The sequence below is a fragment of the Lactuca saligna genome, chromosome 1, assembly GCF_052625555.1.
Source record: "Lactuca saligna cultivar CGN05327 chromosome 1, ASM5262555v1, whole genome shotgun sequence".
In the NCBI taxonomy this organism is placed as follows: domain Eukaryota; kingdom Viridiplantae; phylum Streptophyta; class Magnoliopsida; order Asterales; family Asteraceae; genus Lactuca; species Lactuca saligna.
In genome coordinates this window covers 118,264,401-118,336,489 of record NC_136417.1, presented here as the reverse complement: position 1 = coordinate 118,336,489, position 72,089 = coordinate 118,264,401, and the positions used below count along the sequence as shown (strand labels likewise).

Here is a 72,089-nt window from a genome sequence, read left to right as displayed (position 1 = left end):
CCAAAGGCGAGAGCATTCCAAATGACACTGGAAGCTGCTAAAGATGAAGCTGACGTCGCTTCAGGTACCTTTCTCGTTAACAAATTGCTTGCCCAAATTTTATTTGATTCTGGAGCCAACTACTCCTTTATATCGCATGAATTTGGTAGAAAACTAGCTTTGCCTATTGTGAGACTAGATAATGCTTTATTAGTCGAAGTTGCTAGTGGCAAGATTGTACCTGTTAGCCATCACATGAAAAACATTTTAATTGATTTGAATGGGAATAAGTTCCACGAGGAATTATTACCTATAGAACTTAATGGTTTCGACATCGTTTTGGGAATGGATTGGCTTAGTGCCAATGATGCCGAAATTTTATGCAAGAAGAAAATAGTGAAAGTGAATCCGCCTGGAAAGGAATCGTTTATGGTGTATGGAGATAAACGCAGAGTAAATTCTGGAATCATTTCCCTAATGAAAGCCAGAAAGTGTTTGACCAAGGGATGTACATCATATTTAGCATTCGTGATCGATGCTAAGAAGGAAAAGAAGGTGATGCAAAATATTCCTGTTGTGTGTGATTATCCGGAAGTATTTCCCGAAGATCTTCCTGGATTACCGCCCGATCGACAATTTCGTATTGACTTGTTGCCCGGAACAACGCCAATTGCAAAAGCACCTTATCGATTAGCACCGACGGAGATGAAGGAGCTAATGATGCAACTTCTGGAGTTATTGGACAAAGGTTTCATTAGACCTAGTTCATCGCCCTGGGGAGCTCCGGTGTTATTCGTAAAGAAGAAAGATGGAAGCATGAGGATGTGCATTGATTACCGAGAGCTGAATAAGGCAACAATAAAGAATAGATATCCGTTGCCGAGGATTGATGACCTATTCGATCAGCTACAAGGTTCAAGTTATTTCTCAAAGATCGACTTGAGGTCAGGATATCATCAGCTAAAAGTAAGAGAGCAGGATATAGAGAAGACTGCATTCAGAACCCGATATGGACACTATGAGTTTTTGGTTATGTCGTTTGGACTAACCAATGCTCCAGCAGCATTCATGGATTTAATGAACAGGGTTTGTAATCCGTTCCTTGATAAATCTGTGATAATGTTCATTGATGACATTCTGATTTATTCAAAAAGCCAAGAGGAGCATGGCAGACACTTGCGAGAAGTTTTGGAAGTCTTGAAGAAGGAGAAGCTGTATGCGAAGTTCTCCAAATGTGATTTTTGGATTCGAGAAGTCCAATTCTTGGGTCACGTGGTCAACCAAGAAGGTATAATGGTTGATCCAGCAAAGATTGAAGCTGTAATGAAGTGGGAACAACCAAAAAGTCCCACGGAGATTCGAAGCCTTTTAGGATTAGCCGGATATTACCGAAGGTTTATCCAAGGCTTTTCTTCGATTGCTAGTCCATTAACAGCTTTGACCCACAAAGGAGCTACTTATGCTTGGAGTGATAAGCATAAAGAAGCATTCGAGAAGCTAAAGAAGAAACTATGCGAGGCACCGATACTTTCTCTACCCGATGGAGTTGAAGACTTCGCTGTTTATAGCGATGCGTCTGGTGTTGGATTGGGTTGTGTTTTGACCCAAAGAGATAAGGTGATCGCGTATGCATCTCGACAGCTGAAAGAGCATGAAAAGAACTACCCAACTCATGATTTGGAGTTGGCAGCGGTAGTTTTCGCTCTGAAAATATGGAGGCATTACCTCTATGGCACGAAGTGCAAACTTTTCACTGATCATAAGAGTCTCCAATATCTCTTCAATCAGAAAGAATTGAATATGAGGCAACGACGCTGGCTGGAACTACTTAAAGACTACGACTGTGAGATACTTTACCACCCTGGTAAAGCCAATGTTGTTGCTGATGCTCTCAGTCGGAAAGTCAATCTTGAAAAGAGAAGGCCAAGAGCGTTGATAATTGAAGTTGTCTCAACCATTTTAGAAAGTATAAAGAAAGCTCAAGAGGAAGCTTCGGAGAAGAATGACCGGAAGGAAGAACGTTTGGGCAAAACGTTGGTGTTCGGTGTAAACAGTCACGGACTGAAGGTGTTCCAAAATCGGATTTGGATACCTAAGACAGGAGGAGTCATAGATCTTCTGATGGAAGAAGCTCACAAGACCATGTACTCAATTCATCCCGGTAGCACTAAAATGTATAGGGACCTGAAACCCTATTATTGGTGGCCGACGATGAAGCTCGACATTGCGAAGTATGTGGCCGAGTGTGTGACTTGTGCAAGAGTCAAGGCACAACATCAGAAACCGTACGGGAGTTTAGAACCATTGCCTGTGCCTATGGGTAAGTGGGAAGACATTACTATGGATTTTGTTACTAAACTGCCCAGAACAAAGAATGGTCACGACATGATTTGGGTGGTCGTCGATCGATTCACTAAGAGTGCGCATTTCATAGCAGCCAATGAGAAATGGTCTATGGAAAAGCTTGCGAATTCTTATGTGAAGGAAATTGTGAGACTTCACGGTGTTCCGCTAACAATTGTGTCGGATCGTGATAGTCGTTTCACCTCAAGATTTTGGAAAAGTCTACAAGAGGAATTGGGTACCAAGTTGTGTTTAAGTACAGCTTACCATCCGCAGACTGATGGTCAGAGCGAACGGACGATACAAACACTTGAAGATATGCTGAGAGCGTGTACCTTGGAATTCCTAGGTAATTGGGATGAACATTTACCTTTGGTAGAATTTTCCTATAATAATAGTTTTCACTTGAGCATAAAGATGGCACCTTATCAAGCTTTGTATGGACAGAAGTGTCGTACGCTGTCTTGTTGGCTTGAGGCTGGGGAAAAGCAGTTTATGGGGCCGGAGATAGTCCATCAAACTGCTGAAAAGTTGAAAATAATTAGGGAGAGAATGTTAGCAGCTCAGGACCGTCAAAAGAGTTATGCTGACAAAAAAGCGAAGACCGATGACTTTTGAAGTTGGAGATTCGGTTTTGCTTAAAGTCTCGCCCTGGAAGGGACTTATAAGATTTGGAAAAAGGGGAAAGTTAGGTCCAAGGTTTATTGGACCGTTTAAAGTTCTTCAGAGGATTGGGAACCAAGCTAACAAGCTCGAACTACCAGAAGAACTGAATGGAATTCATAACACTTTCCATGTGTGTTATTTGAGGAAGTTCACGGGAGAAGTTCCCGACATAATTCCACTTTCAGAGTTGAGGATCGATGAGAACAAAAGGTTGATTGAGGAACCGGAGGCAATTGTTGACCGAAAGACTAAGAAATTGCGACGTAAGATGGTGAAGTTAGTGCTTGTCCGATGGAAACACACGAATGGGCCAAATCTCACCTGGGAGATGGAGAGTGACATGATGAGTCGCTATCCGTATTTGTTTGCTGGTGTGTGTAACGCCCGGGTTTTCAGGGCTAAGCATTTTTGTCAATGTAATAGTCTAGGTCAACTATTGTAACTCTTTTTGAAGTAATAAATATGAAATATTTGAGTATTATGTGAATTATGTGTGTTTATGTGTTTATTATTTAATTATAAATGTATAATTAATAAAGAATAAAAATGAGCGTCAAAATTAAAGTGTGAGATAATCCCGATATCTCTACATAAAGTTGTAGAATATGTCTCAAGGTTTCCGTGCATATAAAGAATGCCGAAATCCGAGCTATAAAGAAGAAGTTATGGCCCGCCGAAGTTTTACGACAAAACCGGCACGACACCGGGAAACGTAAATAGTGAATTTACGATAGAAGACTTTTTAGCCTTAGCAATCTAAACAAAAGTCGTAGAATATGTTAAACTAAGAACATCGATAAAAAGAACGCCCAAATCTGACTTCGTATGAAGAAGTTATGATTTTTCTAAGATTCGGCTTAGCAGTGCACGGCCTGAAACTCGAATTTTAGTTCGAGCGGTTTTTGGCTTACGCAACGTAAATGAGAGTTGAAGATCTCATTAATAGGAAATCAACGGTAAAAAGACAGACAAAACCAGAGTCCGTATGTAGAAGTTATTAATTTTACGCAGACGTTTAACAGTATAATCTCCTTGTACTGTTAAATTTAAGATCGGTCGAGAATTAGCTGACGGTGTCAAAATGAAAGTTGTAGATCTTATTATTACCTACGCGTGGATATAAAGAACGTAAAAAACGGAGGTCGTATGTGAAAGTTACGGATTTTAGAAGTCGGAAGTGTGCTGTGCGAAAATGGGTGATGTGGCACAATCTTGGCCATTGCTTTCTCCCCAAGGCTTGCCACCAGATGGTGACATGTGGCACCAAGTTCAGCCACATTTCACCCTATAAATACCACCTCTCCCACCCTCATTTTCTTCACACCTTTCCCATTCTTTCTTCTCTTTACTCTCTCTCTCTCTCTAGAACCTCTCTCTAGCCCCGAAATCCCCCGAAAAGCCTAGGGAACCTCCCTAGCACGAGGCGGAAGCCCCGGAGTGCTCGAAGGCTCTGAGAAGAAGAGCTTTTCGGCTCGGGAACGCTGCTCCAAGCAAAGCCCGGTTTTCTATAAAACCCGCTGTAAGTGAGCTACGCCTACGCTATTTTTAATATAACTTTTATTTAATTATAGTAACGTTATTAGGAACTTATAATAAATACTTGGGCTATTATTATGGGTTATATAAGTATTTTTTTTGACGCTTATATAATAATAATAATAGCTAGACTATTAATTAGTCTCGACGAATAATAAACTAAACTCTAGTGGTAATAATACTAGGTTTCGTCGAAGAAAAATTCTTTTTAAGAAGCGAAGCGCTGTCTGAGTTCGGAATCACCACCTTTTCCGGTGAGTGCATAGTTACCTTCAACTTACACATAGATATGAAGTATTTTATATAAATTACGTGCTATGTGTGCATATTATCTGAATACTTGCTATCTATGCTAGATGAACGTTGTTATACATGTTTTCAATGATTTAAACTGTATATGTATTTTATATCTACGAAAATGTTGGGGTAAAACATGGGTAGATGTAATAGGTGATGTGTGATAAAATGATGAGAGGCCTCGATGTTGTTGTTGTTGATCCAGTCATCTAGCGGAGTATAGATGACGACCACGGACTCTTCTAGACAGTCCAGTGGAACACTAGCAGGTTCGCAACCTGTAGGTGTTGTGAACGATGTGTTCACCGGTGTACTCCATCCCCCACATGGTTGCCTATTAGGACATTTATTGCTGAGGAATCCCCTTAGCAGTAGTGTCCGTCCCGATGATAATCCTTAGGCTAGGTCCCTTATGATAGGTGTTTAGGGACGTAAAGTGAGGATAACGGGAACGGGTAATCGGGTTATTGTTGATTGATGAAATTAATAAACTTATTTATTGTGGGTTGAAAACCCTATGTGCTCACCAGGCTCCCAAGCCTGACCCACTCAGTTTTATGTATTACAGGTAGTGGCGCATGAGCATAGGTGTGATGTTTTGGACGAGGGATTACGGATATAGGCCTGTAGATATGAAATAATGTAGTAAGGCTTATATTGTACTGTTTATACTTTTGATCTGTACGAACATGACATCCCGAGTCTTTTAATGAATACATTTCTATGGAAATGCTTTTGATAAATCTTTATCATATTATTGTTTTGGGACAAATTCCGCAAACCATTTATTAAAAGATAACTCTGATTTTGAAATAAAGTATAAACAAAACCGGTCTTTTCTGGCCGTGATTTTGGGGATGTCACAGTTGGTATCAGAGCATTAGTTTAAGCGAACTAGGAATTTGTAGGATTTCTAGACTTAAACTTAGAATGCTAAGCGATGATTGTGAGGTGTGAGCACTAGCTTATTTTAGGAATTGTGCCTAAAATGCTTATATGTGCTAAATGCTTTATGCATGATATGCTGTTATTTTGTTCGGGATCTATGGTCTGTTGCCGACCGGATCTGGAACCTTATGTGTTTAGGATTCTAAACGTACGACTACGATATTAGAATTAGCATGTAAACATGTCGGAGTGATAAGGACGATTTAAAACGTCTCTCCTAAATAAAGATCTAAATCCACCTTATTCGGTATATAGATCAAGATGGTAAGGACCCGTAGCGGAAACGTAAACGCAAATGGGAACGGACACCAACCCCCCGTGATCGAGCAAATACCAGTTGTGGAAGCCGCTGCCGGACCAATAACGATGGCCGGAGTGCAAGCGATGATCCAGGCAATGTTGGATCGTCAAATGGAGGAAACCAGGCGTTTGCTCCAGCAAAATCGAGAGGAAGCGACTATTCAGCTCGAACAGCCCGAGTTGAACGAAGGGCAGACTGAAGAAGGAAACTACAGTGGGACTATTGGTCAAGCCAACCCACCGATAGTTAGGCAAAACCACCAGGATGGAGGAAATGATGGACGTGGATGCAAATACAAGGATTTCATGGCATCCAAGCCACCGAGTCTACCCGGAAGCCCGACGCCGGTGGAAGTCATGAACTGGATCTCTGAGATGGAGACAATGTTTGAGAGTTGCGAGTGTAGCAATAGGCAGAAGACTGCTCTTGCAGTTCCTCTATTGAAATCTGGAGTACTAAGCTGGTGGAAGCTATTAGCTGATTCAATGCCCAAAGGTGAAGCAAGCAAAATGTCGTGGGAGGATTTTCTGGTACAGTTGAAGATGCAATACTGCTCTGAGCAGGATCTTCTGGAGATCAGCAACGAATTCCAGAATCTGAAGAAGGGAAGAATGAGCGTTACTGAATACGCTGCAAGCTTTACTGAGAAAATGAAGCTTGTTCCTCACCTCGTCCCAACTGAACTCTCCAAGGTTAACAAATTTGCCCTCGGATTACCAGCGGACTTCGGTCCAATGGTCAAGCAAACTAGCACTCTGAAAGCTGCCATCTGGGCTGCTAAGAATGTGGAGACCCAGATACGAGAAAAGGGTCTGGAGAGAGCGGAAGTGGGAGAGAAACGGAAATTTGACGGATCCTCGAGGTCCAGTAAGAAAGGTAGATTCTCGAAGTCTAGTTCGAGAGGAGGAGGATCAGAAGCAAAGTGGTGTGACAAGTGCAAGAAGAAGCACTCTGGGAAGTGTGATGGAGGGGTCACTTGTTACAAATGCGGAAAGCCTGGGCACTATGCCAACGAATGCACTCTTAACCAGAAGGCCTGTTATGGGTGTAATGAAGAAGGGCACATTTTGAAGGACTGCCCGAAGAAGAAGGAGGCAGGAAGACCCAACATACCACCAAAGCCGAAGGCGAGAGCCTTCCAGATGACGCTCGAGGCTGCAAAGGAGGCAGCAGACGTCGCTTCAGGTACCTTTCTTGTAAATGGTTTGCCTGCAAATATACTGTTTGATTCCGGAGCCAACTACTCCTTTGTGTCGCATAAATTTAGTGCGAAATTAGCATTACCTGTAGAAAAACTTGATAACGCCCTAATTGTAGAAGTTGCCAGTGGCAAATTCGTACCTGTTAGTAATCGTATTAGGAACATCGTCATTGACCTAAACGGAAACGAATTCCAGGAGGAACTATTACCCATAGAGTTAAACGGTTTCGACATCGTTTTGGGTATGGATTGGCTTAGCGCCAACGATGCCGAGATATTATGCCGAAAGAAGATAGTTAGGATAAACCCACCCGGAAAGGAATCATTTATGGTGTACGGGGACAAACGCAGAGTGAGTTCTGGAATCATATCCTTGATGAAAGCTAGGAAATGTTTGTCCAAGGGATGTGCATCGTACTTGGCATTCGTAATCGATGCTAAGAAAGAAAAGAAAGAGGTGCAGAATATACCGGTTGTGTGCGATTATCCGGAAGTCTTTCCCGAAGATCTTCCTGGATTACCACCTGATAGGCAAGTAGAATTTCGTATAGACTTATTACCAGGAACAACACCGATAGCAAAGGCACCTTACCGATTAGCACCGACGGAGATGAAGGAGCTCATGATGCAACTTCAGGAGCTGTTGGATAGCGGTTTCATTCGACCTAGTTCATCACCCTGGGGAGCTCCGGTGTTATTCGTGAAGAAGAAGGACGGAAGCATGAGGATGTGCATAGACTACCGAGAGTTGAATAAGGCAACGGTGAAGAACAAGTATCCATTACCGAGGATTGATGATCTATTCGATCAGCTGCAAGGTTCGAGCTACTTCTCAAAGATCGATCTTAGGTCAGGATATCATCAGCTGAAGGTGAGAGAGCAGGATATTGAGAAGACTGCATTCAGAACAAGATATGGACACTACGAGTTCTTGGTTATGTCGTTCGGACTAACCAATGCTCCCGCAGCATTCATGGATTTGATGAACAGGGTTTGTAAACCATTCCTCGATAAATCTGTGATAGTGTTCATCGACGACATTCTCATTTACTCGAAAAGCCAGGAGGAGCATGGCAAGCATCTACGAGAAGTGTTGGAGGTGTTAAAGAAGGAGAAGCTTTTTGCAAAGTTCTCCAAATGCGACTTTTGGATACGGGAAGTCCAATTCTTGGGTCATGTTGTTAACCAAGAAGGAATAATGGTTGACCCTGCCAAGATCGAAGCTGTAATGAAGTGGGAACGTCCGAAGAATCCCACGGAGATTTGAAGCTTTCTAGGATTAGCCGGATATTACCGACGATTTATCCAAGGCTTTTCTTTGATAGCTGCTCCATTAACAGCTTTGACCCATAAAGGAGCTACGTATACATGGAGTGAGAAACATGATGAGGCGTTCGAGAAGCTAAAGAAGAAGTTATGTGAAGCGCCGATACTTTCTCTACCCGATGGAGTCGAAGATTTCGTAGTTTATAGTGATGCATCTGGAGTCGGGTTAGGTTGTGTTCTGACCCAAAGAGAAAAGGTGATAGCATACGCATCTCGACAATTGAAAGAGCACGAAAAGAACTACCCCACTCATGATCTGGAGTTGGCAGCGGTAGTATTCGCCTTAAAGATATGGAGGCATTACCTCTACGGCACGAAGTGCAAGCTCTTCACTGATCATAAGAGTCTCCAGTATCTCTTTAATCAGAAGGAGTTGAACATGAGGCAACGACGCTGGCTAGAACTTCTCAAGGACTATGACTGTGAGATACTTTACCACCCAGGTAAAGCAAATATTGTTGCTGATGCTCTCAGTCGGAAAGTCAATCTTGAAAGAAGAAGGCCAAGAGCGTTAAGAATTGAAGTCGTCTCGACGATTGTGGAAAGTATCAGGAAAGCTCAAGAAGAAGCCTTAGAAAAGAATGACCGAAAGGAAGAACGTTTGGGAAAAACGTTAGTGTTCGGTACGAACAGTCGAGGACTGAAGGTATTCCAAGATCGAATTTGGGTACCTAAGACGGGAGGAATAAGAGATCTTCTAATGGAAGAAGCACACAAGACCATGTACTCGATTCATCCCGGTAGCACTAAAATGTATAGGGACCTAAAACCCTACTACTGGTGGCCGACGATGAAGCTCGATGTTGCGAAGTATGTGGCTGAGTGCGTAACATGTGCGAGGGTTAAGGCACAACATCAAAAACCGTATGGGAGTTTAGAACCCTTACCTGTACCCATGGGTAAATGGGAAGACATCACCATGGATTTTGTGACTAAACTGCCCAGAACGAAGAATGGTCACGACATGATTTGGGTAGTCGTGGATCGTTTCACCAAGAGTGCACACTTCATAGCAGCCAACGAGAAGTGGTCTATGGATAAGCTCGCAAATGCTTACGTGAAGGAAATTGTAAGACTTCACGGTGTCCCTCTTACTATTGTGTCAGATCGTGATAGTCGTTTCACATCGAGGTTTTGGAGGAGTCTACAAGAGGAGTTGTGTACAAAGTTGTGTTTGAGTACTGCTTACCATCCGCAAACTGATGGTCAGAGTGAAAGAACGATTCAGACGTTGGAAGATATGCTGAGAGCATGTACCCTCGAATTCCAAGGGAATTGGGACGAGCACTTACCTCTGGTAGAATTTTCCTACAACAATAGTTTTCACTCGAGCATCAAGATGGCTCCTTATCAAGCCTTGTATGGGCAGAAGTGTCGTACGCCGTCTTGTTGGCTTGAAGCTGGAGAGAAGCAATTTATGGGCCCCGAGATAGTCCATGAGACTGCTGAGAAATTGAAGGTGATTAGGGAAAGAATGTTAGCAGCTCAGGATCGTCAGAAGAGCTATGCCGACAAGAAAAGACGACCGATAACCTTCGAAGTTGGGGATTCCGTTTTACTTAAAGTCTCACCGTGGAAGGGACTTATACGATTTGGGAAACGAGGAAAGTTGAGTCCAAGGTTTATTGGACCATTCAAAGTTCTTCAGAGGATTGGGAACCAAGCTTACAAGTTGGAATTGCCCGAAGAACTCAATGGTATTCATAACACCTTCCATGTGTGTTATTTGAGGAAATTCATGGGAGATGTTCCCGACATAATTCCAATCTCGGAATTAAGGATGGATGAGAATAAAAGGCTGATCGAAGAGCCTGAGGCAATTATTGATCGTAAGACTAAGAAGTTACGACGCAAGATGGTCGACTTGGTGCTAGTCCGATGGAAACATTCGAATGGGCCGAATCTCACTTGGGAAACACAGGATGACATGATGAGTCGCTATCCACATCTGTTTGCTGATGCATGATTCCGGGACGGAATCATCCTAAGGGGGTGAGAATTGTAACGCCCGGGTTTTCAGGGCTAAGCATTTTTGTCAATGTAATAGTCTAGGTCAACTATTGTAACTCTTTTTGAAGTAATAAATATGAAATATTTGAGTATTATGTGAATTATGTGTGTTTATGTGTTTATTATTTAATTATAAATGTATAATTAATAAAGAATAAAAATGAGCGTCAAAATTAAAGTGTGAGATAATCCCGATATCTCTACATAAAGTTGTAGAATATGTCTCAAGGTTTCCGTGCATATAAAGAATGCCGAAATCCGAGCTATAAAGAAGAAGTTATGGCCCGCCGAAGTTTTACGACAAAACCGGCACGACACCGGGAAACGTAAATAGTGAATTTACGATAGAAGACTTTTTAGCCTTAGCAATCTAAACAAAAGTCGTAGAATATGTTAAACTAAGAACATCGATAAAAAGAACGCCCAAATCTGACTTCGTATGAAGAAGTTATGATTTTTCTAAGATTCGGCTTAGCAGTGCACGGCCTGAAACTCGAATTTTAGTTCGAGCGGTTTTTGGCTTACGCAACGTAAATGAGAGTTGAAGATCTCATTAATAGGAAATCAACGGTAAAAAGACAGACAAAACCAGAGTCCGTATGTAGAAGTTATTAATTTTACGCAGACGTTTAACAGTATAATCTCCTTGTACTGTTAAATTTAAGATCGGTCGAGAATTAGCTGACGGTGTCAAAATGAAAGTTGTAGATCTTATTATTACCTACGCGTGGATATAAAGAACGTAAAAAACGGAGGTCGTATGTGAAAGTTACGGATTTTAGAAGTCGGAAGTGTGCTGTGCGAAAATGGGTGATGTGGCACAATCTTGGCCATTGCTTTCTCCCCAAGGCTTGCCACCAGATGGTGACATGTGGCACCAAGTTCAGCCACATTTCACCCTATAAATACCACCTCTCCCACCCTCATTTTCTTCACACCTTTCCCATTCTTTCTTCTCTTTACTCTCTCTCTCTCTCTAGAACCTCTCTCTAGCCCCGAAATCCCCCGAAAAGCCTAGGGAACCTCCCTAGCACGAGGCGGAAGCCCCGGAGTGCTCGAAGGCTCTGAGAAGAAGAGCTTTTCGGCTCGGGAACGCTGCTCCAAGCAAAGCCCGGTTTTCTATAAAACCCGCTGTAAGTGAGCTACGCCTACGCTATTTTTAATATAACTTTTATTTAATTATAGTAACGTTATTAGGAACTTATAATAAATACTTGGGCTATTATTATGGGTTATATAAGTATTTTTTTTGACGCTTATATAATAATAATAATAGCTAGACTATTAATTAGTCTCGACGAATAATAAACTAAACTCTAGTGGTAATAATACTAGGTTTCGTCGAAGAAAAATTCTTTTTAAGAAGCGAAGCGCTGTCTGAGTTCGGAATCACCACCTTTTCCGGTGAGTGCATAGTTACCTTCAACTTACACATAGATATGAAGTATTTTATATAAATTACGTGCTATGTGTGCATATTATCTGAATACTTGCTATCTATGCTAGATGAACGTTGTTATACATGTTTTCAATGATTTAAACTGTATATGTATTTTATATCTACGAAAATGTTGGGGTAAAACATGGGTAGATGTAATAGGTGATGTGTGATAAAATGATGAGAGGCCTCGATGTTGTTGTTGTTGATCCAGTCATCTAGCGGAGTATAGATGACGACCACGGACTCTTCTAGACAGTCCAGTGGAACACTAGCAGGTTCGCAACCTGTAGGTGTTGTGAACGATGTGTTCACCGGTGTACTCCATCCCCCACATGGTTGCCTATTAGGACATTTATTGCTGAGGAATCCCCTTAGCAGTAGTGTCCGTCCCGATGATAATCCTTAGGCTAGGTCCCTTATGATAGGTGTTTAGGGACGTAAAGTGAGGATAACGGGAACGGGTAATCGGGTTATTGTTGATTGATGAAATTAATAAACTTATTTATTGTGGGTTGAAAACCCTATGTGCTCACCAGGCTCCCAAGCCTGACCCACTCAGTTTTATGTATTACAGGTAGTGGCGCATGAGCATAGGTGTGATGTTTTGGACGAGGGATTACGGATATAGGCCTGTAGATATGAAATAATGTAGTAAGGCTTATATTGTACTGTTTATACTTTTGATCTGTACGAACATGACATCCCGAGTCTTTTAATGAATACATTTCTATGGAAATGCTTTTGATAAATCTTTATCATATTATTGTTTTGGGACAAATTCCGCAAACCATTTATTAAAAGATAACTCTGATTTTGAAATAAAGTATAAACAAAACCGGTCTTTTCTGGCCGTGATTTTGGGGATGTCACAGTGTGTGATTCCGGGGACGGAATCATTCTAAGGTGGAGAGAATTGTAACGCCCGTGTTTCTAGGCTTGCCATTTTTAGCAATGTAATAGTCTAGGTTAACCTTGTAACTCAACTTGAAATAATAAGAATGTATTATTTGTGAATTATTTGAATTATGTGATTTATGTGTGTATTTTCTTAATTTTTATAATTTAATAAATTAAGAATAAAATAAGCGTCAAAATTTAAGTGTGAGATAAGCCCAAAATCTTTGCATAAAGTTGTAGTGGTCGAAACAAGGATTCCGGAGATATAAGGAATGCCAAAATCCGAGTTATAACGAAGAAGTTATGACGTGTCGAAGTTTCGAGACAGAACCGGTACGACGCTGAGTGACGTAAAATATGAATTTAAGATAGAGCGATATCTAGCCTTAGCAATCTAAACGAAAGTCGTAGATTTCGTTAAACCGAGAGCATGCATAAAAGGAACGCCCAAATCTGACTTCGTATGAGGAAGTTATGATTTTCTGAAGTTTCGACTTAGCAGTATGCAGCCCGAATACTCGATTTGAGATCGAGCGGTTTTTAGCCAAAACAATCGAAATGAGAAACGAAGATCTCGTTGTTAGTAGCGAAACAATGACAAGTTAGGCGAGGACGGACGTCAGACGAAGAAGTTATGAATTTATAACGAAGTTTTTCTGTCCTGGCCTTCTAAAAATAAATAATAAAAATAAAAGTCAAAATTAGCCGACGGAGTCTAAATGAAAGTTGTAGAGTATGGTCTGACCTTCGCGTGGATATAAAGAACGTCGAAAACCGAGCTCGTATGCGAAAGTTACGCAATTTAGAAGTTTGACAAGTCAATTACGCCCCGTGTAATTTGTGTACGCCCCGCATACTCAGTCGGATGCAACTTGTCTGACCAATACTCAAGTGCCACCAGTCGACGCACGCAGTGACGTCAAAGTACGCCCCGCGTTACCCGAGTACGCCCCGCGTAATCCCAGACCCAGCAGCCTATAAATAGAACTCGAATTCAGCCATTTTCTCTTGTTCAAACTCTTCCCTCTCTCTAAGTTTTGCCTCGATTTGCGTGTCGTTTATACCCCAAAGCCCCGGTAATATTCCCGAGCCCCGAAGTAAGATCCGAAGCCCCGAGGATCCCGAAGAGCGTTATTCCCGAGCCGAAACGCTGCCCGCGAGGAGCCCGGTTTTGTGAAGATCTTCCAGATCTACGGAGAAACACCTCTTCTACAAGCCGTAGTGCTGCCCGATCATCTTTTGATCAAGTGAGTGTGTAGTTATTTTCATTCCAACGCAATATTATGAAGTATTTCCTATAAAATACGTGTTATGTGTATATATGTGGTTGTTATACGTGTGAGTGTATATTCACTCTCTTCTATCTTATAGATCTGATGTATTCTCTATGAAATACGTGTTATGTGTGTATGTCTCATCTGTTATGTGGAATATGTGTTGATTAAAACATGTTATACAGGGTTTTAAACAATGTATTAAAAATGTATATTTTTATCTACTAATATGTTGGGTAGAACATGGGTAGGTAATTGGTGTGTAATAAACAGATGAGAGGCCTCGGTGTTATTGGTGTTATTCTAGTCATTCAGCAGAGTATGGATGACGACCACAGACTATTCTAGATTGTCCTGTGGAACACTAGCAGGCTCATTACCTGTAGGTGTTGTGAACAACGTGTTCACCGGTGTACTCTATCCCCCACATGGTTGCCTTTAGGACACTTAATGTTGAGGAAGCCCCTCTGCAGTAATGTCCGTCCCGATGAAAAATCCTGAAATAGGTTCCTTATAATAGACGTTATTTTTAGGAACGTAAGGTGAGGATAACGGGAATGGGTAATCGGGTTTATTGTTGATTGTTGAAATTAAATATAATTATTGTGGGTTGAAAACCCTATATGCTCACCAGGCTCCCAAGCCTGACCCACTCAGTTGATTTATTTTACAGGAAGTGGCGCAAGAGCTTAAGATGGGCGAACATCAAGTTGTTTTGTTTACAAGTCTGTATATGTATATATTTGTTGAATGACTTGTAATGCTATCATTTATGCTTTATGATCTGTATCGGAACATGACATTCCGACTTTTGATTATGAAATGAAATTATATTTCTTTATGAAATGTTTTGATAAATATCTATTTTATCATGTTTTGTTTTTGGGAACAAATTCCGCATCTCTTTTAAAATTAAAAGGATTTACTCTGAAAATTATTTTAAAAAGCATAAATGAAATCGGTCTTTTCTGGCCGAGATTTTGGGGATGTCACAGTCTAAGTTTTGATTGGTTTGATCAAAAACCTCAAGGACAAATCTTTTCAAAAAAAATGTGTTGGATTGAAAGAATTGTTTGGTTTAAAAAGATTGGATGAGAATCGAAGTGTACCTCTGTTATAATGGACAAAACAGAAAACTCTTAACTCATTTGAGAAGAGTAAGGTAGCTCATGTGTGACTTATGTGAATATAAGCCTTTATGGGTAGACATTATCATATGATAATGTCATCAAGGCTTTCTTTGCACACATAGAGTCATGTCGAGGCTTTTGGTCTACATACAACAGCATGCTTCTAGGGACATCCTAACTAGTCAAAAAAGAATTTATACCTTCCCATAGAAACTCAATGTATGACCACTTCGCATTCTAGCCCTGCAATAACATCTTAGCACACAATTGAAAAAATATAGTAAAATAAAATCTTTTTGGATTTTTGATTTTTCAAAAGAAAATTACAAAAAAAAATGAAAATCTTTTTGTATTTTTAATTTTTTTTTTTTAAAAAATGAAAATCCTTTTGCATTTTTGATTTTTCAAAAGAAAATTACAAAAAAAAATGAAAATCTTTTTGTATTTTTGATTTTTCAAAAGATAAGAAAGCAACATGTAACACTTTCCTAAGTTGATATACCCACAGATGCGAATTGATATGGATGCGAAGCCATGAGAAACCTCTGAATGAACAGTAACTTCTGAACAATGTGAACACATTTTCTGAACAAAACATTTATGCTTGTGTGAATGAAACTGCATTCGCATTAAGCATCCCCAAACCTGCTAAAATTCGAACAAACGATTTTTCATCAAGAGGTTTTGTAAAAATATCAGCAAGTTGTTCAGTTGTTTTGACAAAATGAATTTCAATATTCCCATCTTCCACATTATCTTTGATAAAATGATATCGAAGAGCAATGTGTTTTGTCTTTGAATGTTGTACTGGATTATGACAAATGCGAATTGCACTTTGTGAATCACAATACAAAGGAATCTTTTTCATGTTTATTGCATAATCACGAAGTTGACTCTGAATCCATATGATTTGCGAAGTACAAGCAGCCGCAAAGATGTATTCGGCTTCAGCAGTTGAGATAGCCACACAAGTTTGTTTCTTTGATTGCCAGCTCGCCAACTTTCCATCCAATAATTGACATCCACCAGTCGTACTTTTTCGATCTAATGTACATCCACCTAAATCAGAATCTGAAAAAGCTTGAATGAAAAATCCTGTAGATCTAGTAATTCCATCCAATAATTGACATCCACCACTCATAATGAAAGTGAGATTGAACTCCATGGTAGATCTAGTAATTCCATACCTGTTGCAGCGAAATATAAGCTCGTTCAGACGATCATAACAACTTTCTAAAGTTTCTGAATCCTTTTGTCTGAATTCCTTCAGTTCAACGAGACACTGCTTCACAGAGTTGATCTTCGTCTTCTCACTTCCTTGATATTTTTCTTTTAGAGTATTCCAGATCTCTTTAGCTGTTTTACAACTACGAATGTAATTGTAAACCACAGGAGGTAGAGCACCTCTTAGTTCTCTCATGCATCTCTTTTCATTTTTCTTCAATCGATTGCGTTGTTCTTCAACTTCAGTAGACGCAGCAGATGATCCAATTGGTTGAACATTAGCAGGAGCTAGTACTGTTCCATCAATACACTTCCAAAGTTCTTCATCAATTCCATTTAAGTAATCTTCCATTCTATCAGCCCACTGATCATAGTATTCTGGAATTAACATCGGAATTTTGGTTGATGAACCAAGCAAGTGAGAGAAAGAAGTCATTGAATTCATGTTAAAGTTCGCCATTGATGAACACATAAAATATCTGAAAACTTGAAAACTTGATGAATTTCAGAATTTATCAAACGAATTGATCACAAATCACTAATCGATTACTCGAATTAACAATTCAAATGCATAATCAATTCAAATCTGAAGATCAAAAGTGATTTTCAAAATCAAAAATGCGCGGAAAATTTTGAGTAATATCCGTAACTCAAAAAGCAAATGATTCTTATATGAAAATCAGATCTAAGCAGTTTGAATCCTGCTTTGATACCAATTGATGAGAATTGTTATCGAGAATTTATAACAAAAATGATAGATTTGTATGAATTAAGATGAAGAACACAAAGAGTAAATATTAATCAGATCTTATATTGATAAAGTCTGATTACAGAGTTAAGCAGAAGTGAGTTCAAGCATTCGTACTACAGCTTCTAGCCTAAGTCCCTATTTATAGGGAAATGTCAAAAAGTATACTAAGTCTATACATTTTATCTTCGCATAAAAATGACTTAGTAAAATAACATAAAATGCGAAACTATACAAAACACTCTATTCGACTTTTACAATATACATCAACAGAATTATGTTCAATCGATCTATTCCACAAAGTAAAGATCATAGACAAACATAGTGTGCATACTTGGTGTATGGCGTGACTAGTGTTCAGGAAAAAATAGTGTACATGCTTGGAGCTTGGGACAACCATTGTTTTCATTCAAGTATAAAGTTGATAATTTGAAACAGTATGCAATGAATAATGTGTAATCAATATGGTGATAAATAAAAGGTATTCTATTTATATTCATAAGTTCTAAGACCATATTGGATTCGATTATTCTTGTGTTTCACTTTGCATGTTTTGACTTCCAGGATAGCTAGGTTATTCTTTCCGAATGACTAAGTTATTTAAACTCTCCACAGTCAGTCATATGTTGGAAGTAGGTATGAATTAAGACTGTCAATAATCGGGTTTGTAGATGTCTAAGATGTTAGACATAGTAAGAGTTGCTACAACATTCATGAGTACTCATAAGTTCTAAGTATTGGATTTGTTGGGGTTGCAAAGTTATTCATTCATGACTTTGTAAATGTTTGACTTTTGTAAAACCCACTTGCATGTGGTGCTTTAGCCTTTAGACCCATTTACATGTTAGAGTGAGAGAGAGACATGTAAACACCTCTATAAATAGTGGGTTCATACCACTTGTAGAGGTGTGCTTGAGAGATGTAAAAGTGAGTGTGTAAGTGTGTGTTAATTATGTAGTCTAGATCTATATCCTTTTTGTGTAACACCATATACATTCAATATATCTCTTAAACACCCAAATCACCATGTTCAATTGTGCAAGCTTTAATTCCGCATGTCAAACCATGTTCTTTGTCACTACAATTGGTATCAGAGCTTGGTTTTCACGATCAACGTGACTTTTGAAGAACGGTTCTTGGTTTGGCAACTTTTGTCGCAATTTGATCAATTTTGGTGAGTCTCTCTCTATGATCTCTCTTAATTTCGTTGAAATCGTGCGTAACGTTTTTGATTTTTGATCGTTTTGATTCATTGGATCTAATTCATTTCAAACCTCATTGTTGATCCAATCAATTTTTGTTTAGATCAAATCCAAACCAAAAATAAAATCGAAATTGCTTACTGTTCATGGTTTAATCAAAATTCAAGTCCAATACATTGTTAGAATGTGATCCAAAAGAATAGATCTGTTACTGTTCATAGATCCGATTCATTTGAGCCCAATCAAAATGTCGAATGATACTGTTCATCAACTTTCAAGCCCAAACATATTTCTTTTAATCCGCTAAATCATTCTGAATCGTTAAATAGATATTCTTCACCTGACTTGTACACAAGCTTCAACCAGTTGTACATTGGAAATCATTAGCATATGTTCTTCTTTCTCGTAATCGACTGTGGCTTCTCAATTTCTCGATTATACTTCTTTATTTCTGTTTGATCGATGTCATTAAACGATTTGTTTTGATAGATGATTTCATCTTGTGAATCGATTTTGTTTCTTATGTTTCAAAATCGATAATGATCAAGATATGAGTATGAAATCGATTTTGTTCAAGTCTTGTTTAGAAGTCGACAACTGAGTCTTCAAGTTTGAAGAAATTGATCAAGAAATCTCAAATTCTTGTCAAGAACATGTTTAGATCAGGTCTTTGAACACGTTTTAATTTGGAATTTGGTGAAGGAATCCTCGATTTTGTGTTTATCAGTCCTTGATTTCGAAAAGTCAATTTGTCTAAAAAGTCAAATATGTTTTCTATGGATTGATTCATGGAATTGAAAGAAGAAATCGATGGATTTTAGTTCAATAGGCGATTTGAAAGAAGAAATCGAGCTTAATTTGGAGATTAATTGGTTGGATTTGTGAAGGGATAATGACGTGAAAGGTAACAAACTTTCGGTTTTTGTCACATTTAGTCACTAAACTTTTTTTCGTTATCTATTTGCCATTGAACTATTGAAACTGTTCACATTTTACCCTTATAACCGGCTGCTACCGGTCATAAGGGTAAAATGTGAACAGTTTCAATAGTTTAGTGGCAAATAGATAATGAAAAAAAGTTTGGTGACTAAATGTGAACAAAATCGAAAGTTCATTTCCCTATAAAAAGTTCAATGACTAAATGTGAACAAACTTCTTATTGTATTATGTTTTAGCAAAATTATTTATTTTTGTTTAATTTTAGCAACATTTGTTGATGAAGAAATCTATGAAATAAAAAAACAAAATATAACATCCGGATTTCCAGGTATCATCATTTAAGTATTTTTCTTTTGAGTTAAGAAGAGAGACTCGACTAGTTAACGCCTCAACTCGTCGAGTAAGGTCGCGACTGATGACTCGGATTAATGAATGGACTCGACGAGTCGGTGAGGCGACTCGACGAGTTCGTGTTGTTGGCAGAAACCCTAAATCTTTGGGCTCGAGCCATATTTAAAGGCATTTATGGCCTTCAATTGCGACTACCTTTCCCATAAGTGAGAACCCTAGCGAGCTTGAGTGTGTAGAGTGAGAGGAAGAGCTATCTTGAGCTTTTTGGTGTGATAGATTTGGACCCTTCTAGGTTCAGAGAGCTGAGAATATGAAGCTTTAGTAGAGTAAACCTTGGGGTTCAAAGTTAGGAAGCATTTATGGTATATATAGTTACTTTCATCTTACACATAGATATGAAGTATTTTATATAAATTACGTGTTATGTGTGTATATTATTTGAATACTTGCTGTCTATACTGGATGAACGATTTTATACATGTTTTAAAAGATTTAAACGGTATATTTATTTTATATCTACAAATATGATGCGGATGAAACATGGGTAGATGAAATAGTTGGTGTGTGATGAAATAAAATGATGAGAGATAGGTGATGATAGAAAGGTGGTGATAATTAGGTAAATAGATGATGATGAATATGTGATGTAGGATGAAAGGAGATACCATAACCTTTACCAGCAATGTGGCGATGTAGTCATCTACTAGAGTATAGATGGCGACCACGGACTATTCTAGCCAACCCAGTGGAAACACCAGCAGACCCATAACCTGCAGGTGATGAATTATGAGTTCATACGATGTTGAAACTACGTATTCATGTGGTGATACTCTAACCCCTTACTATGAATTACGATTTCAGACGATGTTGTAACTACATATTCATGGGATGTCACAAATTTCGCATGCCAAACCAATGGTCATAATTCACATCAGTGAGAATGGTTCATTTTTTTTTAACCAAAATCAGATTGGAAATTTTGATTTTTTATTTTGGAAAATGTCAAACCATTGGTTTTTTATTTCGGTTTTGGTTTTTTGTTTTTTTTAAAATATATTTTCAGGGTTTTGTTTTGTTTTTTTTTTTTTTTTTTTTCATAGATTTCTTTATCAACAAATGTTGCTACAATTTAACAAAAATAAATAATTTGCTAAAACATAATACAAGAGGAGGTTTGTTCACATTTAGTCATTAAACTTTTTAGAGGGAAACGAACTTTCGATTTTGTTCATATTTAGTCACTAAACTTTTTTTCGTTATCTGTTTGCCATTGAACTATTGAAACTGTTCAAATTTTACCCTTATGACCGGCTGTTGCCGGTCATAAGGGTAAAATTTGAACAGTTTCAATAGTTCAATGGCAAATAGATAACGAAAAAAAGTTTAGTGACTAAATGTGACAAAATTCGAAAGTTTGTTACCCTTTCAAGTCATTATCCCATTTGTGAAAATGTTGATGAATGATAGAAGGAAACGAACCGAGAACAAACGAATTGGAGATGAACTGAGATCGATAATCGATGATTTTATTGATTTGGTGGGTTGATTTTCGCAAGTAGATGCGAAGCCATTCAATTTTAATTTTGGAATGACGATGATTTGCTGTGTGCTAATGTCGATTTTTTTAAGTTGACCGATGGTAATGAAACGAGAAAGAACAAACTGGAAAGTATTGATTTTGGGAGTCGATATCGACTAAAATGGTTAACAGTCGATTTTGGAACTCGATTTTGGAATTGAGTATAGTTCGCATTTTAGATGACTGGAATCGATGATCTGTAAAAGAAAATTGATTTTGATTCGCAATTGGAGGGACGAGACGTGAAGAAAAACGCGAAATAAAGGACTCTAAAATTGATGTTTGCAAGAGTTTTAAAAACATGATTTTGGAACTGTGAAATGCGAAGAGAATTTCATGTTAATTTTGGTTCGCATTTTGGAAGTAAGACAAGATGATAATTCGCATTTTGTTTTGAAACGATGAATTCGCATCAAGAAATGTTTGCATATGTGAGACTCAGTTGATTTCTCATTTGCAATTCTTAGCCAAGTTCGCATTTGTCTAATGCGAAGGGATGCGAAGAAACAATTGTAGAAAATGCGAAGTAAAGAATGCGAAGTGTGATTTGGGAAAGCTCTTACAGTAAAATGCGAAACGGGTAAGAAACACACATATTTCGCATTTTGGTCCCTGCTCTTTTCAAGAAATGACAAAAGCTGACCAACTTCGCAAATTTGAAGCACATGCAGAAATTATCAAAACGAATATCTGTAGTTTCGCATTTTTGACAGTTTGTACCCAACTTCGCCAACTTCGCAAATGGGGTCATAAAATGCTGAAATTGCAGAATTTTCAAATCTGGTCCCTGGAGTTTGTGCAAATTGACGCTTTCTACCCAGTTTTGGAAAAGGGGGAGAGTTTTGCATATTTTGCTGTTTTTGGCGCAACGGGTCACTGCAGAATTTGAAATTGACGATTTCTACCCATTTTTGAGAAATTTTGTCAAAGGCGATCCGTGAACGAAGCTAAAAATTCATTATTTTTTGGATTTTTCGGATTGAAGCACATTGTTTATGCCACATGTTAAGGGGGAGTTTTGGCATGAAAAATTCCGAATAGAGCACGTTCTTTTTCCATGGAGTTTTATAATCAAATTTCGATTATAAAAAGGGGGAGAAGTTGTATATGGAAATTTGAACTTGAATTTTTCATATTATGCGGATTTGAAGACCGAAGTGATCTTGGAGTTTTAAAGCTACGAGATGATGCAATTGGAAGTTCGGAAGTGATATATTCGAAATGGGTTTGGTATTATTGAAGATTTTTGGGGTGTGTTTTTATGCGCAACGTTAGGGTGATTATTTGGAATTAATCATTCGTTGCTGCTTGGTTTGTATGGTCTCACATCCTAGAGCCCAAATTGAAGAGTCATGGAAGAATTGAAGATTGAAGTTCGTTTCGACATGTGCACCTTTGAGGCTCGAACCGCGTAGTGCTTGATTTTGGGAGATTTGAAGTGGGTCATTCATTCCTAACTTTGAGGGGGAGAATGTTGGGGTTGCAAAGTTATTCATTCATGACTTTGTAAATGTTTGACTTTTGTAAAACCCACTTGCATGTGGTGCTTTAGCCTTTAGACCCATTTACATGTTAGAGTGAGAGAGAGACATGTAAACACCTCTATAAATAGTGGGTTCATACCACTTGTAGAGGTGTGCTTGAGAGATGTAAAAGTGAGTGTGTAAGTGTGTGTTAATTATGTAGTCTAGATCTAGATCCTTTTTGTGTAACACCATATACATTCAATATATCTCTTAAACACCCAAATCACCATGTTCAATTGTGCAAGCTTTAATTCCGCATGTCAAACCATGTTCTTTGTCACTACAGGATTAAACCCACATTCATTTGACTCACTTCATGGATTTTATAATGAGTGATCATGAGACGATAATATCTTATATTCTTCAAACCTAGAGATATGAGTTGTTGACTATGAGTTGGTTATACATTGATTGTACGAAAACGCATTGGTAACTCGATGTTATAAAACGTGCCTTGTGTATGATTCAACAAGTAGTAGAACAAGCATGAGAGTTGAAGTTTATCTATTCCTTTTACCGTTGAAGGGATAAAAGTGATATATGTGGGCCCCTCGATGATTTAGTGATGACACCCCAAAGTGCTTGGCCAAGCCTGGACTGATTTGATTTGTTTAATTAGTCGGTCATAATAAATAGGAAATTCGGAAGCAACAAATGGACAGAGAGAATGATTATAATCCATATCTCAGCCCATATGATATCTAGAATGGAGGAATGTATGATCACTTATCTAATGGACGCGTCATTGATTTGTTAAAAGTTAGGCAGCAGCTTTTAAGAGCTACGATTGTTGGTCAGGTTGGAGTTGTACTTGCAATAATAGTTATTAGACTTATCCAAGCGGAATACTGTTGGATTGGTGTCTAATTCTATAACTATAATTGGTATATACTTGACCCAACCCGGCATGGTCCATCTGGGTTGCCTGGCATCGGAACATTTGGGTAGACCTTTTGTGAGAAGAGGATATTTGTGAAATATTAATATATTATAAGTTCTAATATATTAATATGAAATAATATTGTTTAATTATATTGATCAAGAATTCATTTGGAATTAATTTATTAATCAAAAGAGACTAATTAAATATATGAGGATTGATTGTGTAAATCATTCATTCTTATATATATGGGCTTATGATCCATGATTCCTTATGTTGGGTTTAACCCATGTGGTGACCCATGGATACTCCATGGAGGTTAAAACCCATGGAGCATAAGGAATGGGTAAAGTCATGAGTTACATGATGTGACAATCGTCAATCTTGAGTCAAGTCAAGTCATCAAGTCAAGCCGGTCAACTCTATTAAACCTTGTGTATTAGGGTTAGTGTTATGTTCGCATTGTATAACTTGCTATGTTAATGGGAAAACATCACAGGAGAAAAGTTTGTGTTAAAAATTTCCTAAGCCTTCGTACTAATCAATGAATTAAACTGATGAAAACCATGTTGCATACTCATCGGGAATGTATAATATGCGTTTTTCCTGGTGAGTATTCATATAAAATATTTATTTCCTTAATTAAAACAACAAAAGATATATTTTCATTTATTTTTCCAATTTGCATAATTTTTTTTATTGATTTAATAAAGTTGCATACCAAATTGTTAGGCTGTTACGATTTCACCACCTAAATATATGTGTGGTTGTCTATGTGTGTGTATCTCTAAAAAAATTCTGCAATTTCATCATTTTATGACCCCCATTTGCGAAGTTGAGTATTTATTTCCAAAAATGCGAAACTCCAGGGACAATATTTGAAATCTTCTGTTTTCTTCCCCAATTTGCATTCTACTGTGAAATACTTCGCATCTTCATTCTTACACCCTTCGCATCCCTTCGCATTAATCACCTTCGCATCTTCATTCTTACACCCTTCGCATCCCTTCGCATTAATCACCTTCGCATTTTAACCTAATTAATCAAATGCGATTCACAAAATTTTCATTCCAGATGCGAACACAGTTTAGTTCTTGAACTCTAAACTTGCGAAATCAAAAATTCATATGTTGAACCCATATGCGAATATTAACCCAATTGACTTCAAATTGATTCATAGATGCGAACACTCGATTGTTTTACTTTCGCAAAATGAGCATCAACAACTCCACAATCGAGTTTTTAAATTCTTGCAAACAACAATTTCATAGTCCTTGACTTCGCGTTTTTCTTCACGAATCATCCCTCAATCATCAATCCAATTGCGAATCAAAACTCATATGTTCTTGCTTTATCGATTCATCGACTACACTCATACAAATGCGAACAATACTCAATTTCAAAATCGATTGAAACTTATAGCAAAGCTAAATCCAACTTCGCATTCAAAGCAGTGTTATTGATCCGCAGTCACAAGCAACCACCCCACACCCACTCTATGACCAGCCATACCTCCCCACCTTACCTATGTCACTTCAATGTTCCCTTACACTCAATTTACCCTCCTTCCCACGTTTTTAGAGCGGGAACAAACATCCTCTCTCCTCATTTCTCTCAATTGCCCTCATTTCACTAAGTATCAAACACCACTTTTCTCTCAAACTTTTCCCACTCAAATTTCGAGATTCAAGGCTGGTTTTCAAGTGTTCTTCCACTCTTAGTAAGTAAAAGTCATCCTCCTTATGATTATTTCACTTCATTCTACTCAAATCATGAATATCTTACACAAACTCCCTAACTATGATGTTAGATTCTCGAAAACCTTCAAGGCATCTCCAAGTGTTCTTGAATTAAACACTTCCATTCTTCAACAATCATCTACTGAAATCACTCAAGGTGAGTTCATACCCCTACATTTTCATGATTTCTCAAGTTTTCAGGGGGTGAATACAAGTTAAAACACTAAGAACCTATCAAACGTTTTCTAACAGCCTTCATCAGAAAAGTTCAACTCCATTCACGGACTGTTTTGGGCGTCTTAAACATTTTTGTTTTCAAAACTGTACAAGGTGCAAATAGTTCGAGTTTTTAGCTTTAAAATGGCTACTTGCACATCTCCATACGATTTTTCTACAATTTATGGTGATTTTTACAAAACTGTCTATCATTTCAAACAACAATCCGGACCAGTCTGTGATTTTGGACTTTTTCACCCAAGTTAGAGGTCATTATAGATTGAGATAAAATTTATGAGCAAACTAGACACATTTTGTGAACTCTCAAAATTTGCGGATCTAGTTTTCGACTTCGTATGATTTTTCTATGATTTTTCCAAATACAGGGCAGAATGGCTAAAGTTAGCCAACAGCATGTAAATATCATAACACTTTGTATTATGTTGAGCAAAGTGTATAATCATAAGTTCTAATATTTGAATGTGTTTCCATGTTAGTTTATCATTATGAACTGGAATTAAGACATTCATATTAAATATTAAATATTATTCATTCATTTTGGAACACGTATTATTAGACTATAAGAGGTATAGTTTGATAAATTCACAATACTAATACATTTTCATAAAAGAATTCATACATATTACAAACATTTTAGATAAACTATAATAGGTATAGTTTATGATACATCGCTCAACGCACTCGTACAAAAAGGGTACATTCATACAAGAAAGATTTATATTCACACACATTTCAAGTAAACTTGTTAACCTATGTTGTGAGACTCTCTCTCTCTCTCTCTCCCCGTACGTCCGAGTGCGGGATATAATTCCTGGTAGTTATAATCAGAATCTCCTTGAGGGAGAACGTGATACTTGTATATAGATCTATATTGGGTTTGACACCCCACACCTTGCTGCTAGCTACAGTGGGACCTGCAGGTCTACGGGTGACAAATGTCATTTCATTTTCGCGACGCCTGAGAAACGTTGTGGCAGGTTCACATAGTCACAGTATGATTATAGCGACTCACTTAGGGAGACAACAATTCATAAAGTTTACGGGGTTGCATAAAAACCAAAGTAGGTTTTAGGTTGATAGAATAAATTTACTTTCCATTTCATTTTAAACTCACAACATTTCTACTAAGAAACGATGACTTCTCATACATTCTAGTCTTTGGTTGTAAGGCTACATTTTTCGGATTTCAAGGAAAATATCGGATTTTCTGAAACAACGCGACATTTACATGTGAAAGACTTCTAATAAGATTATTAATAAAAGCTTATGAACTCACCAACCCTTGTGTTGACACTTTTCAAACAACTTGTATTCACAGGAAAACATTAATCGGGTTACCAAGTGCTTTTGAGGATGGGATGTTGAGGCGTCAAACTTTTCATATTTTGACAACATATTGTAATTGATTTTGAAACATGTAATTCATACAAGTGATGTAACTTTTCAATTATATATATGTTGGTTGTGTTTGCTTGAATTACTATTGAAATTGTGGTTATGATGCTATACATGAAGTCCTCCACCCCCGAACGTTTCCGCCATCCTTGGTTTGGGGGTGTGACAGATTGGTATCAGAGCACGGTTTATAGTGAATTCAGTATATCAACCACATAAGATATACAAACTATAAACACATTTGGGACTAAAAGTCTCTGATTCTTAAAGTGATTTAAAGAGTTGTACTTTTAGAAAACAAATAATTTCTTGTTTTAAAGTATACTTGCATGCATTCTATACTAGCATGGTGTCATAACTTAGGAGAACATAAATTGAAAGAGGAGGAGTCGAACATTATTAATACGCCTTAGCATGTGTAATCAGTTCTGGGAAGGATATAGCCTGATCAACTATATCCGTCCAAGAAGTGACTTACGCACATTAAGGAATAGTCGTAATGAGCGACAAATCTGAAAACCTAATAACACTCCATAAAGAACACGCTAAGAACCAAATATAAACATTTAAAAATACTATAGGAGTATTTGTACGTTTCTATAGCGCCAAATTATTATTTTCCGATACATACTTCTTAACCCCGTTTCTCGTGCAGACGACATGGCGGGATTTCACATACCCGGGGACCCCTACTTTCCCAATCAGGGAAACGCGGGATGGATTGAAGATGAGCCCGAGGAGAATCCCGAAGAGGAAGAAGAGGAAGAAGAGGAAGAAGAGGAAGATCCCGAAGAGGATCCCGAGGAAGATCCCGAAGAGGATCCCGAGGAGGAGCCCGAGGAGGAAGACGAACAAGAAGAAGAAGAGGAAGACAACCAAGAAGAAGAGGAAGAAGAGGAAGAAGATGAAGAAGAGGAAGGTGATGAGGTAGTCATGGTTGGGAACGAAGCGGAGGAACCACCAGAAGTATTCAACCCTCCCTACATCGCGAGGGTACCCGCGCACCGTTTTGGTTACAATGGACCTGAACCCCCTTGGGTAACAATGATCGAAAGATGGAGCCGACAACAACGCCAACGGTCACCATATGGCTACCAACGAGGTTACTATGATCTCACTCATGGTGGACCGGCTGATAGGGCTCTCCCCGTCACGATACAACGAATGGCAAGAATGGATGATCGTGGTAGGACAACGACAGATCAGGTCCGGGAGTTAAGTGCCATTGTACAGTCTACTACGGATCGCACCAGAAACCTGGAACGAGACTCCCACCACCGAGACCAACTCATTAGAGACCTTCTCGCGGCTCAAGCAGAAACAAGAGAGTATCGGGAAAGATACATGGCACTCGAAGAGAGAATGGTTGCAGCCGAACGCAAATTGGCGGAACTACAGGGCGCATCGACATCATCGCAGCCTCCGTCAAAGAAGGGTCGCAGTGATTAGAGCTCGTTGCTATTCTCCCGTCTAGGTAGTAGAATTTTATGAGTACGCGTTGGTGCTACTCCTTGTATGTAGGTCGACCCTGCGACTATGTGATCACACTATTCAAAGGGGTTTTGTAATGCCAAAAACTACCTTTTGTAACAATGTAATGTAGACCCTTATGAGGTCAAACTTTTCTCTCTAAGCGTTATGTACTAAAAGTTATCAATGAAATTTGGCATGTATTTTATTTATTGAATGTTGGACACTATACATCATAACCTGATCACACAAACAATTACGAATAATAAAGTTATGATAAAATACAAGAGGGATGAAACCAGTAACACACGACTCGTTATCACTATTGAAGTCTTACCGACTAGTCATTTTTTTTATGACAGAACCATGCCACCAAGGAAAAGACCAAGGCCTTCCAACAACCCAGTGCCGCCTCCACCACCACCTCCGCAGTTTGATCCTGCAATGTTCCAGGCTGCAGTGACGGCAGCCGTGGCGGCAGCAATGTCGCAAATGGGAACCCATGGTTCCGGCGGTTCTGGATCCGGAGCTACCAATTCCATTCATGGGGACAGCGCGGGGCGTACGAGGGAGTGCACTTACAAAGACTTCACGAATGGCAAACCCGATCCTTTCAATGGAAGCGGGGGCGTCATCACACTGGTGCAATGGTTCGAAAGGACCGAGGCAGTTTTTGAAATCTGCGCTTGTCCCGAAGCGAGCAAGGTCAAGTATGCGGCATTCACTTTCACTGGAAAAGCACTTACTTGGTGGAATGGCCGAGTTAAGTCACTTACTCCTGCAGTAGCTAACGCAATCAGCTGGGAGGATTTGAAAGCCCTAATGTTAAAGGAATACTGCCCGAGGGGCGAAATACAAAAACTTGAAGAAGAACTTTGGAACCTCAGGATGACAGGCACTGATCTTGAAACTTATACTGCCCGCTTCAACGACCTAGCACTCCTCTGTCCAACAATGGTCACTCCAGAAGAGAAGAAGGTGGAACGATATCTCTGGGGCCTATCGTCCCAGATTCAAGATAGTGTCTTGGCCTCGAAACCCACTACCTTTGAGAGTGCCAAGGAATTGGCACAACAACTCATAGATCACAGGGCTAGCCGTGGTACCGTGATAACCACCACCGACCGAACAAAAGGAGGGAACAACAAGAGGAAGTTCTGGGGAAATAAAAGGAAACAACCAATTCAGGACCCCGCCAAAAAGCAACCAATTGTTGCTGTTCGCGCCGCCACTACTGCTGCCGCTCCAGCGCCACCGAAACAGTATACAGGAACTCTTCCCAAGTGCAACAAGTGTAACTACCACCATAACGGTGCTTGTCGTGAGTTACACTGCAATAACTGTAACAAAAAGGGGCACACTGCACGATTCTGTAGAGCGACTACCCAACCCGCCACACAAGTCGCTACGACCGCCAACACTGGAGCAAGCCAAGCCTGCTATGGGTGTGGTGAAACGGGACACTTCAGGAGGAACTGCCCCAAGGCACGAGCCCCTAATGCTGGGGGTGTAGGGAGAGTCCTAACTTTAGGGCAGGGAGAAGCAGTCAAGGATCCCTCTGTGGTTACTGGTACGTTCCTCCTCAATAACTCTTATGCATGCGTACTTTTCGATAGTGGGGCAGAAAGAAGTTTCATAAGTCACCAATTCAAACATATACTTAAGCAAAATTCTCAACCACTAGAAGATTCTTACATCGTAGAAATGGCAAATGGAAAGGTTGAGCGCGCTAATGATATTTTCATAGGGTGTACTCTCACTCTAGACAACCATTTGTTCAAAATCGACCTTATGCCGGTCACCATAAAAAGCTTCGATATAATCATTGGTATGGATTGGCTAAGCCTTCATCGTGCCGACATTCTATGTTACGAAAGGGCCGTCCGCCTCAATCTGCCGAATGGCAACGTTCTCACCGTTTATGGCAATAAACCTAGTGCGAACCTACAAATCATCTCTTGTGTTAAAACCCAAAAGTACCTCCGAAAGCAATACCATGTTTTCTTAGCCCACATCGTAGATAAGAAACAGGAGGTGAAGGACATCAAAGAAATTCCAGAAGTATGCAACTTCCCTGATGTTTTCCCAGACGATCTGCCTGGTGTACCACTCGCAAGACAAGTCGAATTTCGGATCGACTTAATCCCAGGAGCTACCCCCGTCGCCAGGGCTCCGTATCGCTTAGCACCGGCAGAAATGCAAGAACTATCCAGCCAGTTGAATGAACTATTGAGCAAAGGATTCATCAGGCCAAGCTTCTCGCCCTGGGGAGCACCAGTCTTATTTGTAAAGAAGAAGGATGGGTCTTTTCGCATGTGCATAGACTATCGAGAACTAAACAAACTCACTATCAAGAACCGTTATCCCCTACCCCGAATCGATGACCTCTTCGACCAGCTCCAAGGAGCCAGCTACTTTTCAAAAATCGACCTGAGGTCGGGCTATCATCAACTGCGAGTTCAAGAAGAGGATATCCCCAAGACGGCATTCAGAACTCGCTATGGGCACTATGAGTTTGTAGTGATGCCATTCGGGTTAACTAACGCGCCCGCGGTGTTCATGGATTTGATGAATCGAGTGTGTCGACCCTTCTTGGATAAATTCGTCATCGTATTCATCGACGATATCCTGGTCTATTCGAGGAGCGAAGAAGAGCACAGACATCACCTACGACTAATTCTGGAGGTTTTAAGGACCGAAAAGCTTTACGCTAAATTCTCAAAGTGTGAATTTTGGCTCCGAGAAGTAGGATTCCTTGGCCACGTAGTAAGCAAAGAAGGAATACATGTGGACCCCTCGAAGATCAAAGCAATCGAAGATTGGTCAACACCTACAACGCCGACAGAAATCCGACAGTTTTTAGGACTCGCAGGCTACTATCGAAGATTCATACAAAACTTCTCCAAAATCGCTAAGCCTCTCACCACCTTGACTCAGAAAGGGGTGGTGTTCGAATGGGAAGATAAACAAGAAGCCGCCTTCCAGACACTAAAGCAAGCCCTATGCAGCGCACCAGTCTTGTCTCTTCCAGAAGGAACTGATGATTTTGTGGTGTATTGCGATGCTTCAAATCAAGGCCTCGGCTGTGTGCTCATGCAAAGGGGAAAAGTCATCGCTTATGCATCAAGACAACTGAAGACACATGAAGTTAATTACACAACCCACGACCTTGAATTGGGAGCTGTGGTGTTCGCCCTGAAGATTTGGAGGCACTACCTCTACGGCACCAAGTGCACCATCTTCACTGATCACAAAAGTCTTCAACACATTCTCAATCAGAAAGAACTAAACATGCGCCAAAGAAGATGGGTGGAATTACTGAATGACTACGAATGTGAAATTCGCTACCACCCAGGCAAGGCTAATGTAGTAGCCGATGCCTTAAGCAGGAAAGAATACTCGGGTCGCCGAGTAAAATCCCTAGCCATGACCATCCACTCCCAACTGGCCACTCAGATCAAGGACGCCCAATTTGAAGCCCTGAAACCAGAAAACGTGGCAAGCGAAGCACTAAGGGGGATGGATAGGAACTTGGAAGTCAGAGGGGATGGAGCTCGTTATCTCATGAATCGAATCTGGACACCGAAGTTCGGTGGATACCGAGACGTTGTAATGGATGAGGCCCACAAGACTCGATACTCCATTCATCCGGGGTCAGATAAGATGTATCTAGACCTCAAAAGATTATACTGGTGGCCAAACATGAAGGCTGAAGTTGCTACTTATGTGAGCAAGTGCCTCACTTGCGCCAAGGTCAAGGTGGAATATCAGAAGCCATCAGGACTACTTCAGCAACCAGATATACCCGAGTGGAAGTGGGAGCGAATAACCATGGACTTCGTAACCAAACTGCCTAAGACATCAGGTGGGATGGATACCATATGGGTGGTTGTGGACAGATTGACCAAGTCCGCGCACTTCCTGCCAATAAAGGAAACAGACAAGATGGAAAAGTTGACCAGGACGTACATTAAGGAGATCGTACGACTACATGGTGTACCAACATCCATTATCTCGGATCGAGATAGTAGATTCACCTCGCGTTTCTGGCAGTCCCTACAAAAGTCTCTGGGAACCAGGTTAGACATGAGTACGGCCTACCATCCACAAACGGACGGACAAAGCGAGAGAACCATCCAGACGTTGGAAGACATGCTGAGAGCCTGTGTGATAGATTTTGGTAAGGCATGGGATACCCATCTACCGCTTATCGAATTCTCTTATAATAACAGTTATCACACTAGCATTGGAGTCGCTCCATTCGAAGCTCTCTACGGCCGCAAGTGTAGGTCGCCACTGTGTTGGGCCGAAGTTGGAGATACTCAGCTAGCCAGAGGGCAAGTCCCTGATAGCACCCTTACGGGGCCGGAAATCATAAGGGAAACCACAGAAAAGATCATTCAAATTCGGGAAAGACTAAAAGCGTCTCGTGATCGACAAAAGAGTTACGCGGATAAGCGACGCAAACCTTTAGAATTCCAGGTCGGAGACCGGGTACTACTAAAAGTTTCCCCCTGGAAAGGGGTGATACGTTTCGGTAAACGGGGGAAACTAAACCCAAGGTACGTTGGTCCATTCGAAATCCTTGCTAGGATTGGTCCTGTGGCGTACAAACTCCGACTACCGCAAGAACTTAGTAATGTGCACCCTATCTTCCACGTGTCCAACTTAAAGAAGTGTCTGTCTGACGAGACACTCGTAATACCACTCGAAGAAATCGAAGTTAATGAGAATCTCCACTTTGTGGAGGAACCCGTCGAGATCATGGATCGAGAGATCAAGAGAACAAAACAAAGTCGCATTCCCATAGTGAAGGTTCGTTGGAACGCGAAACGAGGGCCTGAGTTTACCTGGGAACGTGAAGATCAAATGAAGCAAAAGTATCCACATCTTTTCCCAAACCCTTGAAGTCCCAGCCGAATTTAAATTTCGGGACGAAATTCCCTCTAACGGGGGGAAGATGTGACAATCGTCAATCTTGAGTCAAGTCAAGTCATCAAGTCAAGCCGGTCAACTCTATTAAACCTTGTGTATTAGGGTTAGTGTTATGTTCGCATTGTATAACTTGCTATGTTAATGGGAAAACTGTTGGGTTTTGGTCATAAGACATCCTATGTGCTCATACAAACCCTAATGCTTGGATCTAGGTTTCTCTATTGTACATGCTTTGAATCCAAGACTATAAACCCTAATTCTAGCATACATATAATCATATTAACATGAGAATAAGTTTATAGTGTTACCTTGATTGTTATGTAGCAATAACAATCCCAAATCTCCTTGTATTGACTTTGGAAGGCTTAGAGTCACAAGTGTCACTCCTCTAATGGCTCACAAACACCATAAGCAAGTGGAGAAGGTATAAGGAGAGAAGTGAGAGGTTAGAATTCGTATCTAGAACCTCTTGGGAAGGGATACACGAATTCATAGCCCTAGGGGTGTTTATATAGGTGTAGAGATAGGGTTTCAGTCATTATCCTTATCTAGTTGATTATCCATTAAGCAACCAATAAGATAATCCTTGAATCCTTATCATACTCGAATTCTAAGGGATTTACACCTCAAATTCGTTCACCATATATATAAGATAATCCTTACCTTATTTTGTAACTATCACATAATTACAATTCAGCCCCTCTAGTTTAATTAATTACATTTGATCACAAAACTAATTCTTAATTAATTATTGACCAATATTAATTAAACAAATATGATTTCTCCTTTAATATATTATTCTTATAACATATTAATAAATCATATTATCCTCTCTCTCTTTATTCATTTCTCCAATCAAGTTGCTTTGGTGAAGGCAACCCAAAAGGACCATGCACCATCGGGTCAAGTACATACCAAAATAGTTATGGACTTAGACACTAATCCAACAGTCTCCCACTTGGATAAGTCTAACAACTATTCTGCGTATGACTTCAGATCCTGATCTGCAATCGTAGCTTTCCAAAGCCGCTGTCAACTCTGATCATATCAGATACGCGTGTCCTTAGATAAGGGATCATATATTCCTCCATTCTAGATATCGTCTGAGATATGATTTCAAATCATTCTCTTTGTACTATATCTCGATTTCCGATTTATGACGACAGACTAATTGAACAAATCAAATTAGCCCTAGCCCGGCCGAGCATTTACGTATGTCATCACTAAACCATCGAGGGGCCCAAAGATATCGCTTTTATCCTACTTTGGATAAAAGGAACGGATAAACTTTGATACAATGCTTGCTTGCACTCACTCACCGAATTACACACAACAATATGTTTTATAACACCAAGTTACTGGTGCGTTTACATATTATCAATGTGCAACCAATTCACAAGATACAACTCACACATCTCGGTTTCAAGAATATAAGATGTTATCGTCTCACTAATCACTCGTAATACAATTCATGGAGTGATCCAAGTGAGCGTGGGTTTAATCCAATGCTCAAATCATATTCATAAGCACTCATGAACGTTGCAGCAAACATTTGCTTATGTCTAATACTCTTCTAGACAATCCACACACCAATTCACGACAATCTTCATTCATATCTACTTCCAACATATGAACGACTGTGGCCCGTTTGAATAATTCGATTATTCTTAATAAACTCAATTATTCTGGAAGTCAAAACATGCAAGGTGAAACACAAGAATAATACTAATCCCATATGGCCTCAAACCTTTGAGTATAAACAAAACACGTTTTATTTATCACCATATCGATTACTCATTATTTGTCGTTTCGGGTAATCAACTTCGCATTTGAATTCCAACACTTGTCCCATGCTCCTAGCATGCACACAATGTTTACCTATGGTTCTTTCTTTTGCGAAATAGACAAATTGAACACATTTCCAATCATTCTCATTTTACAACACCAAACCCATTTTCTTAAGTGTAAGAATGTCAAATTCTTGTTACTTATAGAATATACTAGATTCTAACACTACGATCCTTTTGTAATGTCACTGCACCAAAGTCTCAAAGACTATTGCCAATGATATTACAAATTCCTCTATCGGAGATTGTTACAAGACAATTCCTTAGATATGATGTCTCTCACTCAAAGTACATTCCTTTGAACATCCTTTCGCATAAAGTTTCTAATCTATACATAGATTTTACTTCCCAACATGGACACACTTCCATATTTTCTATATGACAACTCATTCTTAATAGAATCTTATCTATTCGTAATGATGCCGATATCGTCCATCCAATATGGAAACACTTCCATAATTTCCAATACTATACTTCCAACTACTCGCAAGCGACCAATCCTCGTCGAACTTTGGATTGTCCTTTGATAGTTGTTTAATTATTTTAGTCAAAACCAATTCTAGTCCCTTTTTCCCTCTAAATGCACTATACATTTGGAAAATTTTAGAATGGTCAAACATTAAAGCATTCACAATCGATCCTATACCCGAAGCGTATGGGACACGATGCATAATGTTTTATTTGCTATGTTCTCAAAACTCGAATTGCGAAGAGGAATGCCGTAATCACAATCGAAATTTTAAGAACACACTATGTACCTTTGACTAAATTTATTAACATTCCACAACCTAATCCTTTAGATTTGAAATGAAGCATAATATTCTCTCCCTTAATTATAGCAAAACAACCTTTCAACTCTTACAACTTTGCAAAGTATGACTCTTGTTTTCTATAATTAATATTGCCAACTATGCAATACGTGCCTTAATAATCATACAATCATAACATTTATGCTCCCACTATCATGATGATTATTATAAAACATAACACTTATGCTCCCACTAGCTTCGACATGTATTCATAAACATCTTAACTTCTAGAAAAACAATACTTATTGAAATTTCTTAAGTTCATGTTTCTAATACTTAGTGCTTTGATAATCTTTTATCAAGACTTCCTGAACTTATACACCTTTGCCTTCGATAGTTCATATGTGTGTCTTAACAATTAAGACTAATTGCCAAACCTCACAATTCAAATTATGGAAAGGGATACCGTAACCATGATTGAATTCGAGAATGCAATTTTACAATCACTATCTTTTAAAATCTTTCTTAGTGAAAGCATTTCCTCACAATCATTTTCATGAAGGAGGAAATCTTATGACACTTAGATTTAAACGGTGTATGTGTTCCTATCCATGTGAATTTGTTAAAACCAAAGTTTACGACAAATTCAAACTCATATGGATCGAACTTTCTTAATCTTGATTTCTTGCCTTATGGTAGCACAGCTGCCCACCACGTCTTCCAAGTAGTTAAGCATCTTACCTTTTTCCTATCAATGTACCTTTCATTGATCAAGGTCCTTGCCTTTTACGCATTCAAATGAGAACTCATAGGACTCACATGCATAATTAACTCGATTGGATTGGCACAGAAACAAAATAATGTCTTTACGATAGGTTGTAAACCTCAACTCGTGTGCTAGTGATAATCAATAAGGTTTATTTGATTTGTTCTTGAAACCTTTCAAGACCATTAAGACTCCCACTGACTCCTTGACATATAAGATTTTCTTGTCAATAAACATTTGTTGACAACCAAATATTCAAGAGTTAGTGTAGCTTGTATCAAAACACTTCATAAATTGGTCATAGTTGGTCTTTGTCTTATCCAAGACATCACAACTTTCCACATTTGATGAATGTTATAAACCTTTAATACTTTTTACTCATTGTCACAATCTTAACTTTAAGACTTGTTATTGGAACAAAGTATGATTGTCTTCTTGATTTGACCATTTCATCAATCTTTGATTCCTCTTCTTGGACATACAATTGTACCAAGACTCACTTAGAGGATCAATTGAGATATGGTTCTTAATCATTAAGACCTATCATAAAGCATAAAAGCTACTCTCCCTTCTTCTTAGAATGGAGAAACTCTTATCTTTCTGCCTATTTGATTCTTCTTATTCGTTTTGCTATTGATCTAAACCCTTTAATCAATTCAAAATTACACTTAATCTTGTAAGTATAATCATATTTACTAAGCCTTTAGTAAATCATGACGAATATCTTTGTTACTCTTATGGTGAACTTGATCAACACACAACTTTGTGTACTCGATCTCCTAGTCCTTCACTTGACACTTTGTCAATGAATTAGTCTAATTATCAAATATGAAATTTCTCATTCATCATGCAACCAAGTTGCATGATTCCAAGTTTCTGTCCAATTGAAACTTGGGCGATGAGAAACTCTCCCTATTTGGTAAATTCTTGACTTTCCATAACACAATAAGAAACAAATCCATTATTGCTAATAATTTTAACATCAATTTTTCATACACGCCATTGTAAGGATAAATAAATAAAATTTAAATCAAAATTTATTTTATTGCGGAAAAATTTGTCCTTCACAATGCAACTCATTGAAAAACTTATGCGAATACATCTTTCTTAGCAATCTAATTCTAACTCTAAGTAGTAGCTCAAGAATCTAATCTTCGAGAAACGCAATCGAAATCCATTCCTTCACGGTTAGATTCTGCTCACTTCTTCCCTTAAGCTTCTTTTCTTTTCTTTGATCCTTCTAAACATCAATTGTAATCTTATCACATTATGTATTCAGAACTTAGAATGAAGCTTAAAAGAGTTAGTCAATGGATTTTACCTAAATTAGAGCCATACATTTCGACTCTCCCATCTCTTAGATCTCTTAGGTAAATAGGGCAGCTTCGTCTCCAATGCCCCTTCTCTTGGCAATAAAAGCAAATTGACTCTTTTTGGAACAACACATGGAACTACTTCAGACATCGCCTTTCTCTTATGATCAAACTTTTCGATCATTGCATGTCTTTCATTGCCATTGTCTATATCCACAGAGGTCTCGAAGGCAGATTCACCAATCAACTTTGCTTTTCTATTGCGCCAAACCATTGCTGATTCAGCAGCAATAAGCATATAGGTGAGATCTATAAGGGTCACGTTGCGGTTCATCATATAGTACTCTCTTACGAACTCACTATATGAGTTAGGAAGTGATTAAAGAACCCAATCAACAGCCATCTCTTCACCGACAATGGATCCTATCATTCTTAGTCTATCAATGTGCGACTTCATCCCTAGGACGTGTGCACACACCGACTTTCCTTCTTTATGTTTATTTGCCAAAAGGGCTTGAGTGATATTGAACTTTTCAATTTTACAATCTTGTGGGTTAGGGAGAATAATTAGAGGAGGAGGAGGAAGTGAAGCATGATTTCTTGTTCCTCGATCGAATCGTGGAATATCATCTTCATGTGGAATGCTTGTTCCACGGGATTGAGAAGACCATAGTTGTCGAACTTTGACATCGGGAGAAAAACGAATTCAAGTTAGTTGATTGATTGAGTCCTTGGTAAATCACCCAAATGAAATTCCAAGGCTAGGACCCAACACAATATCCTACAACTCGGGAGAGGGATGTCGTAACCCAAATCGCAGAACATTTGAAGGTAAGTGAATGACGATTCACTAGTTTCCACCATGAAAAACGAAAAAGGAATTTAAGTTTTAAATCTATGAAAACTCCTAGATCCTTTGAGATTCATTGAACATTTCAATGGCATGTTTAAATCTCGATATGCCCCTCTTGTTTGTGACTGGGATGCCGAGGATCACAAAGCGGGTGTGAATAACCATGCGAACTACATGGTGCCCTCACATGTTACAATCACCTATTCGATGTGCCGGTAAACCACACACGCTCCACCGAACTATGACAAACATTGAGTCACCCTTTGCTACCTTTGCTTAGAACCATTTAGTGTGCCGGTAAACCACACACGCTCCACTAACGTCTTTGCAAGGGCACAAAGTGTAATTTCATGGAATTGCATCAATTCACTTTTGCCTAAGTAACTAAGATTGGGAATTTGCGAAACATTTAGTTACTCTGTGTTTCATTATACTTATAATGGAAGGTTTCGTCCTATCCTACCCGTTCGGCTAACGACCCTCCACTAGTCAAGAGTGCGGTGGGTAAGAGTGGATACCCATTCAATCGCCATTTTATAGGCAATTTCCTTAAACACCCCTTATAGACCAGCTTCGTGAATGAGGCCTACTAACGGTAAGACTGACTTTTATCTTATACATATATATAATGTTAGACTTTTAATGTTATACATAGTATAGGGTGTATTTTACACTTTTAAAATACTATATGGTTAACTTTAACAATTACACTTTTAATTCAATTAAAATGGTTAACCTAAACTTTTATGGATTTATTAAACCTCTTTTAATTATACTCATTAATTAATTAATAAAACCATAAGGGTGTGATTTGAACTTTTCAAAACATTACTAGAGTTTTAGAATTTAACATTTCTAATTAAACTTTTAATCAACTTTTAAATTCCAAAACTTGAGGGCAAGTTTTGAAACCTTTTTCAAAACATTAGGGTTTTAACTATTTAAATTTCAAAACAACAAAACTTTTGGTGTTCAAATTTAAACTATAAAACCTAAAGGGATAAATTGAAACTATTTCACAAGATAATTCAAATCTAAATTACAAATAATCAAACTTTATCTAATAAAACAAGTGATTATCTAAATTTTGACAATTATCTTCTATTTAGGTAAGGATAATCACATAATAATGAAAAAATTCGGATTTTATCACAAAAACAAGTTTATGGTAATTATCCAAATCCAAAACAGGAAGAAAATCGTGAAAACGAGCTGTCAGACACTTTGACTCGTCGAGTCGGGCTTGGACTCGTCGAGATCAGCTGACTCGGCGAGTTCACCAAGTGACTCGGCGAGTCAAACCTTCAAAACTCAAAAAAAATCGATTTTCAGTGCTTATTACGATCAAATATGCATCAATACAATTGAAACCAATCTTGGCTCTGATACCACTGTTGGGTTTTGGTCATAAGACATCCTATGTGCTCATACAAACCCTAATGCTTGGATCTAGGTTTCTCTATTGTACATGCTTTGAATCCAAGACTATAAACCCTAATTCTAGCATACATATAATCATATTAACATGAGAATAAGTTTATAGTGTTACCTTGATTGTTATGTAGCAATAACAATCCCAAATCTCCTTGTATTGACTTTGGAAGGCTTAGAGTCACAAGTGTCACTCCTCTAATGGCTCACAAACACCATAAGCAAGTGGAGAAGGTATAAGGAGAGAAGTGAGAGGTTAGAATTCGTATCTAGAACCTCTTGGGAAGGGATACACGAATTCATAGCCCTAGGGGTGTTTATATAGGTGTAGAGATAGGGTTTCAGTCATTATCCTTATCTAGTTGATTATCCATTAAGCAACCAATAAGATAATCCTTGAATCCTTATCATACTCGAATTCTAAGGGATTTACACCTCAAATTCGTTCACCATATATATAAGATAATCCTTACCTTATTTTGTAACTATCACATAATTACAATTCAGCCCCTCTAGTTTAATTAATTACATTTGATCACAAAACTAATTCTTAATTAATTATTGACCAATATTAATTAAACAAATATGATTTCTCCTTTAATATATTATTCTTATAACATATTAATAAATCATATTATCCTCTCTCTCTTTATTCATTTCTCCAATCAAGTTGCTTTGGTGAAGGCAACCCAAAAGGACCATGCACCATCGGGTCAAGTACATACCAAAATAGTTATGGACTTAGACACTAATCCAACAAAAACATCACAGGAGAAAAGTTTGTGTTAAAAATTTCCTAAGCCTTCGTACTAATCAATGAATTAAACTGATGAAAACCATGTTGCATACTCATCGGGAATGTATAATATGCGTTTTTCCTGGTGAGTATTCATATAAAATATTTATTTCCTTAATTAAAACAACAAAAGATATATTTTCATTTATTTTTCCAATTTGCATAATTTTTTTTATTGATTTAATAAAGTTGCATACCAAATTGTTAGGCTGTTACGATTTCACCACCTAAATATATGTGTGGTTGTCTATGTGTGTGTATCTCTAAAAAAATTCTGCAATTTCATCATTTTATGACCCCCATTTGCGAAGTTGAGTATTTATTTCCAAAAATGCGAAACTCCAGGGACAATATTTGAAATCTTCTGTTTTCTTCCCCAATTTGCATTCTACTGTGAAATACTTCGCATCTTCATTCTTACACCCTTCGCATCCCTTCGCATTAATCACCTTCGCATCTTCATTCTTACACCCTTCGCATCCCTTCGCATTAATCACCTTCGCATTTTAACCTAATTAATCAAATGCGATTCACAAAATTTTCATTCCAGATGCGAACACAGTTTAGTTCTTGAACTCTAAACTTGCGAAATCAAAAATTCATATGTTGAACCCATATGCGAATATTAACCCAATTGACTTCAAATTGATTCATAGATGCGAACACTCGATTGTTTTACTTTCGCAAAATGAGCATCAACAACTCCACAATCGAGTTTTTAAATTCTTGCAAACAACAATTTTATAGTCCTTGACTTCGCGTTTTTCTTCACGAATCATCCCTCAATCATCAATCCAATTGCGAATCAAAACTCATATGTTCTTGCTTTATCGATTCATCGACTACACTCATACAAATGCGAACAATACTCAATTTCAAAATCGATTGAAACTTATAGCAAAGCTAAATCCAACTTCGCATTCAAAGCAGTGTTATTGATCCGCAGTCACAAGCAACCACCCCACACCCACTCTATGACCAGCCATACCTCCCCACCTTACCTATGTCACTTCAATGTTCCCTTACACTCAATTTACCCTCCTTCCCACGTTTTTAGAGCGGGAACAAACATCCTCTCTCCTCATTTCTCTCAATTGCCCTCATTTCACTAAGTATCAAACACCACTTTTCTCTCAAACTTTTCCCACTCAAATTTCGAGATTCAAGGCTGGTTTTCAAGTGTTCTTCCACTCTTAGTAAGTAAAAGTCATCCTCCTTATGATTATTTCACTTCATTCTACTCAAATCATGAATATCTTACACAAACTCCCTAACTATGATGTTAGATTCTCGAAAACCTTCAAGGCATCTCCAAGTGTTCTTGAATTAAACACTTCCATTCTTCAACAATCATCTACTGAAATCACTCAAGGTGAGTTCATACCCCTACATTTTCATGATTTCTCAAGTTTTCAGGGGGTGAATACAAGTTAAAACACTAAGAACCTATCAAACGTTTTCTAACAGCCTTCATCAGAAAAGTTCAACTCCATTCACGGACTGTTTTGGGCGTCTTAAACATTTTTGTTTTCAAAACTGTACAAGGTGCAAATAGTTCGAGTTTTTAGCTTTAAAATGGCTACTTGCACATCTCCATACGATTTTTCTACAATTTATGGTGATTTTTACAAAACTGTCTATCATTTCAAACAACAATCCGGACCAGTCTGTGATTTTGGACTTTTTCACCCAAGTTAGAGGTCATTATAGATTGAGATAAAATTTATGAGCAAACTAGACACATTTTGTGAACTCTCAAAATTTGCGGATCTAGTTTTCGACTTCGTATGATTTTTCTATGATTTTTCCAAATACAGGGCAGAATGGCTAAAGTTAGCCAACAGCATGTAAATATCATAACACTTTGTATTATGTTGAGCAAAGTGTATAATCATAAGTTCTAATATTTGAATGTGTTTCCATGTTAGTTTATCATTATGAACTGGAATTAAGACATTCATATTAAATATTAAATATTATTCATTCATTTTGGAACACGTATTATTAGACTATAAGAGGTATAGTTTGATAAATTCACAATACTAATACATTTTCATAAAAGAATTCATACATATTACAAACATTTTAGATAAACTATAATAGGTATAGTTTATGATACATCGCTCAACGCACTCGTACAAAAAGGGTACATTCATACAAGAAAGATTTATATTCACACACATTTCAAGTAAACTTGTTAACCTATGTTGTGAGACTCTCTCTCTCTCTCTCTCCCCGTACGTCCGAGTGCGGGATATAATTCCTGGTAGTTATAATCAGAATCTCCTTGAGGGAGAACGTGATACTTGTATATAGATCTATATTGGGTTTGACACCCCACACCTTGCTGCTAGCTACAGTGGGACCTGCAGGTCTACGGGTGACAAATGTCATTTCATTTTCGCGACGCCTGAGAAACGTTGTGGCAGGTTCACATAGTCACAGTATGATTATAGCGACTCACTTAGGGAGACAACAATTCATAAAGTTTACGGGGTTGCATAAAAACCAAAGTAGGTTTTAGGTTGATAGAATAAATTTACTTTCCATTTCATTTTAAACTCACAACATTTCTACTAAGAAACGATGACTTCTCATACATTCTAGTCTTTGGTTGTAAGGCTACATTTTTCGGATTTCAAGGAAAATATCGGATTTTCTGAAACAACGCGACATTTACATGTGAAAGACTTCTAATAAGATTATTAATAAAAGCTTATGAACTCACCAACCCTTGTGTTGACACTTTTCAAACAACTTGTATTCACAGGAAAACATTAATCGGGTTACCAAGTGCTTTTGAGGATGGGACGTTGAGGCGTCAAACTTTTCATATTTTGACAACATATTGTAATTGATTTTGAAACATGTAATTCATACAAGTGATGTAACTTTTCAATTATATATATGTTGGTTGTGTTTGCTTGAATTACTATTGAAATTGTGGTTATGATGCTATACATGAAGTCCTCCACCCCCGAACGTTTCCGCCATCCTTGGTTTGGGGGTGTGACACATGGTGTAACCCTAATAGCCACACTATATAAAGACCTTATTGGTTGGTGAAAATTGGCACTAATGTATACACAACAGGGCAAGCCGATTTCTAGAGTCCATGTATCTCTTCTCATGGTTATTCCAAATGTTGGTGATGTTGTGTGAGCCATTTGAGGTGTCACACTTGGGGCACTAGGCTCTTGAGCTCAATGGAATCAAGCTACATAAAAAAGGTATGTATTCCATCTAGTTCTGTTATACTAGTACTTATGATTGTATGCTAGTTAGGGTAATACCTTGGAAACTTCAAGTTTGCATGTATAATAGAAAAAACATAGATCCAATGTATTTAGGGTTGCATGTACACCATATGAGTGTTAGAATGCTCAAAACCCAACAGTTTTCATGTTTAGCTTATATGTTGGTATGTATGGTTTGATTGGTAGTTAGTGAAGACCATGTAGGGGTTCCCATGGCAGTGAGCTAAGACCCTGGAGGGTTTCCAGGGAACCTAGTGTAAGACCTTGGAGGGTATCTAGGGCTTCCCTATATGTTTATATGCATGGCTGATGTAGTTGATATGATTGATGTGAGTATGTGAATAAGACCTCTGAGGGTTTCCATGACATCTTTATATGCGTATATGCATGTTTATGCGATTGTTACAGTTTATGTAGTTGTTATAGCTGATAAGGATTATGTGGTTATGTGGATTGTGTGGGGTATGCTCTGGGGAACTCACTAAGCTTCGTGCTTATAGTTTTGTTTATGGTTTCAGGTATCATGGTTTTGGAAAAGAAGGGCTCGGATTGATCACAGTGCACACACCTATGATTTCCGCAATGAATGATTTTGGGATAAACTCTAATAGATATTTTACTTAATGATGATTTGAAATGTTTGAAATAAATGGTATCAATGTTTTAGCTATACTAAAAATAAAATTTTTACCCTTGATTTTTGGGTCGTTACAAAAAAGCTTAGGTTTGGTGGTGGGCTTTATTAAGTCATGCTAGGTCATAAAGTCAGGAACTTTATGACTTTAAACATTCATTAGGCTTTAACTTGAGGATTTGGTCTTTTGGCCTTAAAGGAATAAGACCTAAAAATGGAGTTAAGGTTTGAGCATCGTACGATAGGCGTATTGAGGTGGTACACAGGAAGTACGCAACGATGTGCCTTAATGGGCCTTTTAGGGTTTTCGGCCGTCAGTTGTTGGGTCGGATGTGGGAAGGGTAAAATAGTCTTTTACCCATTGATATGATAGAGTATGAATTGGACTTTATACTATGGAAATTTCCTTAATTATTGATTAGGGATAATTTGGATGTGTTCAGTGTGAAGTGCTGGGAAGCAGCACTGAATGTGATTTGTTATCTTTAGACTGAGGTGACTTTCCTTCACTGTACTCGTGGGTCAAAGGCACCAATTCCGGTTAAAAGATATCGAAGGGGGGTGAAATAGACCCAACTATGTGTTAACTGTTATGTATGTATGATATGGGGTATTTTGGGAAAGCTCACTAAACTTTGTGTTTACAGTTTTCAGTTTATGTTTCAGGTATTTCTAGCTCAAAAGGGAAGGGTCTGACTTGATCGCACAACAATCGCCCATGTTTTCTGCATTAAGTGATTTTGAAATTTTGTACTCTAATGTTATTTCACTATGATACACTTTTAGTTGTTTTGACATGTTTGTTGGATGTTTTGAAATGAAATAAAAATAACATTTTTGTCTGAAATTTTGGGATATTACAATAAGTCAACATTTATCTCCAAAAATCATTCTAGTCAATAACGAGCTTTGAGGGCAATCCAAAATGATTTTGCTTTTAATTCAAGTATATACCAATTTAAGGGCATGAACTTCTTACTTGCATACACGACTCATAAAATGGTTGCTTAATTGGTATTTGTTATTGGATGTGTTTTGTTGGGAAAACTGGGTTAACATTTGAAATGTTATTTTCTATGTTAAAACCCATGTACTCACGAGACAATTTTATCTCACTAGAGCTGATAATGGTCGACCTGAATTGGGTTCGGGTTGAACCCATTTATTAAATGAGTTGAAGAACTCAATCTAATTTAACATGTTTACTTAAACGAGTTGAGATTTAGAACCCAACCTATTAGATGTATGAGTTGGTGCTGGGTTGACTCGTTTATCTATTTTGATCTAATTCGTGGTTGAGCCGCATGAGGTGTGATTGAGAAGTGATTTTCACAATGTAGTGTTATTAACACCATGCTTAAATATATGAATTACATTTATATTTTTTAAAACACAAATAGTAATATAACATTATAACTAAAGTGATATATATATATATATATATATATATATATATATATATATATATATATATATATATATATATATATATATATATATAAAATACATATGACTTATGAACGGTAACATGTTTAGAGTTCTGTCTGATACTGCTTTTGTCTTTGGCTTTCACGATAACTTCCCGGTTTATCTTTATTTGGCCTATCAAATTTTAATATCTCATGATAGACCATTGTATTTTTAATTAACACTCACGAATTACATAACAAAATAGCATCCATTAATATATACAAAACAACTATTTTTAATTTATGAAGTTTCCAACGATGGAGTAATCTGCTTTATTGTCAAAAACATTTTTGTTACAACGATAAACAAATAAAAGTTTAATGACATAAATTAAGTAGTAGCACAAAATTGATTGTTATCATTTATACCTAAGTTTACCAAAATAGATTATTTTGTAAAAAATGCAAAATACTAGGATAATGTACAACATATTTTACTGAGTGTCCATTATCCTTTTTCCCAAGAATTCAAATAGTTTAACTTCAAAGTTTCCGTTCACGCTTTCAAAATTCAAAATTCAAAATTCAAAACCCTAAACACTCCTATGGATTCCTTTACAATTGAATCCACCACCACCTGCACCCAACACCATTAAACCCCTTTCCCCACCTCTACATCTCATATTTCGGGCATCTTCTTTCTCTCTGCAGACACCATCTCTGTGTCTCTCTCTACGCACGAACAACCATGGTGACAGAAAAACGCCAACCACTGCAATCGAGCACCACAGACAACATCCCACCGCCTACCAAACCTGCCGCCACCAAAGCTGGGAGAACCATTGAAGAAACTTATCAGAAGAAGACTCAACTCGAGCACATCCTTCTCCGGCCCGATACTTACATTGGATCTATCGAAAAACATGAACAGACGCTTTGGGTATGGGAGGATGATCAGATGGTTAAAAGATCTATCTCGTACGTCCCTGGTCTCTACAAGATCTTCGACGAAATTCTCGTGAATGCTGCGGATAACAAGCAGCGAGATCCTAAGATGGACTCTGTTAAGGTCACGATCGATGTCGAGAAGAATTTGATTAGCGTGTATAATAACGGTGATGGAATTCCGGTTGAGATTCATCAAGAGGAAGGTGTTTATGTGCCTGAAATGATTTTTGGTCATCTACTGACGAGTAGTAATTACGACGATTCCATCAAGAAGACTACTGGTGGGAGAAATGGTTATGGTGCGAAGCTTGCCAACATCTTCTCCACTGAGTTTACACTCGAGACTGCAGATGGGAAGCGTAACAGACGTTATAAACAGGTATCATTTCAACCATATCTGATACCAGATCTATATCCACTACAGATCTGATTACGTGCATTCATGAGATTTAGGGTTCTTATAGTCTTTACGTTTTAGGCTTTTAATGAAATTGTTACGATCGGTTAGGTACAGATCTGTTGTTTCCTGAACTAGGTGTTCTAATGCATAAAACTAAAGATATAGGCTTTTACTGAAATTTTTATGATCGGTTAGACATAGCTCTGTTATACATCAACACTTTGTTGTTTCCCAAGCTAGGGTTTTCAATACATAAAACATCAGACACAAAATTCAAAGAGATACCAAAATCGAATTGAAATTTTCTTATGATAAGAGTTCCTGTTTTGGGTTATTAAAGCTTTCATATCGTTGTTTCATTAGAGTAATTTTATATGCTAAATCTGTTCCATTTGTCTCTGGTTTAGGTGTTCTCAAACAACATGGGGAAGAAATCTGAGCCAACAATAACAAAGTGCAAGAGTGGTGAAAACTGGACAATGGTTTCATTTAAGCCTGATTTAACAAAATTTGGCATGGAATGCCTTGAAGCAGATGTTGTTGCTTTGATGAAGAAGCGTGTGGTTGATTTAGCAGGCTGTCTTGGAAAAAGTGTAAAAGTTGAACTTGATGGAAAGCGTGTTCCTCCTAAAACATTTGAAGACTATGTCAAACTTTATCTACAATCATCTCAAGAACCCCTAAGGTACTTGATTAAAATCAATCACAATTATCAATGATTTCTTTTTAATTTAATTGGTAGCTTATGGATAGATACTAATAGTCATTTTAATTTATAGGATTTACGAGAAAGTTAATGAAAGATGGGAGATTTGTGTTAGTATGGCTGATGGGCATTTTGAACAGGTGCTTTTTCTTGTCTTTTGTATTAAGCATTCAACTTCAGCTTATGTATTTAACACTAAACTCTTGATTTTTTGTATTAAACAGGTGAGTTTTGTGAACAATATAGCTACAATAAAGGGAGGGACACATGTTGATTACATAACCAATCAGATAGCCAATCATCTTGTGGCTGTTGTCAAGAAACAGAACAAACATGCAACCCTCAAGGCCCACAATGTAAAGAATTACTTATGGGTATTTGTCAATGCTCTTATTGACAATCCTGCATTTGATTCACAAACAAAAGAAACATTAACAATCAAACAAAGCAGTTTTGGCTCCACATGTGAACTCACACCAGAGTTTTTAAAGAAAGGTATGCAAATTAAACACACCCAGTTTTCATTTCAGGATTTTATGGATTCAATAAAGCAAGTTCTTATTTTGTGATTTGTTTTTGCAGTGGCGAAATCTGATATTGTGAAAAAAGTTCTCTCATGGGTTCAGTTTAAACAGCATAATGATCTTAAGAAAACTGATGGAAACAAGAGGGGAAAACTCAACATTCCTAAACTTGAAGAGGCTAATTTTGCTGCTACAAATAATTCAGACAATTGTACTTTGATATTGACTGAAGGAGATTCAGCCAAAGCTTTAGCAGTAAGCTTTGTTGCTTATTATTATAGCTTCCTACCTTCATTTGCACAATACTCACTTTTCTTTTGTTATTTCAGATGTCTGGATTGTCTGTTGTGGGACAAGATTACTATGGTGTGTTTCCATTAAAAGGTAAATTGCTGAATGTGAGGGAAGCAAGTCCCAAACAGTTGCAAGAAAATGCTGAAATTCAGAACATTAAAAAGATTCTTGGACTCCAACATGGTAAAGAGTATGACAATGTCAAATCTTTGAGATATGGTCACTTGATGATAATGGCTGATCAGGTAATTTTCCTTCATCTTTACACAACACATATTAAAAATTCAAGAAATGCCATTTTATTGAAAAGATTCAATTTTTTTTATAGGATCATGATGGATCACATATCAAAGGACTGTTGATCAACTTCTTGCACTCATTCTGGCCATCTTTACTAAAAGTCCCTGAGTTTGTACTAGAGTTCATCACTCCAATTGTTAAGGCTACTCAAAAGAATAGTAACAATGTTATATCCTTTTACAATATGCCTGAGTATGAGGCATGGAAGGAAAGTCTAGGGTGCAGAGTGAAGAATTTCAAAATAAAATACTATAAGGTTTGTTTCTTTGTTTTCTTTTTCAAATTTCAATACTATAATGCTTAAGTTAGAAAAAAACAAACTGTTGGCTAATAATTTGTTACATTTAGGGGTTGGGAACAAGTAATGGTAAAGAAGGAGCAGAGTATTTTGCTGATCTTGATAAGCATAAGAAAGATTTTGTTTGGGATAATGATGAAGATGGTGATGCCATAGAGTTGGCCTTCAGTAAGAAAAAGATTGAAGCCAGAAAGACATGGCTTAGAGCACTTCAGGTATGAAATTTTATTACTTTATTTATAATGCAAGTGTACATTCATTTACTAATCCTAATTTATGTTCTTTTTCACACAGGCTGGGACGTATTTTGATTCAAATGAGAAACATATCCCATATCGTGATTTCATCAACAAAGAGCTTATCTTGTTTTCAATGGCTGATCTTCAAAGATCAATCCCATCAATGGTGGATGGATTAAAACCGGGTCAAAGAAAGATTCTTTTTTGTGCTTTCAAGAAACCCATTTTCCAAGAAGTAAAAGTGGCTCAATTCAGTGGTTATGTCTCTGAACACTCAGCTTATCACCATGGTGAAGCAAGTCTTGTGGGGACCATCATTGGCATGGCTCAAAACTTTGTTGGCAGCAATAACATCAACCTTCTTTACCCAAGTGGCCAATTTGGTACACGTCAGATGGTAAGTTAAATAAAATATAAAGTATAAAAATATAAAATATTGTTCTTTTTTCTTTATCTACATATTTAAAAATCTTTGTGTACAGGGTGGAAAAGATCATGCAAGTGGAAGGTATATTTACACTAAGCTTACACCCATCACACGTCATCTTTTTAACAAAGCAGATGAGCTTCTTCTCAATTACTTGAGTGAAGATGGACAATCCATTGAGCCTACATGGTATCTTCCAATTATACCCATGGTTTTGGTGAATGGAAGTGAAGGAATAGGGACAGGGTGGAGTACATTTGTGCCAAATTATAACCCTAGGGATATTATTGCTAATTTGAAACGTTTATTAAATGGGGAAGAAATGGTGCCAATGGATCCATGGTATAAATGGTTCAGAGGAACAATTCAGAAAACAGCATCGAAAGACACAGGATACACAACCACTGGAATTGTTGATGAAGATGAGGACGAAAATACCCTTCGAATCACTGAGTTGCCAGTTAGAAGGTGGACACAGGAATACAAGGAGTTTTTGGAGGTTGCTTCAACTGCTGGAAAAGACAAAGAACCTTTCATAGAGGTAGATTATACTTTATACATAATTACAATATCCTTCGAACTTAATATTGATGTTTTTTTTTGGGTTTAAAATTTTTAGGAATACAATGCTCATAATGACGACACAACAGTTAATTTTCAAATAATAATGACTGCTGATCAAATGAACAAAGCAAGACAAGAAGGGCTGTTGAAGAAATTTAAACTCACTACTACTTTAAGCACAAGTAACATGCACTTGTTTGATGCAAATGGCGTGATAAAGAAGTATGACACCCCTGAACAAAGTAAGAAAGAATATCACAAAATACAAAAATCTATCAATCTGTTTTCTGTTTATGTTTATTGACTGTTTTACCCTTTGTGCTTACAGTTCTTGAAGATTTCTTTCCCCTTCGTCTTGACTATTATGAAAGAAGGAAGGCAAGTTCAATATCACCATGAAACATTTTTTTTTTTTTTTTCAAATTAAATCTTTGTATTACAAGTTTTTTTGACACGTGTGTTAATTACAGACAGCGTTGCTTCGTGAGCTTGGGAAGATATCATTGACACTGGAAAACAAAGTGAGGTTTATCAAAGAGGTTGTGGAAGGGACACTTGTCGTAAGCAACAGAAAGAAAGCTGACCTGTATGCTGAGCTGGCAAAGAAAAAGTACACGCCGCTACCAAAAGAAGCTGTTATCGAAGCGTCAATTGCAGGGGCTGTTGACCATGTTGAAGGAAGCGAAGAGACCGAAGAGGAGGAAACTTCCGACGTGCCGATCGATGTGGAAGCGGCGGCGGCTGCCGCCAGCAAGACGATTCCGGGAACGGAATATGATTATTTGCTTTCGATGGCGATTGCGAGTTTGACTTATGAGAAAATGAAACAGTTGTGGAAGGAGAGAGATGAGAAGAAGGCTGAGTTTGATGAACTTACGAACACTCCTTCTAGATCCTTATGGTTGAAAGATCTTGATGATCTTGATAAACAACTCGATGTAAGTTTTGTGAAAAAAAATTGTTTATTTTTGGATTTTGTTAAATATTGAAAATTATTTTTGTGTGTGTTTAGGAACAAGACAAGAGAGATGCGAAAGATGAAGCTGAGAGAAAGAAACAGCAAGAAAAAGCAAGAGCTAAAGGTCCCGGTGGCCGGAATGCTAGGAAGCCGGTGAGAAGGGCACCGGCGCCGAAGAAACCCGCCGTCGCCAAGGCTGAACCGATGGAAACATCAGGTGGTTCTCCAGCTGAGACTGGTAATGGTAATGCTCCTGCTCCGGCTCCGGCGAAGGGGAGGGGAAAAGCGGCGGCGCAAAAGAAAGCTCCGGCGAAGAGTAAGGGGAAATCGGTTGTGATCGATGAAGAAGAAGAAGAGGAAATACCTTCGTTGGCTCAACGTATGGCGAAGAGTAGTTTGAATAGTGTGCAAGGTGTTGATAATGATGACATTGTTGAACTTGAAGATCGATTGGCTAGACATAATATCGAATCATCTCCTGATACAGCAGAAGGTATTGTTAATTTGATAATTTCTATTTTTATTTTTATATTGTGTTTATTTTGTGATGATTAATTATTAATTTTGAATAATGGTAGTGGTGCCGAAAAAGAAACAACCGGCGAAAAGAGCTGCAGCGGCGAGGAAAAAGGCGACGACGATTATTTCCGATGATGAAGACGAAGATGAGGACGAAATTGAACTGAGCGATGATTCTGATTTTGAAGTTGTGAAACCGCCGTCGGAGGAGAAGAAGAGGGGGAGGAAGCCGGCGGCGGCAAAACCACCGGCGGGAGCGACGAAGAAAAGAGGACCTGCGAAGAAAAATCAACCGGCAGCTGGTGGGCAGAAGTTGATTACGGAAGTGTTGAAGCCTGTTGTGGTGGCGGAGGCGTCGCCGGAGAAGAAGGTGAGGAAGATGAGGCCGTCGCCGTTTAACAAGAAAAGTGGGTCGGTGTTGGGGCGGATGAATAAGGATGATGAGGACGATGATGAGGAGGAGGAGATGGTGGTGGCGGAGAGTAGTGGGGTGGTGGAGGTGGCGGCGAAAGCGAGGCCAGTGAGGGAGAACAGAAAGAAGATGACGTATGTGTTGAGTGATTCCGAGGAAGAGGATGAAGATGACGATGATGCAACTGAGGATTCTGAGTTCGATGATGACGAGTGAGTGACTAGTTGTAATGGATTTTTTAGTTTGTAGGAAATGGTTGGAAAATTTATGCTTGTTTTCCTGTGACTGTTTGTGTAGTTAATCATTGTGTTTGACAATTGACATGCATGCAAGTACTTATGAAGTTTATATATTTCGTAGATTCAATAGCCTTTCTCAGCCTTTCTCAATTCCTGTCTGCTATCTTTACTCGTTTATAAATGAAATCCTACTATTTCTATAAATAGATCCAAAAAAATAATATTATCTTTTTAAGACGTTCAACTCTGTAAGCGTAAAATACAATTAATCATGAATAAAATAATATTAAATTTTAATCTGATTACCTTTGAAATCTTATCTTTTCCAAATATTTGATCCGGTCTCTTATTCAATTAAAATAAAACAAATAATCCTGTATATTTTTTAAACTTTATTTATTATTTATGCCCTTTAATCGAAAATGACCGGTCAATTTTTCAGGGACCAACTCTGCACCTGAGATCTCTGCACTACTTACAAGATCTTCTAATTCTACTACATGAAGTCTTTCTTCATCACCATTGTTGATGACTACTCTAGGTTAACATGGACCTTTATTTTGAATGATAAAACCCAAGTTTTTCAAGCTTCATCAAAATTTTTTATTCATATGACAAATCAGTTTGAAACTTCTGTCAAGATTATAAGAACTAACAATATGGAAGTGAATTTGTCAATCACAATTGTCATAATCTTTTTTCTTCTTTGGGAATACTTCACCAAAGGACTGTTCCTTATTCTCATCAACACAATGGAAGAGTTGAGAGAAAACATCAACATCTCTTACAAGTTGATAGAGCCTTGTTAGTTCAATCAAGCTTACCAACTAAATTGTGGGGGCATGCCATTCTGATGGCAACATGTCATTACCCTTCTTCCTTTATAAAATTTAAAGTGGGAAACCTCTTTTGAAAGAGTTTACAGTAAACCTCATTCTTATTCAAATCTAATTGTCTTTTTGGTATTTATGCTTTGCCACATATACTCTTCTTCATAAAACTAAGCTTGAGTCTAGAGCTATTATGTGTTGCTTTATTGGTTATAATCTAGGGCAAAAAGCACACAAGCTGTATGACTTACAAGAGAAGAAAATCATTATGTCTAGAGATGTTATATTCCATGAATCTCTTTTTCCATTAAAAAATGTTCATGAGAAGTTATCAACAAAGAATCTGATTATTCCAAACATAGTGAATGTTCAGGAGTCTCATTTTGACGTAAACATTAAGGATTCCATACCATCTGATAACTATAATTCAGACAATATTGATTTCATTAATGAAAATGAAGAATTTGCTGAGCCACATCAACAACAATTTGATTCTTCTGGCTTACAAGAAAGTACAACAAGTCAAAGTACAACAAATTAAAATGCGGATCTCATAACCAATACTAGATCAAAGAGAACTCCTTCTTGGCATGATAATTGTCACACCCCCGGCCGATGGCGGAAACGCCGGACTGTGCGATGTAGGGATATTGGATCGAGACACACATATATATTGAAAATTACATAGAAATATAACACAAACGATACTTTTATTTATTATAATTTATTTGGGATTACATTGTTTAATAGATCAAACACACATCATAAACATAATTAGAAATGACAAACAAATAGAAATAAACTTCAGCAAGCTTCCTTGACGACATCCTCCTCTGCACGACTATCCTCCACACTTATCTCCCGGGAATACATATATTTTGAAAACGTCAACATAATGTTGGTGAGTTCACAAATTTTTATAGTTTTCTCATTTGTGCTGTATTTGATTGTATTTTAAGAATCTTTTTTCTTTTTAGAAAAACTTTCTATCTTAGTTAAGATATCGTACCGACCTTAGCTTATTATCTTTATAGGATATTTTACCTACCCTATCTTACTATTTTTATATTTTTAGGATATTTTATTATTCTTAATGTATATTATGTGTTACTCAAAGGTGTCCCTCTAGCTAGTCGGATCTCTAAGGTGGTTGTAATGTATTACCATGAGCCCCCATAATCGACACTATAGACTAATAATTTGTGACATCCCCATTTTCATGGTCAGAAAAGACCGATTTGTTTATGCTTTATTTTGAAAATCAGAGTAACCTTTTAAAGAAAAGAGTTGCGGAATTTGTTCCCAGAAAAACATGATAAATGTGTTATCAAAGCATTTCCGAAGAAATGTATTTTATTCATTTTAAAAATTTGGGATGTCATTGTCAATACAGAAACATAAGCATAAACAGACCTTACATTCTTTTACACTAGTGATCTACATCTCTTTTAAATATCTCAGTGTAAAGTAGCTTCATATCGACACCTGTGATACAAATAAACTTAAGTGGGTCAGGTTGGGAAACTTGGTGAGCACATAGGGTTTTCAACCCACAATAATATAATTATTATGTTTAAACATCAAACAATCAACCCAATTACCCATCCCCATTATGTTCTTTACTCTTAAGGGTCTACCCTAAGAATCATCTATCTTGCATTTGTTCATTTCGAAGTCCATTGCTTCCAGGGTTTATATGGCAGACACTAAGTCCGTAACTGCCAATGCTCATTCGTAAAGCACTAATTCCATAGCTGCTAAAGTTCAATCATCGGGTACTAAATCCATAGCTACCAGTGTTTATCTAATATGTACTAAGTCCATAGCTACCAACGTTTATTTAACAGGTACTAAGTCCATAGCTACCAACGTTTATCTAATATGTACTAGGTCCATAGCAACCAACGTTTATCTAACATGTACTAAGTCCATAGCTACCAACGTTTATCTCATAGGTACTAAGTCCATAGTTACCATCATTTCTCTAACTGGTACTAACTCCATAGCTACCAATGTTTATCTAATAGGCACTAAGTCCATAGCTGCCGATGTTATTTATTAGGTACTAAGTCTATAGCTGCCAATGTTTTCTCATACCATCGTTCATCTCTCATCGTTCATCTACCCATGTTTTACCCAACATATTCGTAGATATAAAATACATATACAATTTAAATCATTTAAAACATGTATGAAATCGTTCATCCAGCATAGAAAACAAGTATTTAAATAATATGCATACATAACACGTAATTTATATAAAATACTTCATGTCTATGTGTAAGATGAAAGTAACTATGCACTCACTTGTTAAAGTGATGATTCCAAACTCGGGCGGCGCTTCGCTTTTAACAATTCTATTTTCCTTCGATGAAACCTAGCATTATTATCGCTAAGTTTTAGTCTAATCTTTATTGCGACTAATTATTAGTCTAGATTCATCATTAACTCAAAGTCTACTTTCATAATCTATCAAGTAAAGAACAACCAGGTAGGATCATATCGGAGGTAGGGTCCGTTTGGTATACGAAGTATACTGTTTGGAAATCCCACTTTAAACACCTCACTAAATCACAACCTAGACATCATTCCCGTAAGTAGATCAATCAGTATAACGCCTTTGAATCACTAATAAATCTTATTCTAGGTTCATAATAACAATATTATATTTAAATATAAGCTATATTTAAAGTATGGTAGGCTTATTTCACTTACAATGGGTTTTATTAAAAACCAGGCTCCGCTAGAGAAAAGCTTCTAAGCCTAAAAGCTCTTTTTCTCGGAGCCTTCGTGCGCTCCAGGGCTTTCTTCTAGCGCTAGGGAAGTTTCCTAGGCTTTAGGGGGGGTTTAGAGAGTCTAGAGAGAAGTTAGAGAGAGAAAGAAAGGCTTATGGTGTGAAGAAAATATGAAGAGTTCATCTCTTATATAGGGGTTTTCTCGTAGAGTAGGCCCTAAGTTTCGTCTGCATCTTCCGCGTACGAGCTCCGTTTTCTACGTTCTTTATATCCACACGTTGGTATTTACGAGTACTACAACTTTCATTTAGACCTCGTCAGCTAATTCTCATTCTATCTCTGATTTGCAAAACTATATCGAATTTATCGCGCTCGAAGAGTAGGGACTAAGTTTCGTCCATATCTTTTGCATACGAGCCCTATTATCGACGTTATTTATATCCACGTGTTGGTATTTATGAGTACTAAAACTTTCATTTAGATCTCGTCCACTAATTCTCACTCTATCTCAGATTTACAAAATTGTATCGAATTTGCCGCGCTCGAAGAGTAGGGACTAAGTTTCGTCCATATCTTTCGCATACGAGCTCCGTTTTCATCTATCTTTTTTATCATTGAAATCCTATTAACGAGATCTTCAATTCTCGTTTAGACTGTTTTGGTTAAAAATTGACCGATCTAAAATTCAAATTTCAGGCTGTGCACTGCTATACTAAATCTTAGAAAAATCATAAATTCCTCATACGAAGTTAGATGCACACTCTCTGTTTAACATATATTACAAATTTCATTTATATTGCTAAGGCTAGAAAGTATTTTATGACATCCCCATTTTCACGGCCAGAAAAGACCGATTTTTTTTTGTTTATGCTTTATAAAAATCAGAGTTCTTCTTTAAAAAATGTTGCGGAATTTGTTCCCAGAAAAAAAACACGATAAATACGTTATTAAAACATTTTCGAAAAACGTATTTTATTCATTTTAAAACGTTTGGGATGTCATCATTAATACAGAAACATAAGCATAAACATAACTTACATTTATTTACACTAGTGTCTTACATCTCTTTAAATCTCTCAGTGTAATGTGACTTCATATCAACACCTATGATATAAATAAACTGAGTGGGTCAGGTTGGGAAACCTGGTGAGCACATAGGGTTTTCAACCCACAATAATATAATTATTATTTTTAAACATCAAACAATCAACCCAATTACCCATTTCCGTTATCCTCACATTACGTCCCTAAAACATCTAACACAAGGGACCTAGTCTAAGGACTATCATTGGGATGGACACTACTGCTAAGGGGATTCCTTGGCAATGAAAGTCCTAAAGGCAACCATGTGGGGGATGGAGTACATTTGGTGAGCACACAGTTCACACAGTTCGAATAAACACCTACAGGTTGCGAGCCTGCTAGTGTTCCACTGGATTGTCTAGAATAGTCTGTGGTTGTCATCTATACTCCGCTAGATGACTGGATCATCAATAACATCTATAACGAGGCCTCTCATTATTTTATTTTGTCACACAGCAGCTATTACATCTACCCATGTTTTACCCAACACATTTTGTAGATATAAAATACATATACAGTTTAAATCATTGAAAACATGTATAAAACGTTCATCTAACATAGATAACAAGTATTCAGATAATATGCACACATAGCACGTAATTTATATAAAATACTTCATATCTTTGTGTAAGCTGAAAGTAACTATGCACTCACTTGAAAGGCGGTGACTCAACACTCGGACAGCGCTTCGATACTCTCAAAACGATTTTCCTTCGATAAAACCTAGTACCAATACCACTAGGGTTTAGTCTAACGATAACCGCGACAAATTAATTAGTCTAACTATTATTATTATTATATAAGCGTTAATAACACTCAATATAACACATAATAATAGCCAAAATAATTATTTTAAGGACCTAATAACATTCCTATAATTACTTGAAAACTATATTAAAAATTGCGTAAGCGTAGCACACTTACAACAGATTTTATTGAAAACCGGAACTTAATTGGAGCAGCGTTCCGAAATCAAAAGACCTTTTTTCTCGGGACTCCGGGAGCCTCGGGGCTTCCCTCGGGAGCTAAGGGTTTTATCTAGGGCTTAGGGGTGGTTGGGGAGCTAGAGAGAGAAAGTATTTTAGAGACAGAAGGAGATTTGGTGTGAAAATGAAGGCTGCCCTCGCAGCTATTTATAGGCTGCTGGCTTCGGACTACGCTGGGCTTAGCCTTCGAGTACGCTGGGCGTAACTCCGGATAAGACTGCCAGCCTCGGTCCAGCTGTCTCGCACTCATCTCGGAAGGATCATACCGAAGTTACGCGGGGCGTAACTTCTTCGTACGCGGGGCGTAATAGCGAGGGTGACGCATCAAGATCTGAAGCGAAGCCTTGGTCAGCAAGCAACGGCTGAGATTTGGCCATGTCATCTCAATTCGCAATTTTCCTTCTCGACTTCTAAAAATCATAACTTTCGCATACGAGCTCCGTTTTTGACGTTCTTTATATCCACGCGAAGGTGGGAACGTACTCTACAACTTTTGTTTAAACTCCGTTGGCTAATTTTGGCTTGATTTTAAATTTTATAATATTAACAGGCCGGGATAGGATTGGTCCGTTAAATCCTCATAACTTCTTCATCCGACATCCGTTTTCACCCATCTTTTTCTCGTTACGCTACTTCTAACGAGATCTTCGATTCTCGTTTAGGTCATGTCGGCTAAAAATCACTCGATCTAATATTCGAATTTCGGGCTTTACACTGCTAATCCGAAACTTCGAAAAATCATAACTTCTTCATACGAAGTCAGATTCGGGCGTTCTTTTTATCGATGTTCTTAGTTTAACATATTCTATGACTTTCGTTTAGAGCTGAAACATCCCAAAATTCAAGACTAAAAATTTCTTTTAATAAAACATCACATTAAGCAAATTCATCTTTTCAAAACATAAGCAGAGTAATAGTTTTCAAAATACATGATCGTTATCAGAGTAAACATTCCCAGGCTGACTAATTTATGGTGTCTGCTATGCGATCACCCCGAGCTCCATCATCCGCTACCGGAAGTACCTGAAACCAAAACTGAAAACTATAAGCACAAAGCTTAGTGAGTTCCCCACCCTACCACATACCATGCATAACCACATACTGCACATACTGGGCCACACCCGCTATCCTGGGCCTCTCCCACCCCTAACTCGGGCCTCGCCCGCTACAACGGCCCCACCGCTCTAGGCCCCGCCTGGCTTCGAGCCCCACTCGGATACAGATCTGTTTCATTTAGGCCTCGCCTATCACAGAGCCTCGCCCACTAACATACAATAGCACATAAACATATCACATCACATCACGCAAGCTTAACACATTCTAACGGGTCTTATCCTAAGGCCTCGCCTATTTCTGGGCCCCGCCCTTGTCCCGCTATTGATGAGTCATGGAACCTCGTCCATACTCCTGCTGATAGTGAGGTACGCGCCCAGCCCACCCTCACTCCTTCCCTAACTTGGGCCTCGCCCCTGATCTGCTGCTACTGAGATGTGGAACACCATCCACACTCTGCTATTGGTGAGATACGGGATCTCGCCCACACTCACCTCCCTACCAGGCACATACAAGTATCGCACAGGCAACAAGTATAAACTATCACATAAACCATTCCTTGGGCACCCGCCCTCTATCATTGGACCTCGTCCCGAATATCGTACTAGCATACTTTGCCTAGGGCTAACCCCCGGGTCTTCTACTCATAACTACATGGGCCGACATTGTGGCCGTAGACCCATTCATACAAAGGGAAACTCACATGCACTGGCTGAACTCGCTGATGATCCCACTGGTTGCTGACCGACAACTCTCTGAACTCCTGCTCCACTAGCTTCCCGAGCTACCAAAATCAATGCAACACTTAGTCTAGCTGACCCCCGACAGTCAACCAAGTCAACTCTGGTCAAAGACAAAGTCCTGGTCAAAGTCAACCTTCCAGGTCAACCCTACTCGCCGAGTCACCCTATTGACTCGCCAAGTTCATATGTTCAGAGTTCTTCCATTCGCATCTCGACTCGCCGAGTCAGTCCATGACTCGCTGAGTCTACCGATTTCTGAGTCTTGACCTGCCCAACTCACTGATTCGAGTCTCAACTCGAAGGGTTTGGGGTTTCGCGACCTGACTCGCCGAGTCCAAGAACAGACTCGCCGAGTCCAAGACAACCTTCAACAGACTCGCCGAGTTGTTCATCCAACTCGCCGAGTTCCTACCCAACTTCATCTGACTCGACGAGCTGTTCATCCCACTCGTCGAGTTCCTCCTCATCTTCATGCTACTCGCCGAGTCCACTCAAAGGACTCGCAGAGTCCATTCAGATCTTTATACATGCAGAGGACTTTTGAGTCATGCATGGACTCCAAACCGTAGATCTACCCTTCCCAAGCCTATTCCTCACGTAAAGTTGCAAACTTTACGTGTAGAGAAGGAGATCTAGGCAAAATACACCATAAACTAGGGTTTAAGGCAAGGAGGCTCCATAATCAAATCAAGGGCAGAAACTTTATGCTTCTCAAGACCATTGTATGCTTAGATCTGAAGTAGCAACTCCAGATCCGACTTCTAACTCAAATGGATGACTATCCATGGCTTAAAAAGCCCCAAATCTCACAACTAAAGAAGATCTAAAGGAAAGAAACGACTTATTACCTTCAATAACTCAGAAAGGTTCCACAAACTCCAGATCTAAGGCCAATCCTTGAGACTTCAATGATTTTCCTCTTTCTTCTACCTTGAATTCACCCAAAAAAATGACCCAAAAATGACTTGGAAGCTTGAATGCACAACAATGGGGGCTTAGGGTTCGTTTTCTGTATGAGGGAGGCTCTAAGGAACCCTAATGGAGAGAATAAGGAGTTTAAATAGCGCCCAAAGTCCCGGATTTAGGGTTTTCCTCGAATAGACCTGACTCGCCGAGTCTCCTTGGCCGACTCGCCGAGTCTCCTTGGCCGACTCGCCGAGTCGGTCACTTACTCCTCGACACAGATCCCGTTTAGACTCGCCGAGTTCTTCCTTGGACTCGCCGAGTCCCCCCTTAAAGTTAGGGTTTTCTTTCCTTTCTTGGCCTTCAAAACTTTGGGTGTTACAAGTGCGCTAAGCTAAATCTCGCTCTATCGTAAATTCACTATTTACGCTTCCCGGTGCCGTGCCGGTTCCGATGCGAAACTTCGACGGGTCATAACTTCTTCGTTATAACTAGGATTTCGACGTTCTTTATATGTACGGAAACCTTGTGACATATCCTACAACTTGGTTTAGATTATTTATTATAAATAATCTTTTGTCGAATAGTCATTTTCGACCCTTATTGCCTCTAAATTGACTAGCCCGGATTTGCGGGCGTTACATATTTTATCATAAATTCACTTTTTACGATTCTCGGTGTCGTGCCGGTTTTGTCGTAAAACTTCGACAGGTCATAACTTCTTCGTTATAACTCGGATTCCAACGTTCTTTATATGTACGGGACCCTTGTGACATATACTATATTTTGGCCAAGGTTATTTATTCTAAATAATCTTATATAAAAAAGTTATTTTTGATGCTTATTGTCTCTAAACTGACTAACCCGAATCTGCGGGTGTTACATAATTTCCCCGCATGACGCTTCATCGGACGTCGAATAGTGATTGAATAATAAAGAAAGTTATCATGCCGAGATTGTAGCTAACGATCACATGTGGGGGTGTCAAACCCCGTATAGATGTATACATATCTTTCTGGCTTTCGCAAGATTAACGATTATAGGTTCAGGTGAGCCGAATTTAATCATGCTAAGGATGAATAATAACAACTCGGTAACGCATTAACCTTAGGTGTTTTATCTTTTATCTTTCTTTCTTAGTGATTTCCTATAACTATTACAATATAAATCTTTTACTTTATATTTGATAATTAAAACTTATAGCTCTCAAAATTATCTTTTATATATATATATATATATATATATATATATATATATATATATATATATATACCCTAATTATGGTTAATTTGAAACATGATATTTGGGCAGAGTAACGATTAGGTACATTGCATATACCTATAGTTGACCAACATCACTTCTAGGTATTGTGTTATCCTAGGGAATTGACAATCATAACATCTTGGTAATATCTCTTCGTAGACTATCAGACATCATAACTCTTAGGCATAATATCATAGCTTAATACTACGTATAGTATCTATGGTTACATTATCCTAAGGTTGCATGCTTTATATAACTATTGATATTTATAGAAATAAATATATTTTGATAAAGTAGTTTGATAAACATGTATCCCCCCGAGTAAAACCTTTAAAATAGTGAAATGGGATCGTGAACTTACCTTTGATGTGTGAGATCGTTGATTTAGGGTTGAATCGGGCGTGGGATTTCGGGGGCCGCTCCAGAAATATAACAAATTTGAGGATTGAGAGAGTGATTCAGAGAGAGGTGTGCAGAATGGGATCTGCATTGACTTCTATTTATAGGCATGAAATTTGGGTGCGCGCGACGCAATGATCTTGTGTGTCGTACATGATCATCATGGCTTCATCCAGAGACTGCCATGTGTCACTTCCCCCAATTGGCCACATTACTTGCAATCTACGTGAATCCGGCGATAGGTGCACGAAGAGCATAAGCTCGCACCTCGTGCACACGGAATGATGAGCATAAGCTCGCACCTTGTGCACACGGAATGATTTTGTAAAAATCATAACTCTTTCATGCGAGCTTCGATCTAAGCCCTCTTTATATCTATGTAATATTAGATCTCAAGGAGTACTACAACTCTCATTTAGGTTGTATTACCTATTTTTGACTTTCATTTTTGTGCCTAACGGGGGTAAGAATAAATGATTTTACAAAAATCATATCTCTCTCATACGGATTCCGTTTTTGACATTCCTTGTCCTAAACTTTATATCTTAAGGAGTACTATAAATCTCCTTTTTTGCACTTTTAGTCAAAACTCAACCAATCTCTAAGTACCGTTTTGACGTAATTAACTTTAACTACATGGTTGATTTTGATTTTTATAAAATATATAACTCTCTCATTTGGAGTCGTATTTTTATGAATCTTATATCTTTGGGATCATGTTAACGAGTACTTTCCAAATGCGTTAACCAAATTTGAAGACGATACAACTTTTTAGATACTATTTTTCGAGCCTAACAATCGATTTAACAATAAATGTAACGACACATTTGATTCTTATTATCTCAAAAATCAAATATTAGAATATTAAGCTATTACATCTATTGTTCATACTTTCTCCTAGCGGTGGCCAGTGACGAAATCCTCTCGGTTTTCATAATAACTATGTGATGCATTGCAATAATTTACCATTTGATTCTGATTCCAGTACAAATAAATTCATCTTAGCACACTATGCACCCACATTTCCTTACTTCCATTCAACATTTTTAACAAAAACCCATAGAAGTTTCTTAACATCAGTTTCACAGATACAAGAGCCAACAACATATAATACTTGAGCATGTAATAGCAATGAATGGTTCAAAGCAATGAAACAAGAACTACAAGCTTTAGAAGATAATACTTGGACCATTATGCCCTTACCTCCAAACAAGAAACCAATTGACTTTAAATGGGTTTACAAAGTGAAATTACATCCATATGGTACAATTGAATGGTATAAAACATGTTTGGTAGCAAAGGTGTAACATCCCAAAAATTGTAAGGAAAAATTCATTTTTAATTTAACCATTAAAACACCATTTAGTATTACTAATCATTCAAAGGTATATTAATGTAAAAACAGTTATCCGAGTACAATCCCAAAATCATAAAGTTGCGGAAACATGGGTGGATGTAGTGCAGTAACGCCGAACCCTTCTCTTTTGTACCGGAAGTACCTAAAACCATAAACAATAAACCGTAAACACAAACCTTAGTGAGTTCCCCCAAAATACCACATTCTAAAAAAACATACAACATGCATATCTGGGTTCTTGCCTACCCCTTCGGTCTATTTCAATCAGATATTATCAAGGATATCTGGGTGCTTGCAATCCCCTTCGGTCTGTTTCAACTGAATACTGTCAAGCATATCTGGGTGTTTGCAATCCCCTTCGGTCTGTTTCAACCATATACCAGGTCTATTTCACCCCTACTACTACTACTACTACCACCACCACCACATAATATCATAACAAGAATCATAAAGTCATCAAGCAAATACAAACATAACTAAAAATTATCACAAAGACAATCATCGCGTTACATCATAACTAGTGGGCCGATATTGGTGCCTTCGACCCACGGATACAGTGAAGGAAAACTCACCTCGCGCTATTGAATATCTTCGATAATAGCTCGGACTGTTGATCCGGAAAAATCCCCATGTTAACATCATCAAATAACACCCAATTAATAGTTGGTCCACAACCCATAGCTGGAATCCTAGTCCGATTGTCCAATACTCAGGGTAAAAGTCCATTTTACCCCTTTTCTTACTTGGCCCAAAATCTGAGACTCAACCCAATAGTACCAAAAAGCCTACTATGGCCCAATTTCCTAATTGGGCAAAAAACACATCATGGGCCTAATCCAAGAAGGCCCAACTTCCTAAAGACACCCAAATATCCAAATGGGCCCAAGCACAAGAAGGCCCAATGACAGAAAACTAGGACCCAACAAGGACCAAAAGCCCAAAATCAAATCTCACGTCGTGACCAGTCCTTGGTCACGTCGGGAGAGCTCACTCGATCAGATCCCAACTCATCCCGACTTAATCTAACCAACTCAATAAAGGAATAACACATGGGCTGACCTCAATACGTGAGCAGCCTATCCTCACGTCGTGAGCCTCAACAAGCTCATCAGAAACGGTACCAAACGCTCCTCACTTCGTGAGAACAGTTAGAGGCTAAAAATCCAACTTTTAAGTCCTTAATCCATTAAGCCTTGAACTCTAACTTTCCAAAAGGTCTTATAACCTATTAATACACTAGAAAGTCGATACTTTTAAGACATATATGTCTAATATATGTCTAGATCTCATTAAGGTCCAAAGTTGAAGAAAAGACATCCAACTTTCATGCAATGCTCCAAAAACTCAACCATTTTCTAAATCTAAACTCCAAGACATCCCTAAGGCCCTGATAACTCATAAAGTTGCCAAATTTATGGTTTCTATTCACTTAACATGCTCAATCAAGAAGAAAAGTGGGACAAAACTTAGATCTAGCCTTATATAACCATAAAGGTAGGAGCTTTATCACTTACAATGGTCCAGAAACAATGTAAGGTGATGTTGATGATGATTACTTGCAATCCACAACACAATACCACCTTCTTCTTATTTCCTCCTTCTTCCAAAACAATAAAAGCTCCAAAATCACCAAAGATCAAGCAAGGATGGGCACTAGGGTTTTTCTGAGGTGAAAAAGGGTTTGGGGCTGATAAGAAACCCTAAAATGAGGTTAGAGATGCTTAAATATGAAGGAAACCCTAAAAGATAAAGGGATTGGGATGCATCGCTCCTCACATCTTGAGCTCTTGTTGCTCACGTCATGAGCTCAGTCCCAGAAAAAATCTTCATGTAGCCAATCTCACGTCGTGAGTCTCCATGCCTCACGTTGTCACACCCCAAAACCAGACGGCGGAAACGTCCGGGGGTGGAGGACTTCATTTGTAGTATCACAACACATGCATCATAGTAATCAAAGTACAAACAATCATTGTATTTAAAAAGTATAAATATTTACATGTGTTCAATCACTTTATATTGACACCAAACTAGTTATAGCAAAATACAGAAGATATGACTCAAAATGGCTCCATCTTCTCAAAAAGTCCCGGGAGTACCTATTTATGGTTTCCCTGAGAATACAAATAATTTGAAAAGAGAGTATCAACATAAAGTTGAGTGAGTACATAAATTTCTATGTTTAAAGTATGTTTTCCGTTTCTTGAATAAGTAAACCGTTCCAGAATATCCTATATTTTCTGCTATATATGAAAAGTAGTTTTAATCCATAAAACCGTTCTATTTGTAAATCATTGTTCTGTGTTTGTATTCTGTAAAAGTGAGTGTGCCTGACTCCACAAGTTGTTATTGTAAACTGTACTGTAACCTGTATTTCTGTAAACTAGTACTTTGAAAATGTACTCATGTTTAGTTAATTATACACTAACCATATTGTTAATATCTTTTTAATGAGTAATTATAACAATACTGAGACTAGATGGCCTGAAACAACGCTTTGAAGGCGTTAAAAGCTGTTGATAACAACTGTCGCTTGTAGGCGTGTATGCCTGATTGTAGCTAGCATCCCGTGTGCGGGGTTGTCAATCCCAATATAGATCTATATACACTTGTTTCGATCCACGACGGGAGATTCTGGTTATAATATCAGGACTTTAACTATGTTGTTTAAATGAATAAACAACCTGAACCAAATGACTCACAAAAAGAATATGGACGTTATGTGTATAGTATAAGTGAAAACCTAATCATTCTGAAATAATGACTAATTGTATATTCCTGAATTAGTATTCTTTACATGTATTTGAAAACTGTATACCCTTGATTAGTTTTGAATCAAACCTTTGTTTATTGTAAAACGGTGTATTCTAGTATACTTGAATCGTGATTTAATGTTCTATGTATCATAAATTATACCTATTATAATTTATATGTACTTTTTGAATTGGTACTAACTGTTCATGAATGTAACCCCGTGCTCAACATGTTACAAAGGGTATTTAAACTGAATGAAATACCTTTTATATTCATATACATATACAATTATATATAAGTATGATTTAAATGGCATTCAGACAAATAACCGATACTATAAGCCCACATCCAAACAAGGGAAAGGACCCAAAGTGAGTTATCAGTCCTAAGTCTTTTTAAATCATATATATATATATATATATATATATATATATATATATATATATGATTTTTGGGAAAAATATAAGTTTATAAAAGAGTTTAATATTTTGAAATACTTTTAATGACTTGATGCCATTTTATCACAATTTGAAATTATTTGTTTGTAACACAAAATCCTTGTGTTAGACTTGTATTCACCCCCTTAAAACTGTGAAAATACGGGGGTATGAACTCACTTGTTAAGAGTGACGATTTGATGAAAAGCTTACGTGGGCAGCACTTTGACTGGAGAAGGTTGTTTTTCTCAGGAATCTCGAGGCTTCAGGGCTTGCTTCGGGTGTTAGATATGATACCGGGGCTTCGGGGGTTGTAGGGAAGTTTAGAGAGGTGAAAGAAGTGAAAAAGTGTGAAAAATGGTGAAAAAGGGAAGTGAAAACCGGAGAATCTCACACCCTTTATATAGGTGTGAGGTTCCGGTCTGAAGGGGGGAGGAGGGGACACGTGTTCGGACAACATGTGGCGGCTTCGGAAGCGAGGGGCATGCGTCAGAAGGAGAAGCGAGGCATGCGACAGTCTCGGATGCGTGTCGGAACCGGGTTGGGCCACGCCTTCGGTCAAATCAGAAACGGACACGGGGAGGAAACGAGTCAGCCTCGTATGCGAGGTGATGTGGCCGAACCCCAACCATGCGAATTTTCCCGGTTTTCAATATTTTTCGATTTTTGTGCCAAAAACTTGGGAAATTCACAACTTTCGCATACGAGCTCCATTTTCGACGTTCTTTATATGCATGCGTAGATGAGATTATACTCTACGACTTTCGTTTAGATTTTGTTGGCTAATTTTGAATTTATTTTTAATATTATTATTTTTAACAGATCGGGACATGAAAATCCGTTAAAAATTCATAACTTCTTTTATTCGAAGTCCGTTTTCTTCTGTCATTTTACCGTTGTACTACTATTGATGAGACCTTCGATTCTCGTTTAGGTTGTGTCGGCTAAAAATCATTCAATCTTTATTTCGAGTTTTTAGCTGTATACTACTATACTGAAACTTAGAAAGATCATAACTTCCTCATACGAAGTCAGATTTTGACGTTCTTTTTATGAAAGTTCTCGGTTTAACATAATCTATAACTTTCATTTAGATTGTTAAGGCTAAAAAGCCTTTTATTGAAAACTCACTTTTTACGCTGAACAGTGTTTTGCCGGTTTTGTCGCGGATCTTCAATTGGTCATAACTTCTTCGTTATAACTCAAATTTTAGCGTTCTTTATATCTTTGGAAACCTTGTTACATTCTCTACCACTTTGTTCATCCCAATCGAGATTATTTAATACTTCATTTTTGAGGGTCGATTATGTAAATGCACATAGTATAGACAAATTTCTCTTTATTATTTTAAAAAGAACTACAAATTGATCTATACTATTACATAGTTTTGAAATAACGGTTTGTTACACACGTCGTGAGGATCCTTTTTCCTCCAAAATCCAACCTTTGACTCATTGAAACCCTAATTCGATTCGTCCAGGAAAAACGAGAGTTACAAAAGGGTTACAATCAAGTGTATGGAATAAATTATCTTGATAGTTTCTCTCCACTTGCAAAGGTGGTAATGTTTAGAGTTCTATTGGCTTTATCAACATCTAAGAATTGGTTTCTACACCAATTAGATATCAATAGTGCTTTTTTGTAGGGATATCTTGAAGAAGAAGTTTCTTTGTTGCCTCTACAAGATGATATAAAGATAAAGGAGGGATAAGTATGCAAATTGAACAAGTCCTTATATGGACTGAAACAAGCAAGCAAATAATTTCATATAGAGTTTTGTAACAAATTGGTGGAATTTGTTTTCAATAATCTCCACATGACCATTGCCTATTTACAAAAGGTGAAGGAAACAAGTGTGTGTCACTTTTAGTATATGTTGATGATGTACTAATTACTAGCCCTAATGAAAGCATCATTACTGAAGTGAAAGCTTATTTACATAAAGCATTCATAATTAAAGATCTTGGAGATGCAAGTTATTTTCTTGGAATTGAGTTACTTAAAACAGAAAAGGGTCGTATATAAATCAAAGAAAACATGTTCTGGACAAATTATCAGTAGTTGGTTTAACTGGAGTCAAACCAACATCAAATCCTGTTATGAAAAATATGCATTTAAGTTCAAGAGGAAGACTGCTAAATGATCCACAGAAGTACAAAAATTTAATTGGGAAATTACTTTATCTCAATTCAACAAGACCTGATATTAGTTATGCAGTCCAACAATGTAGTCAATATCTACACTCTCCAACTGATCTGCATTGGAAATCTACATTATATGTACTAAAATAATTAAAGGATGCCCATCAAAAGGTTTATTCTTTGAGAAAAACTATGAAGTTATGAACATAATTGCATACAATGACTATGATTAGGCCACTTGTCGTGATACTAGATGGCTCTTAATAGGATATTGCATCTTTGTAGGATCATATTTGATCTCATGGAAGACAAAGAAGCAGAAAACCGTGTCTAGATCATTGTGTGAAGCAGAATATAGAAGCCTAGCTGCTACTGTATATAAGTTACTATGGATTAGTTACATCTTGAGATATTTAAAAATAAAAACAAATATTCCAGTTGACTTATTGTGTGATAATAAGGAAATTATGCATATCATTGAAAATCCGATATTTCATGAAAGAACACACTTGGATATAGATTTTCATATATTAAGGGATCAATACAAATTGGGATTTGTTCAGCCAAAACATGTTTCAACCAAACAAGTTGTAGATTTGTTTACAAAAGCACTGTGTGGCCTACAATTTCAAAATCTTGTGTCTATGTTGAACCTTCAAGATATTCACCATGGTTCAACTTGAGGGGAGAATGTTAAGTTTCACATGTGTAAATAGTTAGTTAGATTATGTTATTTATTGTTAGAAACTAGTTTACTCATTTTAATGTACTTTAGAGTATAAATGTAATAGTTCTATTCAGTTATAGAATAACAAAATTCATTTTCACTCAAACAATATTTCTTCCTTTATTCTCTCTCTTCATATTCTTGTAAGTATTATATATAAATGTCGAACTAAACCAACATTTTACATACTCTATTTCAATCCAATTTCACATTCAAATACTACAAAGAACTCTACAAACTACACCAATATTTACAATACACTATTTTTTTAGTCTTTACCACTCTACTGCTTACAATTTTAGAACCCTATTTTCTTACTAGTGCAATTTTATTATCCCGGGATGCAATCACATTAGCCCATGCAAGGAGCAAATGTTTTATTTACTAACCTAACTTATAGCCCCTTTCTGAATATGTTCTTGAAACCCAACTGAATCCTAACAAAACACGAATTATAACTACACAACTTCGTCGGATGCTCGCACCGGGTTTGAACTCAACAACAATTAAAGAACTTAACCGCCCCATCGGTAGATATAATGTCAAATAGAAGGTTCTTTATTTACTTTTACCGGGTACCGTCCCTATTGGTCAATTAGAAAAAAATATCAATGGAGTTTGAACTTTTTTAATTATCATTTTAAGTTTGAACTTTATATATATATATATATATATATATATATATATATATATATATATATATATATATATATATATATATATATATATATATATATATATATATATATATATAGGGTTAGGTTCATGTGAGACGGCCTAATTTTGGGAGACCGTGAGACGTATTTTTTTTATTTTTTATTTTTTTTATTTATTTTTAGTTAATTCAAGTTTCGAAAATAATATTTAAAAAAGAATTTTTGGATTTTTCCATTTATTTTGCAATTTAAAATTATTTTTTAGAATATGTACAGTGTAATTGTAACATCCCAAAAATACGAGCCAAAAATTTCATTTTTAAAACATGTAATTAGCAAACATTAGGAGTAAAACGTTCAACGATCATATCATTCCACAAAAGATATTGCATGACTGAAAAAAACATTTTCATAAAACATAAAAGTGTCAGAGTACAAATCCCTAGGTGATATCATAATGCGGAATATAAAGCATGTGTGTGATGTACCGCTACCGCGCCAGCTCCTTCCCCTTCGAAGAAGAGGTACCTGAAACCAAAACTGAAAACTGTAAGCACGAAGCTTAGTG

General features: G+C 37.7%; 1 protein-coding gene across 1 annotated transcript; it reads left to right on the top strand.

Annotated features, from left to right (window-relative positions):
• The first annotated feature begins 47,194 nt into the window (after positions 1 to 47,194).
• LOC145043774 (DNA topoisomerase 2-like) lies at positions 47,195 to 53,589 on the top strand. The gene is made up of 15 exons (XM_078992528.1): positions 47,195 to 47,956; positions 48,385 to 48,662; positions 48,757 to 48,823; positions 48,908 to 49,178; positions 49,266 to 49,462; positions 49,537 to 49,746; positions 49,830 to 50,057; positions 50,150 to 50,314; positions 50,394 to 50,735; positions 50,821 to 51,306; positions 51,385 to 51,571; positions 51,658 to 51,707; positions 51,800 to 52,267; positions 52,342 to 52,780; positions 52,866 to 53,589. The coding sequence occupies exons 1-15, from the start codon at positions 47,378 to 47,380 to the stop codon at positions 53,432 to 53,434; spliced, it is 4,536 nt and encodes a 1,511-aa protein (XP_078848654.1). The 5' UTR covers positions 47,195 to 47,377; the 3' UTR covers positions 53,435 to 53,589.
• Positions 53,590 to 72,089: the final 18,500 nt, after the last annotated feature.

Bases quoted from the DNA above. Each gene is read 5' to 3' on its own strand.
- LOC145043774 (XM_078992528.1), top strand. From the start codon at position 47,378: ATGGTGACAGAAAAACGCCAACCACTGCAATCGAGCACCACAGACAAC. The intron at 49,747-49,829 runs GTAATTTTCCTT...TTTTTTTTATAG, and splicing joins TGATGATAATGGCTGATCAG to GATCATGATGGATCACATAT. The intron at 52,781-52,865 runs GTATTGTTAATT...GAATAATGGTAG, and splicing joins ATCTCCTGATACAGCAGAAG to TGGTGCCGAAAAAGAAACAA.